The 68,303-nt window shown below is 58.8% G+C and overlaps 1 protein-coding gene and 1 pseudogene across 7 annotated transcripts; one reads left to right on the forward strand and one right to left on the reverse strand.

Annotated features, from left to right (window-relative positions):
- Nucleotides 1–14,816: 14,816 nt before the first annotated feature.
- LOC309667865 (serine/threonine-protein kinase TAO2-like) lies at nt 14,817–21,149 on the reverse strand (annotated as a pseudogene). The gene is made up of 4 exons (XR_014268532.1): nt 18,633–21,149; nt 18,347–18,549; nt 17,639–18,020; nt 14,817–16,707 (listed from the first exon to the last, which is right to left on the reverse strand). The product of XR_014268532.1 is annotated as a serine/threonine-protein kinase TAO2-like (transcript).
- Nucleotides 21,073–55,059, forward strand: TPCN2 (two pore segment channel 2). Of its 6 annotated transcripts, XM_082477647.1 has the most exons (26): nt 22,306–23,439; nt 27,685–27,749; nt 28,477–28,553; nt 28,917–29,094; nt 30,414–30,530; nt 35,287–35,393; nt 35,893–35,965; nt 37,439–37,526; nt 37,746–37,940; nt 38,511–38,576; nt 39,012–39,076; nt 39,568–39,668; nt 40,272–40,353; nt 40,527–40,613; nt 44,264–44,383; nt 44,484–44,543; nt 46,368–46,496; nt 47,201–47,250; nt 48,632–48,731; nt 50,776–50,847; nt 52,055–52,128; nt 52,642–52,723; nt 52,806–52,888; nt 53,191–53,272; nt 53,649–53,743; nt 54,247–55,059. In XM_082477647.1, exons 1-26 carry the CDS (start codon nt 23,328–23,330, stop codon nt 54,323–54,325), a joined length of 2,439 nt encoding a protein of 812 aa, XP_082333773.1. In that variant the 5' UTR covers nt 22,306–23,327; the 3' UTR covers nt 54,326–55,059. The 6 variants fall into 6 exon arrangements, 3 of the variants coding, with proteins under 3 accessions (XP_082333773.1, XP_082333774.1, XP_082333775.1); XR_014268104.1 differs by lacking the exon at nt 54,247–55,059 and having other exon boundaries at nt 21,078–23,439; nt 52,806–52,932; nt 53,649–53,667; XM_082477648.1 differs by lacking the exon at nt 37,746–37,940 and having other exon boundaries at nt 22,313–23,439.
- Nucleotides 55,060–68,303: the final 13,244 nt, after the last annotated feature.

Consider the following 68,303-nt stretch of genomic DNA (forward strand, 5'->3'; position numbering starts at 1 on the left):
CCACACCCTCACCAACACCGGTTATTTTCTATACTTTTTTCACAGTAGCCATCCTAATGGGTGTGAGGGGGTCCCGTCACTTAACTTTTAAATAAAGAAAACAATAATGTCTTTTTAGGAATGAAACTGGGTCATTTGTAGTGATGTGGATGAACCTAGAGTCTGTCATGCAGGGTGAAGTAAGTCAAAAAGAGAAAAACAAATATCATATATTATCACATGTGTGTGGAATCTAGAAAAATGGTACTGATGAACCTATTTCCAGCGCAGGAGAAGAGACGCAGATGTAGAGAATGGACTTGTGGACACAGTGAGGGGGGGAGGGGAGGGTGGGATGAACTGAGAGAGTAGCACTGACATGTATACACTACCGTGTGTAAAATAGATAGCTAGTGGGAAGCTGCTGTAGAGCACAGGGAGCTCAGCTCAGTGCTCTGTGATGACTTAGAGGGGTGGGACGGGGAGGGGGTGGGAAGGAGACTCAAGAGGGAGGGGATATATGTATACATATAGCTGATTCACTTTGTCGTACAGCAGAAACTAACACAATGTTGTAAAGCAATCATACTCCAATGAAAAAAAGAAAACAATAATATCTTTCTATACCTAACAGAACCCCATTTTCCCCTGTTCAACCAAAGACACACTAATCCTCTCTCCAAAAACGGAGATGCATGGGACTTCCCTGGTGGTGCAGGGATTAAGAATCCGCCTGACGGGCTTCTCTGGTGGCGCAGTGGTTAAGAATCTGCCTGCCAATGCAGGGGACACGGGTTCGAGCCCTGGTCTGGGAAGATCCCACATGCCGCGGAGCATCTAAGCCCGTGAGCCACAACTACTGAGCCTGCGCGTCTGGAGCCTGTGCTCCGCAACAAGAGAGGCCGCGACAGAGAGAGGCCCGCGCACCGCGATGAAGAGTGGCCCCCGCTCGCCGCAACTGGAGAAAGCCCTCGCACAGAAACGAAGCCCCAACACAGCCAAAAATAAATATAAATAAATTAATTAATTAAAGAAACGTTTAAAAAAAAAAAAAAAAAAAAAGAATCCGCCTGACAATGCTGGGGACATGGGTTCGAGCCCTGGTCCAGGAAGATCCCACATGCTACGGAGCAACTAAGTCCGTGCACCACAACTACTGAAGCCCACGTGCCTAGAGCCCCAGAGAATCTTCTGGACCCTGGGCATAGTCTCTCCACTGCATTCTCCCTCTGAACCAGGACCAGTCATGCCAGCGGGTACAATAACCCCCTTCTTCGTCTCTTGGTTCAGAGCCTAGGCCGTATCCTAGAAACAGCAAAGAATCATCACCCAGCCATTAAAAGGCCATCCCTTCATTCAAAGATGCTTAGGACGATGGGGAACATGGTGAGACCGAGGAGCCAGTGGACTCAAGCCTGGTGATGCGCCTTCATTTGTAGAGAAATGAGCTCCTTGGTGAGAAGCAGCGTCGTGGGGTGTAATAATGACTAAGGAGATTCCGTATGTCCATGCGTGGTGGCTTTGGCAGAAGACTTCCAGGCAGGGAAGGCAAATTCATGTTCAGAGCAAAGTCATAATTCCAGGAAAATCAAATCACTGCCCCTTTCATGATGGAAGTGGTCCAGTGAAATCAACCCACAACCAGGTGGCTGGCTGTCCCCTGGGGAATGGTGTCCCCCGGGGGTACCCGGGCTCGCAGCAGTGACTGAGCTGGGTCAGCTTTGGAGTAGGGAAGCTTGGGTTGCTGAGCCCATGCAAAGCAGGGTGGCTGGGGACACAGGCTGGCTGATGCCATCAGACAGGTCATCTTGTCCATCTGATGACACTGAGCCTCCTCTGTGAAGTTGGCCTCTGGTGAGTATTTACATGGGATGCAAATCTCTATCTGGCTACCTTGCACCTACTCCGAGAGGTTCTTCCTTACGCCTCTTCTCCTGACCTCCTGTGACCAATCATCCAATCCTGTTCCTTTCTTTTCTTTCTTTTTATTTTTTGGTCGCACCGTGCGGCACGCGGGATCTTAGCTCCCTGACCAGGGGTCGAACCCATGCCTCCTGCAGTGGAAGTGTGGAGTCCTAACCACTGGACCACCAGGGAGGTCCCCCAAGCCTGTTCCTTTTGGGTCCCTGACCATCCATTAGGCCCTGCCGACGTCTCAGTGTAGACCCATACCTCTGACCCTCTCTCTTTCCAGGTAAAAGGGACAACCAGGCACATGTCTGAAAATTTGGCCGCAGACCCTTCAGGACCACCTCCCTGGAGCTGCAGAGCTTCAGCTCTCCACCCTCAGACGATGCCAGCTTATCGTGCAGGCCTGAAGTCTTTCTTCCGGTCAACTGGTCCTAAGGAACTCCCGGGAGATCATTTGCGTGGATGGAGGGAGAGGGGCTGACACAGCAAAGGAGGTACCATGGGAGTCTAGCATCTGCTTCTGCAATGACTTGTGCCTTCAGGTCTGATCCGCTGTGTCTCACTTCCCCTTGACCATGGAGTGCCGTGGTGGGCATCTCAGTGTCTATCTTGCTGGGTTGGGTAACACCTAGTTCAGGATGGGCAGCTCAGATCGATGGTGACTTTGCAACCTCTGTTCACACGTTTAGTCTCTATTAGGGCCCAGAGGCAAGCCAGGAACTGTCTTCTCAAAAGGAGAAGAGTTCTTTTCAGAAGAGGATGTGCTTTGCTCCAAAATTTGAACGGTCTGTGCTGCAATACCCCAGTAGGAGCCTGCTAAAGACTTCCCACAGAATCCCCCCATCTCCTGACACCTCATGTTCCATCAGCTCTGCTGGGTCATTTGGTCTGAGCAGCAGAATAGCTTTCACTGCATCCTGGACGCATCCCAGAGCCTTCTCTTGTCCTGGCATCTACTCACACCTGCCTTACAGGTCACAGGCAGCCTTACAGGTAGACCAGTTGGATGAGCACACTTTATAAGATGTATGTTGTGTCCAAAATCTAAAGAGGCTCACCAGGCATTGTGGGACTTTCCTAGCAGTAAGAGCTTGCTGCTCTAGCAACTTGTATTTTCTTTTGGCGAGGTTATCTCAACACGCCCCAGACCATTGTCCTTCTAGAAATTTCATTGCATTTTGTGGGGATCAGTTCCCACCCCCTGACATGCATGTGTCTGACCAAGATTTCTGGAGGGTTTATGTTTCTGGCTCATTGGGTCCAATGTGCCCGATGTCATCGATATGGTGGGTCAGTTTGTTGTCCTGTGAATCAGATCTAGAGGGTTTTCTTTGCTTATTCCAATCAAGTAAATCTCAGTGAGCTGCTCCTTTATGAGTCTGAACCATGTTAAATGGTAGTTCAGGTCAAAAATGGTTGCCTATCACCAATTTTATGGGGTTAAACCAAACATTTCAGTCCCAGGTACTTCCTGAGCAATTAGCCACTACCAAAGAGCTACTCTGGTTATTCATGTTTCCATGATGGTAACTACACCCTTCTTGTCTCCTTGGCCCCTGCTGTGTTGGGATTCCTTCATCCTCATGGAATTCAGGAAGCCTGTTTCAATGGCAGCGTCTCCCAAGGTCATTCCTAGCCCGCAGAGAACAGCCACGAAGACTTTCCACGTGCTGTGTTCCCCTCCCCACTGTATTTCTCAAAGCTTTGGTGAAGGGCCCTCTTGGGGCATGGTTAGGGCATGGGCGAGTGGGTTGTATATAATGAATCCACTCCAATATTCCTATTTCCCCAAGTCTTTGGAGAACTTTCTCTACGGCAGGTGTTCTCAATTAGGGAGGATTTTGCTACCACACACCGCCTGGCAACCTGGGGACATTTAGCAATGTCTAGAGACATTTTTGGTTGTTACAACTGGGAAGGGTGTGTTGCTAGCATGTAGTGGACCAGGGATGCCACTAAACACCCCCCCTAAGAGCCTCCCCCCCAAAAAAGAATTATCTCGTCCCAAATATCAAAAGTGCCAAAGTTAAAAAACTGTCTTTACAGTTTACCAAGGGAATCCCATAATCTCATCTCCATCTCAAATGGGCCACCACTGAATGTAAATTGGTGCAGCCACTGTGGAAAACCAAAAATAGAACTACCATATGACCCAGCAATTCCACTCCTGGGAATATATCTGAAAAAAAGAAGAACACTAATTCAAAAAGATACACGCACCCCAATGTTCACAGCAGCGTTATTTACAATAGCCAAGGTACAGAAGCAACCTAAGCGTCCATCAACAGATGAATGGATAACGAAGGTGTGGTATATACATACAATGTATACTACTCAGCCATTAAAAAAAAAAAAAAAAAACCACCGGAATTTTGCCATTTGCAGAAACGTGGATGGACTTGGAAGGCATTATACTAAGAGAAATAAGCCAGACAAAAACAAATACTGTACGATATCACCTATATGTGGAATCTAAAAAAATACAACAAACTAGTGAATGAAACAAAAAAGAAGCAGACTCACAGAGATAGAGAACAAACTAGTGATTACCAGTGGGGAGAGGGTTGGGGGGAGGGGCAACATAGGGGATGGGGACGGAAAGGGTTATTATGAGATTATATGAAACCATGTGTGTGAAATTTTTTTTCAATTTTTTGAATTGAAGTAGAGTTGATTTACAATGTTGTTCCAATCTCTGCTGTACAGCAAAGTGACTCAGTTATACACATATATACATTCTTTTTAAATATTCTTTTCCATTATGGTTTATCCCAGGAGATTGGATACAGTTCCCTGTGCTATACATTAGGACCTTGTTGTTTATCCATTCTAAATGTAATAGTTTGCATCTGCTAACCCCAGACTCCCAGTCCCTCCCTCTCCCTCCCCCTTTCCCCCTTGGCAGCCACAAGTCTGTTCTCTATGTCTGTGAGTCTGTTTCTGTTTTGTAGATAGGTTCATTTGTGCCATATTTTAGATTCCACATATAAGTGATATCATATGGTATTTGTCTTTGTCTTTCTGACTGACTTCACTTAGTATGGTAATCTCTAGTTGCATCCATGTTGCTGCAAATGGCATTACTTCGTACTTTTTTATGGCTGAGTATGTGTGTGAAATTTTTGAAAATTGTAAAGCACCGTAGAATTTAAAGAATCTTTCTTTCAATTAAAAAAAAAAGTTAAATTTTGATTTTGGAAAAAAAAAAGAGGAGCCACCGCTGGGTCCAGACTTCAGTCAATGACATGAGCATTCTATTAGAGCCACGTCCAGCTCTGGGTTAACACTCTGAGTCTGGGATGGGCGATTGCATCCGTATCAGAAAACATTACGTTTCTTCCATGCTGGTCTGACACCCGCAGGGCCATTGCCGTGCTTATTCCCGAGGTTTCTGCCAATGGAAACTGGTAATGCCTGTCATTTCTTTTGTTGTATGCAGTACATCTTCCTGGGTCAGATTTTGTTTTTTGGCTGTGCCATGCAGCTTGCGGGATCTTAGTTCCCGACCAGGGATTGAACCCGTGCCCTCGGCAGTGAAAGTGAGGAGTCCTAACCACTGGACCGCCAGGGAAGTCTCCCTGGGTCAGATTTTATACCCCTGCTCCTGCGATTCGAGTTCAGATGCAGAAGCAAGAGGTGGTGGCAGGCCCTAGAGGAAGCATCTCCCTTTGGAGTGATGGAGGGGGGACTTGGGACGGCTTCTGCAGGCAACAGAGTGTCTGAGGGATTTGGAGGTCCAGCAGCACCGCAATCTTTCCAAATGGGATCCATTCCAACGTTTGGGGTTCCCCTCTTTCCCATCGATACCCTGACTTCACCCCAGGGAACCCGTGTGGCCACGATTTCAAACGGCCGAGCTGACCCCACGGGGTCAGAGTTTGGGTCTGGTTTTCTAAAACCTTGACCCTGTGATGACAAGAGATGTGGGCTTTTGAAGGGCAGTCATGGACGTTTTCGGGTACTTTAATAACTTGGTCGTGGGTTCAGGGTCCAGACTGCCCCAGCACCGTGTGACCCCCCTGCTGTCCTCTTGCGGTCACCACAGATAGAAGCCTGCACGTGAGGTACTGACGTCTGCTCTCGGATGGGACCACCACGCTTTGCAGTGAGAACTGTTGGCAACTGGGGTGGGGGGGTCCTCAGTTCTCAGGACCATCAGAGCCCCGTTGACTTGCCTCCCCGTCTTCTCTTGCGGAGGCTGACACCGCGTGGCTCTTGCACCTGTTGGGGATTCGTCTCCACCTGCTTGCCTGCCGTGGCCACCTGGCCGTCTAGTTCCATCCTGGCTGCAACCCGTGAGTTTTGGGTTTTGCTATCCTAGGTGCTCTGTCCATTTTTATAGGGGAATTCGGAGAGATCAAAAAAGATGCATCACTCTTCCAACTTCCCCAAACTGCCTTCAAGCTCTCTTGAAATAGCATGAAATAGCAGCAGAAGTGTCTGTTCTGAAAGTCCCAGGCTTGATGGCAGCTCGAGGTGGGCTGTTTGTCAATAGAAACAAGCAGCACCAAGGAGCAGAGCATGACACCTATGGGGATCTGGGCCTTTCCAGGCCCCTGTCACCAGACCTTGAGGCCTGGCAGAGAGAGCTGTAAGCGGGCCCACCGTGCACTGTCCTTGGGTCACATGTCCTTGGTGCACTTGGCTGAGAGGGCAAGTGGGACTGAATTCCAGCTCATGCACGAGCCCTGGGTCCCGTCCCGGGGCTGCAGCCTCCACCCTGAGAATGCACCCTATGTCCTGGTGGTTTCCCTGACCATAGGGAGGGCGTGACTGCCTGTCTTTCAGGCCTCTTTCTGCGGTGGGATTCCCTACAAGGGGGTCAGCAAAGTGGCCTCTCCCTGAGATGGTGGGAGCCGTTGCCGAGGTGAATGCACGCCCTCTTGGCTCTGAACTGTACCAAATCCCTCCCAGCAGAAGTGTGGGGTCCCCTCACCTCTGTGGTCACCGTGCCACCTGCATCCCCACCTGGGGAAGGGTCTGAGGGATGGGGGGCAGGTGGACAGGCAAAGCCGGGAGAGTCAAAGGAATCAACCAGGTAGGGAGTCGCTGGCCCATCCTAGCTCGGCCCAGCTCGAGGGGGCTCCTGGCAGAGAGACCTCAGGGTTACCCCCCTCCTGGAAGAGTCCCCCCAACTTTCCAACCCCTGCCCAGGCAAGGGCTGCTCGGTTCCCTGGTTGGTGCAGGCCCTTTCCAACCTCTAGGTCTGTGCTCGAGTGTTCTCTCTACCTGCTGTTCCTTGGAAAACTCCCACTATCCTTCAGGGCCGGGTTCAAATGTCACCTCCTCCAGGAAGCCTTCCCATGAAGCCCTGCCAGGACTTGGCACACAGAAGACACTTGATGAGGGATGAATGGGTCCAGTGTGGCTCCCTCAGCCAGCTCTGAAGGGCAGCGAAGTTCCCTTGACATCCTTCTCCAAGATGCTTCCCTGTTCCAGCTGCTGGGATGTCGCTGGCTCTCTGAGGAGCCCACGTGTTCCTGAGTCGTGTGGGGACTTCCCCTCCGCCCTCAGAACAAACCTTGACTGTGACCTGCCAGATCCGCTGGCCTGGCTTCGATCCTTGGCAGGACCGCCGTCCCCGGCCCGGAAGACCACCAGTCCCTCCCCGTCAGGTTTCCTGGTGCTGGTGGACTCTGCCCCTTGGGCCCGTGCTTCCCCCAAACCCCCTTCCCCGCCCCGAGGAGCCTGAACAGCTGGCCGGGCAGCAAGCTCAAAGTCTGCGTTGCCTTCCAGGTGGCCCCGGGGTCTGCTTCCGTCCCTGCCCTGCTGCCTCGCTCTCACCTTCCCTGCAGCCCGAGGTGGTCACCCACTCAGCCCCTTTTCTGTGCTGTGGCCTTTCCTCCCACACCCTGGGGTTTATCATCTCAGGGCAAGGGTGCCTTTTCACAGCAAGATCCTTTTTGACCCAGCTCCTAGAGAAATGGAAATAAAAACACAAATAAACAAATGGGACCTAATGAAACTTCAAAGCTTTTGCACAGCAAAGGAAACCATAAACAAGACCAAAAGACAGCCCTCAGAATGGGAGAAAATATTTGCAAATGAAGCAACTGGCAAAGGATTAATCTCCAAGATTTACAAGCAGTTCATGCAGCTCAATAACAAAAAAACAAGCAACCCAATCCAAAAATGGGCAGAAGACCTAAATAGACATTTCTCCAAAGAAGATATACAGATTGCCAACAAACACGTGAAAGAATGCTCAACATCACTAATCATTAGAGAAATGCAAATCAAAACTACATTGAGGTATCACCTCACACCGGTCAGAATGGCCATCATCAGAAAATCTGTAAACAATAAATGCTGGAGAGGGTGTGGAGAACAGGGAACCCTCTTGCACTGTTGGTGGGAATGTAAATTGATACAGCCACTATGGAGAACAGTATGGAGGTTCCTTAAAAAACTAAAAATAGAACTACCATATGACCCAGCAATCCCACTACTGGGCATATACCCTGAGAAAACCATAATTCAAAAAGAGTCATGTACCAAAATGTTCATGGCAGCTCTATTTACAATAGCCAGGACATGGAAGCAACCTAAGTGTCCATCATCGGATGAATGGATAAAGAAGATGTGGCAGTATATACGATGGAATATTACTCAGCCATAAAAAGAAATGAAATTGAGTTATTTGTAGTGAGGTGGATGGAGTTAGAGTCTGTCATACAGAGTGAAGTAAGTCAGAAAGAGAAAAACAAATACCATATGCTAACACATATATATGGAATCTAAGGAAAAAAAAAAAAAAAGGTCATGAAGAACCTAGTGGCAAGACGGGAATAAAGACACAGACCTACTAGAGAATGGACTTGAGGATATGGGGAGGGGGAAGGGTAAGCTGGGACGAAGTGAGAGAGTGGCATGGACATATATACCCTACCAAATGTAAAATAGCTAATGGGAAGCAGCTGCATAGCACAGGGAGATCAGCTCTGTGCTTTGTGACCACCTAGAGGGGTGGGATAGGGAGGGTGGGAGGGAGGGAGACGCAAGAGGGAAGAGATATGGGAACATATGTATATGTATAACTGATTCACTTTGTTATAAAGCAGAAACTAACACACCATTGTAAAGCAATTATACTCCAATAAAGATGTTAAAAAAAAAAAAAAAAGATACTGCAGGATACAAATGGCCACAATGGAGCAAAGTGTCCCCACCCACAGTCCCTCTTAGGGCATGGGGGTGAGAACTGGTTTGTACTGGGTAAGCCCCAGTCCCAAGGGATTCCCCGGAGGCATGTGGTCTCCTGCGGGGGTTCTCCTGTCCCCTCTAGTCCAGCCACCACACTTTAAAAGCATAAATCCCATCATGTTTCTCTCCCAAGCTTGAGACCCTCCAGCTTCCTCCAGCTGCTGTCAGAATGAGCTACCCCTCAGCACAGATGCCAAACCCTATGGGGTCTGCTGCCGCCCCCTCCCCGCACCTCGGCCCCCTCCCCTCAAGCTCACTGCCCTCAGCCCCCCGTCACTCCCCCTACACGCCGTGCCCCCTCCTGCCCTGCCCCATGGCCAGCTCCTCCTCACCCTTCAGACCTCAGCTAAAATGTCACCTCCTCCCAGAGGCCCTCCCTGACCATCTCACGTAAAGAGGACCCCTCTGTGTGTGTTTTTCATTTAAAAAATTTTTATTTATTTCTTTTTTTTTTTGGCCATGCCATACGGCATGTGGGATCTTAGTTCCCCAACCAGGGATCGAACTTGGGCCCCCTGCAGTGGAAGCGTGGAGTCTTAACCACTGAGCTGCCAGGGAAGTCCCCGGGTGTGCTTTTTAGGATCGAGATTTAATGAATTCTCTTACTATAAACTTCACCCCTTTAAAGTATAAAATTCAATGATTTTCAGTATATTCACCAGGTTGTGCAACCATCACTACTCTCTAACTTCAGAACACTCTAATCACCCAGAGAAGAAACCTCGTACCGCTTAGCAGTCTCTCCGACCCTCCCCTCCCCCAGGCCCTGGCCACCACCAACCTGCCTTCTGTCTCCAGGGATCTACCTCTTCTGGACACTTCGTATTAATGGAATCCTACATTACGTGGCCTTTTGTATCTGATTCTTCCACTTAGCATAATTACCGTCAAGATTCAGCACCTCATTCCTTTTTTTTTTTAAGGAATTAGTTTTTAATTTATTTTTATTTATCTTATTTTTGGCTATATTGGGTCTTCGTTTCTGTGCGAGGGCTTTCTCTATTTGCGGTAAGCGGGGGCCACTCTTCATCGCGGTGCGCGGGCCTCTCACTATCGCGGCCTCTCTTGTTGCGGAGCACAGGCTCCAGACGCGCAGGCTCAGTAGTTGTGGCACACGGGCTTAGTTGCTCCGTGGCATGTGGGATCTTCCCAGACCAGGGCTCGAACCCGTGTCCCCTGCATTGGCAGGCGGATTCCCAACCACTGCGCCACCAGGGAAGCCCCCTCATTCCTTTTTATGGCTGAATAATATGCCCTTGTATGGATCTGCCACGTTCTGTTTATCCGTCCCTCACTCCCTTCGTGCACGAATCCAGTGTATGCTTTTCATTTCCCCGCGGTGCTCTTCTCACTTTTGGTCTCTTTGATGAGACACGGGCTCCGAGAGGGAGGCCCTGACTCTGTGCTCCTGCCTGTGCCTCGGTGCGTGGCCAGGGCTGGGTGCACCGGGGTGCTCGGTGAATAGGGCGCCCCGAGTGGGATGGTCTGAGCTCCGCCCAGCCTTGTCTCAGTGGATGCTTTTGGTGCCGGCTGGGTAGCGCTGTGGACCCACGGATCCAGGCCAGGCCAACGATACCCTCCCGCCAGCACCTGTGCCTTTCTGCGCTGGGAAACTCACATCCTAGGAATGGCTCCAGCCAATGGCCTTGTCGCAGGGGAGTTGGGGGAGCACCTAGGCTTCCTCGCCCCGAGGCGGTGGGGACACCCTGAGGTTTCTTCTCTGAGGTCCCCCCCGGGCACTGAGCCTGGCTGCTACGGGTTGATGGGGCACCTTCTATGGCTTCCTTCCCTTCCCTGACCTGCTTCTGGGATTGCCACCCACACACACTGCTCAAACCTTGTCTCAGGATCCCAGCCCAGGGGGACACGGGTGTGCCTGCCTGACCTGGAAAGGCCCCAGATTCCTCCCCAGCCTGACACGGCCCCCGCCTCTCCCAGGCTCTCACTCCAGCTCCCCACGGGCCTTGTCTCCAGCAGGTACCCCAGCCCTGAAGGCATCTGGGCTCCGCTCTCCAGCCCCAGCCCCGCAGACCCTTGTCACCCTCAGCCCTTCCCTTGGCCGCCACCCGAGCAGCTCGGTTCCCGATGCGACCAGTGATCCGGGTCTCCCCAGATTCCTGTTGCTTGTGTCATGTGTGGGAGAACTCAAAATAACCAGTGCGGCCTGTGCCCTGCCTGGGAAGGATCTGGTTTTCCCAGGGGTTGGTCCCCAGGGCACAGACGAGGTCTTGCTCACCAACGCCCCTGCTTTTGGCCCCGTGCTCAGCCGACGTGCTCTCTTCCCACGCTTGGGCAGGCTTGCTGTCCACTGTGTCCCTCACTCGCTGTGTGACTGTGGACAAAGCATGTGGCCTCTCTCAGCCTCAGTTTCCCCAAGTGCAACAGGAGGATCGTCGCTGCACTAATCTTGGTGGTCATTTCAAGGCTGAAGTGTGACAAGGGACTTGAGAGTTCTTGGTGATCTTAAAACACTGTGTCATGTTTCTCCCAGAGATGGTATAGAAGGGAGGGGGCAGGAGAGCAGGAACAGGGTCTGAGGCCCTGTTGCGTGTCCCTTGTCGCTGCAGACGGGAGTTGCCGCCATCATTATCCACGTTTTATGCAGGCAGAGACCGTGGCTCAGCAAGGGGGTGGGGCTGCCCGAGCTCAGGAAGGTGGTCGTGGGCAGGGATATGAATTCAGATCTGCATGATTCCAGGCCCATGATTTTCCCTTGTAACCATGAGGACGGGTGATTAAAATTTTTTTTTCCATGTGCTTTTAGAAATCATTTGAAACTGTTACGAGGAGCAACTTTTGTCTTATTCAGTAGTACCTAGGCCAGTCCCTGGCATGCAGGAGGCCCTCAATAGATGCGTGGATGAATGAGTGAGTGAATGAATTAAACCATAAAGCTACGTTGGCTTTATGGGCACATAAACCATGGGCACATGTTTTCTGCTCCTGCAGGTGACAGGGGAGACCCAGCCCCATGGTGGGCGTTGGCCTGAACTGACCAGGAAGGAAATGGATGAGATCAAAAAGCGTCAGAAGCAGGCCCAGGGTGCCCGACCTCTGACGGTCATGGGCCCAGGCTGGGAAGACGTTTGGGCCCTTCTGGGGTCTCCTCCACGCCCTGGCAGCCTCTAACCCTCTAACCCTATAAAACGATGCAGAAATGTGCCAACACGGTTGGCACGTTGCCCAAAATAACACTGCTGGGGGCCAGCATTCGGGAGCCGTGGGGGCATCTCTGTCATTCGAACCACGTTTGGTGCGTCCTGCGGGCGGGTATCTTGGGAGAGAAAGCTCTCTGTTGATGCTGCGAGCCGCCAACAGTGGCCCTGGTATGGCATGAAGGATGCCCAGGCTGACTCAAAGCCAGTGTCCCCACCAAGAGGACATCTTCCTCCACTGCAGGTTCCGGGGGACAAGGACCACAAGAGCCACGCTGGAAAGGCAGCTGCGGGGGGTGGTGGGTGGATCCCTCGTTCATTTACGGTGTGTGTGGGGTAGGGGGTGGCAGGAGACAGGACGACGCTGGCCCCTTATGAATCTCAGGTCTGTTTCCTTGCCTGGGCGCAGGGCAGGGAACAGAGTTTGTGCCAAGGATGCCCTTTCTCATCTGCTTTGTAAACCAGCGGCTCTGCGACTGCCCCGTTGCAGGAGTGATGGACGTTGCTTCCAAGATTAGGTTCTAGAGGACCGTGATTTGCATCGCATTAGTCCTCTCCGACTTTTCTCACTTTCTTGTTCCGATGAAGCCGGCTGCCCTGTTGTGAGCTGCCTTATGGAGAGGCCATGGGGCAGGGAACTGAGACCCTTGGTCTATCAGCCCGTGAGGAACTGCACCCAGCCCACAGCCGCTGGGGCTGAGTGAGCCCGGTCCCTGGAGGTGCCTGCAGCCCCCGCCACACCTTGACCGCAGTCTGGAGAGACACAGGCAGCCATCCAGCTAAGCTGTATCCGGATTCCGGTCTGGGAGAAACTGGGAGACAGCAAATGTCATTTTAAACCGTAATGTTTTGGGGTTGCTTGTTATGCAGCCATAGATAACCAATACAAAGATTTCATTGAATGTGTCTTAGGAAAAACATAAGTAGCACGTGAAATTGGGTTTGGGACATTTATTGCTTGCGATGACACTAAGCAGGGAAAAGCAATCCATTTAAATCAGTTTGAAGAGACCGATAAGATAAATAAATGTACAGATGGGTGTGGGGCGGCAGAAATCGGGAGGAGGAAGAAGATGACTGACTGAAGTCCCGTGAGCACTGAGATATTGACGGGAGGGTCGCTGACGCCACAGCAGGTGTGTTCAGAGGTGATTCTGGGTTGTGTCTGGGTGCAGCTGTCTACAGGGTGCAGCAAGGGCTGCCTCCTCCCAGGCTGAGCTCTGCTCTGCTGACGGGGCTGAGGCTGCGCAGATCACTCCGGTTACCGCCCCCTTCCACAGCCTACGCAGAGTGTAGCATCCCCAAGGCGGGAGGAGCGGCTCTGTGGCCTCTTTGCTGTTGCCCAGTGTCCAGTGGGTTGAGGGGACCGAGGATCTGGGAACCCTGGTTCTAGGACAGCTTCTTTTTTTTTTTTAATTTTATTTTATTAAAAAATTTTTTTTGGCCACACCACGCGGCTTGTGGGATCTTAGTTCCCCAACCAGGGATTGAACCCACGTCCTCGGCCGTGAGAGCACAGAGTCCTAACCACTGGACCGCCAGGGAAGTCCCTAGGGCAGCTTCTGGCCGTGGCTGTCACCTCCCTGTGGGCTGAGGAGGAGGGACAGTAGGTCCACGGGAGGAAGGGGAAGGAGAGAGGAAGATGGGGGTAGGGGTGTCAGGTGATGTCACTGTCACACCCTGGGTTTCCTGCAGGCCTGCCTCCTGGTCTGGGGCACCAGAAAGACCCATGGGCAGAGCTGGGAGGAGGCCTGGTGACCTCATCCAACGTCAGCCACAGACAAGGGGAGACGTTGGCAGAGCCTTTGTCACCTCTGGTCTCAGTTTCCCCATCCCATGGCCTTTTGGGGGGTGTGGCCAGAGCCCACTGAGTCTGCGTCCCTTCCTCCAAGCCTGTCACAGCATCCCCTTTCCCAGTTCCGTCTGTGTCCTCCACCGGACCAGACAGACGAGGAGCTCCGAGGGCCAGCTGGCCTCTGTCACCGAGTGCCTCCCTCTGCCCAGCGCCTGACATGTGTCACCTTGCTTGTATCCTCCCAACAGCCGTGTGAGGCTGGTGTAATTCTCCCCCCACTTTACAGATGGGGATACAGGCTCAGAGAGGGGCATGACATGCCTGCGGCCTCAGAGCTGGGCCAGCCTAGGAAAAGAAGTAGCAGAGTCACGATGCCGGCATCCCAAAGCACCTGTTTTGTTCACTGCTGTATCCCAGCACCCAGACTGGCGTCTGGCACGCAGCAGGTGCTCAGTAGACACTTGCTGGGCAGGACTGGCTGAGTGATGGCTCCTGGTCAACCTCACAGAGCGGCTGGACCTTGAGGAGGCAGCTCACCCGGGGGCTGGACCTCAGCGGAGGTTACATTGCTGCTAGGGGGCCCGTGTATGCCCAGAGAGTCCTGAGGGCCAGTGCCATCCCCTTCATGCCTCACAGCGGTCTTGGGTTTGTTATGATCCCACTTCACAGAAGAGGAAACTGAGGCACGCAGAGGGGCTGTGTCTTGCCTGAGGTCACATCGAGGCCAGGCTGGTGCCCCTCTGGTTTCACTCCCAGGCCAGCTCTGCTCCCTTGGCCCTGTCCCCCTCAGTCGGTGCCCTGGGCTCCAGGAGACCCACACATGGGACCACCAGGCTGTCGTGAGGACCCGGCTACCCAGAGGACCCCGCCAGCCCTTTCTCTCCCCACGGGCACCTCCAAGCACGAGGCTGACTTACTTACTGAAAGCTAGTAGTAGACATGGCGCAGAAGCCAATCTGTCTGCACCCCAGGGTCCGTTTGGTTGTACAGGGGCATACACTGGCAACTGAGAAACCTTGTTTCTCTCTCCCCTTTTATGAGCACTCCTTCTGGTAACCCCACCTGCATCCAAACCAGCCTTGACTGACTCCATAAAGTCCATGTAAATGCTTACACGGCATGGCATTCCACTCAGGCCTCATGAGTTTGTACGAACATCAAAGGAATTCTTTAACTGCAGTAAAGACAAGTCCTTGGGGGATGGACCATTTTTGCAAAGGGCTGTGTGCATCTATTATTTCCTTTTTCAGAACAAAAATGTCTTACTTTTGTCTAGGTTTTATTTATTTATTTAATTTATTTTTTTTTACAGTTCTGCTCAGGTATTTTATTTGGGTTTGTCTTTTTTCTTTTTTTGGTGGGGGAAAGGTTGGAAGGGAGACAGAAAAACAAAACCAAAGAGAGAGAAAAAAAAAAAACCACATGACTCTTCCCACCCACTGCCACCCCTGGCCCTGGGACTGAGTCGATGAGGGTGAGAATGGGCGCACATGGGGGGAGAACAGCAATAACTTAGGGTGGGGGGGGGAGCATCAGGAGAACCCCCAAATATAATCTCCGGACTCCACGGCAGAGGACGCTGCCTGTCTAGAGGCCCAAAGGGCTAGGGGTGAGGTGGGGAAGCATCCTGAGGAAGGAGTGGTGAAGGGGAGGAGAGGACTGGGACTGGAGAAGCTTCACTGAGTAGTGGGAGATAAAGCGCATTTTCAGCGCTCTAGATTTGGGCTGGGGAGGAGCTAGAGTTGGTCACCTGCAGGGAGGCAGGGCCCCCGGCGGGCTCGGGATCTCTGCGCAGCTAGAGTCCCTGGTGGTGCCTGGTGCGAAGCAGGGGCGCTTAGCCGGCGCTGGCTGCGTGGTAGCAGCGGGGGGATACGGCTGGGCCGCTCACGGCCAACTGGCCAGTGTGTGGATGGCCCAGGGGGGCAGGCGGGTGGCTAAGCCCTGGCTGGCCTGTGCCAGGCGCCAGTTCCAGCCCTTGCACGGGGCCCAAAACTTTGCCAACAGGGCTAGTGGGTGTTGGGCAGTGAGAGGATTACCCCGCCGGGGCCCAGGGACAGGCAGACGGCTGCAGAAGCCATCCGTCCTTGTTGGTCTTGGGGTAGAGTGCGAATAGGCCCAGGTACCCCCCGGCCCCGTAGGGCCCTGAAGGTCATGGGCGACAGACGCAGCAGAGCGCGCAACCAGAGTCAAGAGATGCCCCGGCGCATCCGGGGGCCCTGCCGCCGCACCCATTTGCCCCCAGCTGCCACAGCTGCCAGAGGTAGAGCCAGGCCTGGCCAGGCTAGGAGCCAGGCAGCCCCAAGGCCCAGAGGGACACCCATGAGGCCTCGGCACCAGCTCAGACTGAGGATGGCCCCCAGTGTGGTGCCCTGAGCCAGGAGTAGGAATAGACAGGGGTCAGGGGCAGAGCTGTACAAAGAAGTAGGTAGGAGCCCCGCACCTCGAGGGCCAGCAGGGCTGCCTGCAGGCCACCCCCCCCGGCCACCAGCAGTGGGAGCGTCAGTAGAAGTTGCGGGGCAGGAGGCCGGAGGAGAACCCCACTGCAAAGGAGAGTCCAGCCGAGAGGCCATGGGACAGGAGTCCAGGGAGCTGGCTAGTAGGCCTGGGCCTCAGATGTGTGGGAGGGGGTCCGGGGGGGATGTCTGTTTTTTTTTTTTTTAAAGCTTCCAGTAGCTTTATTTACAAAAGTTCAAAACTGGAAAGAACTCAAATGACCACTGTCATTAAAATGGACAAATTGTGGCATATTTATATAGAGCAATAAAAAAAAGAATGAACTATTGATACACACAACAGAAGAGATGGCTCTCTCAGACATAATGTTAAGCAAAAAAAAAAGCCAGCCACAGAGCGCCGTGGGCCAGGAGGCATCTGGGGGATGGAGGTTGCGGGGGAAGGAGGATGGTAGCCTCTTGGATGAGGAGTTTGAGCTTGGCTGGGTCCAGGGTCCAACAGTGGCCCCAGTCCCTGAGGAGGAGGAGGAAGAGGAGGAGGGGGCTCCGTTTAGGACCCCGAGGGAGCCTGGAGATGGCTGTCCCTCACCAGACACTCCATCCTGGGGTGCCGGGGACAGAACTCTCAGCTCCTCCATCTCCTCCTCAGGTGGCCCCCAAACTCCCTCATCAGCCAAACTCTGTTTTTGCGGGCTGGGACTAGGGGCTCCTGACTCTTTCCCCAACATCCTCTGCTCTCCTGGCTCCAAGGCAGCCCCTTCCTTCCCCAGAATCCTCCTCTCTGGAACTGCTTCCTCCTCCTCTCCCAGGATTCTTCTCCTTTTTTAAAAAATTTACTTATTTTATTTTATTTTTGGCTGCATTGGGTCTTCGTTGCTGCACGCAGGCTTTCTCTAGTCATGGCGAGCGGGGGCTACTCTTCGTTGCGGTGTGTGGGCTTCTCATTGCGGTGGCTTCTCTTGTTGCGGAGCACAGGCTCTAGGTGCACGGGCTTCAGTAGTTGTGGCTCGTGGGCTCTAGAGCGCAGGCTCAGTAGTTGTGGCGCACGGGCTTAGTTGCTCTGCGGCATGTGGGATCTTCCCAGACCAGGACTCGAACCCGTGTCCCCTGCATTGGCAGGCGGATTCTCAACCACTGCGTCACCAGGGAAGCCCTCCCAGGATTCTTTGGTCTGCCTCCTGGCCAGATGAGCAGGGCTGCTCTTCTTTAAGGGTGCCTGTGTTAGGCGGTCCCAGAGCCCCAGGAGCAGGGAGTGGGAGGCCCGGGGAACCCTGGCCTGCACGTACTTTGAGGCTCTCGGGCTGCTGGCGAACCTGGGCCGCGTGCTCTGCCGCGGTCTTGCTCACGCCGCTTATTGTATTCCAGCTGGTTGCCCAGCTCCGTCTGCTGCTGCAGGCGGGTGAGCGCAGCCCGTGTGCGCTGTACGGCCTGGAGCTGCCGTAGCTTCGGCTCCCGTGGGGCCTCATGCTGCCGTAGCAGCAATGCGCGCTCCAAGTCCTTCTGTGTCTGTTTCTTGTTCAAGTCCTGAGGCAAAAGAGAGGCAGGGCCCAGAAACTGGTCCGAAAGCCTTGTTGGTGTCAAGGAAGTGGGAGCCCCAGGACTCCTCGGCAGAGGGAGCCGAGGGTGGGGAGATGCGGGGTGCAGGTGAGAGGTGAAAGGGAGCCAAGCTCCTGGCGGGCCTGGGAACTCTAGCAGGGTCTGGTGGGCACGAGAAGCGAAAGAGGTGTTGAAAAGAAGCCGAGCCGTAACACGAATGAGGGCAGAGGGGAAAGGCAACCACAAGTGAGGCAAGTGGAAAAGGATGTAGGTGTCTGGGATCTGGGAGGGGAACAGGGGAGGGGGTGGCCTACCTCTCGAAGCAGGTCCTGGTACAGGCTGTGACGAGCCGGCAGCACCTCGCGCTTGTACTGGCGACACTGCAGCTCAAAGTACTGGCGCTGCCGCCGCCCCTGCCCAGCCTCCTCCTCCGCCTGGCACTGCTATAGCTGCTCCTTCTGCCGCAAAACCACCTGGCCTTCTCCCGCTTGGGTGTGCTGGGCTTCTCCTGGAGCTCCTAGGAAAGGGCAGCGGGACAGCCAGGAGGGCAGGGCCGCCTGACCCTCCATCAACCCCACCCACCGCTGCAGCCTATCCCACCTCCTTCAGCGGCTCCTTCCGAAGCTTGTAGGTTCGCTTCTGCGCCTCCGGCAGGGCGGCCAGCTGCCTCTTCTGCTGCCCGAGAACGTGCGGCTGGAACTTACCCTCCTCAGCCTGGGCAGCTCGCGCCGCCTTCTCACTGGTAGCCTGGTGCCGCCCTGACAGCTTTTCGGCCTCAGCCCCAAAGCCAGCGCGCTGCCCCTCGAGCTCCCGCTCCTGAGGCTTAACCCTCAACCTCAGCGCCAACACCGGCAGCTGTTTCTGGTGCTGTTGTCGCCTCTGCCTACAGCTGCTCCCGCAGGGCTCAGCCCTGCTCACGCTCCTGGGTCTGACGGCTGACCCGGCAGGCAGTACTGGTGGTGGCAGAGCGGTCCCGGCTGCGGCAGCAGCCCCGTCGGCAGGCAGAAGAGGTGGTGGGTGTGGGACCCAGGGCTGCAGGTGGCTGGAGAGGGCCCGGGGTCACCTCTGGCGGGCAGGGGTCGTCACGGAGGCTGTCAGAGCCCGGCAGCCGGTGGATGATGGAGCTGTGGGAGATGACGGCGCGCTCGCCCTCCTGCATCGCGGCCGTCTCCCGGGCTTCAGGGCCTTGTGCCTCCTTTTCAGAGGTGTCTGCCAGGCTGTTGACTGAGCTGCCCTGGCTGGAGGGCTCCTAGACCGGCCCGTGTCTCGGCCCGCTGCGTGTAGGGCTCGGCCTCCTCCTCCTCCTCCTCCTCTGGGGCCTCAGCGCCAGGGCCACTGGGCGCCTCTCGCAGCCGCATCTTCTTCATCTTGCGGTTCTGCAGGTTGCCTAGCTCCCGAACAGCATTCTTGGTCCTCTGGATTAAGTCCGTGATGACTGCGGGTGGCTGCTCCCAGAGCACAAAGTGGTGCTTCAGAAGAACCTCTGAGGTTGGTCTGTCTTGAGGGATTTTCTGAAGGCAGGAGTCGACAAAATTCCGGAAGTACTCAGACCAGTGTCCTGACTGGAGCGCGGGGGACTCGCTGTGTGCAGTGTGGTGTAAGGCACTCATCGCATTCACGTGAAACAGCGGTGGTTTCCATTCCACCAGCTCGGTGCGGGTTATGCCTAAGGACTGAGACGTCCACCTTGCCATCGTACTGCCCCCTCATCCATTGCCAGGATCACTTCTGGAGCCATCCAGTACGGGGCGCCCGCGAAGGAGTTGGCAGGTGCCATGACGGATGCAGAGCCGAAGTGCCCCAGTTTCACCAAGCCTGGCTCTGACAGCAGGATGTTTCCAGCCTCACATCCCTACGGATCACGCTGTGGGAGTGCACACAAGCCAGGCCGTGAAGGGCCCCGTGGTTCACAGCTGCAATCCCCACCTCCTGAAGGGGCTTCTTGTGCACCTCTAGAAGGTCAGAAGCTGAGCCCAGGCAATACTCCACCACCACGCAAGCCATGTGCTTCCTCAGGTAACAGCCCCGGTACTGAATGGCATCGGGATGCCGGAACTTCTGCAGGAACCGCACCTCCTTGATGACGTCCTGCCGTTTCTCATGTGACTGCTTCCCACTGTAGGACACCTTCCTGATGGCCACCACCTCACTACTCTGGACATCCTGGGCAAAGTACACGGCTCCAGAGCTGCCATGGCCAATTTCCCCGAGGTCAGAGAAGAGCTTTTCCGGGTCGTCCTTGAAGTAGAGCTCAGCCACGTCGGGGTCCTTCAGGCTCCCGGCCCGGCATGGTGGCCCCTGGGGGCCCTGAGACTGGGGCTTGACCTGGCAGGGGTCACTCTGGTGCCCAGAGCCTCCACTTTCTCCTGGGGTCCACCATCGGCTCTGCCAAGCAGGGAGAGGGGCAAGGAGAGCTTTCCCCTTGCCACCTCTTCCGCCATCCTCCCGCCCCTTCCTGAGGGGCCGGCGGGAAGCTTTCCCTGGAGGGGAGGGGGTGACAACCTGGTCTGACCTCGCCGTCCTGTCCTCCTCCTCCTCCTCCTCGAGGGCGCCGGTTGCTGAATCCCGGATTTCTGATTGTGGGGTCTGAACCCCAGATATCTGAACGGGGGGGAGGCCGAATCTGATACTTGAACTCGTGGGGAATGAACCCCGGATACTGGTGCACGCAGTGTTCTGAACCCCAGATATCTGAAATCCTGTGAAACAGAGCCCCAGGTTTACAGAGGAGTCCCAGATATCTGGAATCTCAGGAGCTGAGACCCGGATATTTGAGAAGCGTGGGGTCAGGCCCAGAAATTCGGGACGGAGGGGACTGAGCCCCAGGTCTTTGGCCACTGATAGGGGGCCTACCCCGAGGACTTCCGACGGCACAGTCCCCCTCACGCCGGAGTCCGAGGGTGAGAGCTCCCACTCCCGCCGCGGCCCCCACCCTTTCCCTTTCTCTCTCCCGAGGACAGCTGAAAGATTGTAGCTGAGGGCGGTCCCGAGGCCCTCTGCCCCTCTCCTCTTCTCAGTCTCGGCCTCTCTCCTCACCACAGCCCCGGTCTCGTCCCAGTGTTCCTCTCCCTCTTCCTCCCAATTCCAAGATGGAGACAGGGCGGGAGCCTTTTCTAGGTTTTAAAATGCATGCAGACTGTTTAAGAAAAAAACAAACCAAACCCATGAACGCATCCTGTGATTTCTCTCTACCCTCCTGGGATAGCCACACTCTTGCCCTCCAGAGCTGTATCATCTTTTAAATACTTGCCAAGTGATGGGCTCAAGGATTTCATTGTTATTTTAATTTGCATGCCTGTATTCTAACGAGGTGGAGCTTTGCTTCGAGCATTCATTATTTATATTTTTTCTTTTGTGTACTTCTGGTTCTTACCCTTTGCCCCTTTCCCACCTAGGGGGAATTTAGTCTTTTTCTCACTGATTTTTTAAAAAATTAATTGATTTATTTGGCTGCCTCAGGTCTTTTAGTTGTGGCACGCAGGAACTTCGTTGTGGCATGCAGGCTTCTCTAGTTGTGGTGCCCGGGCTCCAGAGCGCGTGGGCTCCGTAGTTGTGGCGGGCGGGCTTAGTTGCCCCGCGGCATCTTAGTTCCCGGACCAGGGCTCGAACCTGCGTCCCCTGCATTGGCAGGTGGATTCTTAACCACCAGGGAGGTCCCCCTTACTGATTTTTTTCTCTTTTTTTTAACATCTTTATTGGAGTATAATTGCTTTACAATGGTGTGTTAGTTTCTGCTTTATAATCTCTTACTGATTTTTAAGAGCTCTATGGGAGGCAGAATTATGGGCCCCATGACCTCCCCCTCCCCATCATGCTTGTGGTTATGGTCAGTTAGCTGGCAAAAGAGATTTTGCAGATGTAATTAAGGGTACTAATCAGCTAATTTTAAACTAAGGAGATTATCCTGGATTATCCCATATGTCCAGTGTAATCACATGAGCCCTTAAATGCAAAGAGATGCTGCAGAGGGGGAGGTCAGAAGGATTGGAAGCACCTTGCTGCATCTCGAAGCATCTCATTCAAAGCATGGGAGGATTCAGTGCTCTCTTCCTGGCTCCGATGATGGAGGGGGCCATAAATAAAGGAATGCAGTAGCCTCTAGGAGCCGAGAATGACTCCCAGCCAACATCCAGCAAGAAATGGGTACCTCAGGGCTTCCCTGGTGCTGCAGTGGTTAAGAATCCACCTGTCACTTCCGGGGACACGGGTTTGAGCCCAGGTCCAGGAAGATCCCACATGCCATGGAGCAACTTAAGCCTGTGCACCACAACTACTGAGCCCACGCGCCAGAACTACTGAAGTTCATGCACCTAGAGCCCGTGCTCCACAACAAGAGAAGCCACCGCAAGGAGAAGCCCGTGTGCCGCAACGAAGAGTAGCCCCCGCTCGCCGCAACTAGAGAAAGCCTGTGCGCAGCAACGAAGACCCAACGCAGCCGAAAATAAATAAATACAACAAATAAATTTATAAAAAAGAGAAGAAATGGGTACCTCAGTCCCAGCCGCATGGCAGTGAATCTGCCACCCACCTGGATGAGCCTAGCCCAGGTGGGCTGAAACCTTGACTTTGGCCTCCTGAGGCCTTGAGATGAGAACCCTGCCCAGCCACTGGACACCTGACCTCCAGGACTTAGAGATAATAAGTGGGAGTCGTTTAAAGCTAAATTTGTGGTAATGTGTCACTGCAGCAATAGAAAAAAAGCTCTTTACATATTAATGTTGGAAATACTTTTTACATATAGTGTAAATATTTTTTTCAAATGTGTCATTTGTCATTATAAACTTTACCCTCAATTATACTTAACCTCCCTAATTTCCTTATCAGAGGGTAAATTCAAATTCCATTTTGGGGGATGACCTTTGGCGTCACTCCCATGTACCCAAAAGTCACATGCAAAACACAGATTCCTGGGCCCTGCCCCGAGTTTCCGATTCAGGGGGGTCTGAGGGGGCCCAAGAATGTGCATTTCTAATCCGTGTCCACGTGATGCTGACGGAGCTGGCCGGGGACCACCCTTTGAGAAGGCCTTCCTTCCAGCCCTAGGAGGGTCCTTAGAGCCCCTCCCTGATGGAAGGAAGCTGAGCCCCACCCACCAGGAGGCGCGGTCGGCTAAGCCCCCGCCTCCAAGAGCAAGATCTCCGTCTTCACTGGCTGGTAGGAAGGAGCGTCCCGTACATCACAGGGCTGTCCCCGCCTCCTCCCGAACCCCGGGGGCGGGGACATTGCGCCTGCGCAGTGGAGCTCGGCGCTCGCGTCTTGTGCTTCTGTGAGGTCCGGGTGGCGGGCTGTGACCCCATGGCGGACCCCAGGGAGGAATCGGAGCCCCTTCTGAGCCGGACCCGCGGCGGCAGGGGCCGCGATTCCCCGGCGGGCGTACCCTCCTGTCACAGCGTCCAAGTCGGCCCTGGTGAGCCGCGGCCTGGGGAGGGGTCGGGCCGCGCAGGGGTGGCGCGTGGAGGTCCCGCCGGCCCGTACCGCGTCACTGCTGTCCCTGCGGGCGCGCCCCGCTCCCCGGGCCGGGGTCCGAGCGGACCCGGGCGGCGCTGCGCGCCAGGGAGCCGCCTTCCCGAGGGCCGGACGGCTGCACCGTGCGGACCCCGGCCCCGGCCAGGGCGCGGGCTTCAGCCAGGTTCTGCGGGGTCGCGCCCTGGCCCCGACCGGTCGGGCTGAGACGCCTCGCTCAGCCCAGGGGCAGCCAGCCCCCTGCAGCCCCCTCGGTGCGCCCAGGCCCTCGTGCTTTCCGTGGATCGCCTTGGTGATTCCTAGGAGGAAGCACTTCCGTTTTCCCCAGTTCTTACGGGGGAAAGTGAGGCACAGAGAGGGGCGTTCCCCTACCCAAGGTCACACAGCCAGGAAGTGGCCGAGGTGGGATTCGAACCCAGCTGGGAGTGAATTGTGAGGCTCCTCCTTCAGCGTCGGCTTGGGGCAGGCCTCCCCAGACGGGGGCCCCTTCCTTCCTTCCTTCCTTCTCTGCAGCTCCATCCTGCTCTTCCGTTTACCCGCAGAGAGATTGCTGAATCCCAGGGAGGGCGGGGAGGGTGAAGTCCTTCTGTCCCTGGCAGACCCCAAGGGCACTGGGTGCTGGGTTAGGGATGGAAGGGCCTCAGCCTCGTTTTGCAGAGGGGGAAACTGAGGCCCAGAGAGTGTCCAGGACCTGTCCGAGAACATAGACCTGGGATCCGTCTCAGCCACCCACACTGGGTGTTCCTTCCGGGCCACCCTCTGTCTCTGGGCTCACTTTCCTCCTCTGTTGGGGAGGGCTCCGCAGTGTGTGCCTGTCCTGGGATTATTGGGGCGGGTCCCTGGCAGGAGACGGAAAACATGCCCACCTGCCCATCTCAGAGGCTGTCCTGGGAAAGTTCTCCGTCCAGTCGGTGCCAGATCTCCGGGGGTCCTGGACATGGTGGCATTCAGGGGATGCAGCCTTTGCGTCGGCTGTGTGACCACTTCCCGGCTGTGTGACCTTGGCAGGTTGGCTAACCTTTCTGAGTCTCAATAAAAGGGGGGTGGTCGGGGCGTTGTGAGGATTCAGAGAGAGTCCAGGTGCCCGGCCGGGTGGCGGAGCTGGTGCGCGTCAGTGCTGATGGCCATTCTGGGCGGAGAACCGTGATCACTGCAGGTCCAGCCCCGGGAGAGTGCATGGAGGGCAGATGAGACCCACGCTAGAGACAGGAGCCGGGGCAGGCAGCGTGGCTGGTGAGGGGGGACCCTGGGGACGGCTTTCTGTCCCGACGCCGTGGCCTTGGTGGGGGCTTCTGAGAACATGGACAGGACACTCTGTGTTCTGGATTTCCCTGGTCAGGCTGTCCTGCTCTGCAGCGCCTCATTCAGTTTCTGCCCAGCTCCCGTGCGGGGCTCCCGGATGGGGCCCTGAGCTCAGGGTCCGCCTGTCCGCAGCTAGCTGGACTCTCCTACCGACAAGGGTGGGGGAGGGCTGCTGCTGGGTGCCCCGTGGACCCCAGTGGGCCCGGTGGTCAGGTCCAGACCCAGCCCCACCTCATGGGCCGTGACCACAGGGTGGGGGTAGTCGTTTTCTCTTCCTGGTCCTGGTCAGGGAATTACCCTCTTACTGGTTATGGAAAAGTCAGAGGACAAGGGGTCGCTGTGCCATAGAAGGGGCTTTGAGAATAACAATAATAGCAAATGTTTATGAAGAGCTTACTGTGCATGCACTTTAGCTACAGTAACCCATTCAGCCTGCCCATCAGTCCTGTTGTGTAGGGCCCGCAGGAACTGAGGGGCAGAGAGGTTAAGGGGCTTGTCCAGGGTCACAGAGGCAGCTGGTCAGGACCCCACCCAGGTAGTGGGGAGTGGGCAGGGGCTGGAGCCAGAGGGGAGGGGGGTTTATTCTGGGATGTTGGGGAGGGCAGGCTTGGGGCAGGGGGACCAGCGCAGGGCTGAGGTGTTCGAGGCCCCATGTCCTCTGTGCTGCGACATTCTACAGTGGTGGGGGGGTGCTGACAGCTGATTGCCACCTGAGGCAATGAGTCCCTAGACGCCAAGCTGGGGGACAGTGCTCCTGGTAGGGCTGACAGCCTGGGAGGCTTTGGAGAGCTTGGCCTTGGCGGAGCCAAGTTCGGGGTGAGTGGCACAGAGGGCACAGGGTGGAGGAAGCAGCAGGGGAGGAGGCGGGCAGGTGGGCGGCGTGTGCGCCCGAGCTGCCGGGCTGGGGGCGGAGTGTGGACTTTCTCCTGGAGCAGTGGGGACCCACGGAAAGCAGCCACCGCAGGATGGGAAAGGGAGGCCGGTGTCAGGGCCACAAAGCGGGGTGTCCTGAGGTTTGGTTCCTTGAGGACCGGGTGGCCAGAGGGAGCCCCTTCCGCCGCACCCGGTCCTGGTCCTGGAGCGAGCTCTGGGGGCCCTGGCTGCCTGTCTCTGCTTATCCAGGAAGCTTGTCTCCTTGGATCTCTCCAGGCTGAGTTCCATTCTCACCTGGGGATTTGGTGACATGGGGCCTCTTGCGGCCCCTCAGACCACCCTGCCCTCCCAGGCTCCCCTCGGCTGTTCACTCAGTCGATCAGTGGGACTTGGGGGCTGCTGTGTGCCGAGCCCCACGCTGTCCTGGGCTCTGTGGGTACAGCAGGGAACAAAACAGGGTGCCTTCACATCACAGCGTTCCCGGGACGCTTCCAGGGGAAGCAGGCAGTCGCCACCCTCAGAGCCTCCGTGGGAGAACTTTTCGGCGCCTCACGTGAGCATGGAGGTCGTCCAGGGGAGGAATCTGAGGCCCAGACGGAGGAGGGTGCTGGTTCTGGTGACACAGCAAGGTGACGGCAGGGACAGGACAGAGTCCAGCCCCCCGTCTCTGTCCAGGGTCCCCCACGTCCCCGGTGGGTCCCCGGGCCCTGAGGACAGCGGCAGCTGCGTCCCTGGGGTTGGCAGGCAGAGTGGGCAGGGGCCCGGAGCTCTGCCCAGGTGCCCGGCCTCCCCCGCCTCTGGCCTCGGCCTCTCTGCATCTCTCGGTACCGGTTAAGGGCGGTTTGGGCAGCTGCTGGGCTCAAGGGCAGATGTGAAAGTAGAATCTTCAACAGAAATGGTGACAGGCCCGTTCACCTCGTTTCCAAGCCCGGATCTGGGAGCTGCTGGGGGCTGTGCGCGGGCTCTGCTCCCCCAGGGGCCTGGGCTGCACCCTCTCTGGGGCCTCTCTGGGGGGTCCTTTGTCCTGTGAGCTGCGGCTCCTCGTGCCTTTCTTGGCCCTTTACATCAGGCTTCTGTGCAGAGCTGCCCACCATGCGGTGGGCAGAACCCTAGGCCAAGGTGACAGACCAGAGGTTTGAGCCACGTGACTTGTCCTGAAGGCCCCTCGTAGTCAGGCACCTGCACCACCGCAGCCTCCCTGGCCCCGAGGACCCCAGTCCCTGGTTGGTGAAGGTTCCCTCGGCTCCCACCCTCGGGGTGGCTCGGTTGCGGTCGCCTGGCCCCGTGGGCCCGTGACACAAGCAGGGGGCCGCGATGGCCTCAGAAGGTCCTTCTTAGTGCTCAGTGTTTGATGGAGGGTCACGCAGCACCTCAAGCTTCTAGATATCGTCTTCCTGTGTGAGTGTTAAATCTGTGATCTTGTTTGGTGAGGGGGTAGGCCGGTAGCGCTGCCCCGTCTTACAGTTGCGTAAGCTGGGGTGCAGCGTCCTGACAAAGGTCACCTGGAGGCCGGTGGTGGGACGGGGCAGAAGGGTGGCCCTGAGCACGTTCTGTGCGCCGGGCCGGCCCTGGGGAGTCCTGCACTTGCACTGGGGGCCAAGCTGTGTGGCTGTTAACACTCCCATTTGACAGGGGGAGATGGGCACAGTGAGCTTAAGCCCACAGCCCTCAGCCTTTGAGCCAGTAGGTGGGGAAGCGGGGTCTGAGCCCCCTGAGCCTGGTTCCGTCTCACTGGCTGCTTTGTGCCCTCTGCCACTCCACCCCAGGGGGTGGGGACTGCTTCTCCTCTGGGCCCGGAGCCCACGCTCAGACCCTGCCCCACCTGGGGCCCAGCCCTCGGGGGTCCTGCCCTGTGGGCGTGCACACACGCGCTGCCCGGCAAGAGGCGAGAGGCGTCTCGTTCCAGAGCCTTGGGAAGAATGCAGCCGGGTTCTTGCCTTGCTCTCAGTGGCCCCGTAGCGGGTGAGCGCCTCCCGAGCCCCCTCCTCACGCTACGTGTCCCCTCCGCCCGCAGGTGCCGTGGCCAGGCGGGATCTGTGCTTGGACCAGGCTGTGGTCTTCATCGAAGACGCCATCCAGGTGGGCGGCGCCTGCTCCCGGCGGCTTGTCCCTGGGGCTCGTGGGGACCGCGCGATGGCTGCCCCACTGGCCCCTTCACTGCTGCCATCCTGGGGCCAGGGCTGCGGTTGCTGGACCGTGTGGTCGTTGTAGCTGCGGTGACTGGGCTTTGGGGCACGGTCCCCGCGAGTCCGCCTTGAGGACACGTGCTGCGTGCTCTTCTGGGTCCCTCGTCCCTCGTTTCACCGATTCACCACCTGCCGAGGGCCTGTCGTGTGCTGCCCTGATCTCGGTCCCGTGAAAGATGCCCAAAGGTGGCAAGACCTTCCCCCGCCTGCAGACGACACACAGGCTTAATTAGGGAAACAGACTGTAGAAGCCACCAGTGCCCCACGTGGGGGATGAGGCTGGGGGCGTCCTGCGTGGTGACACAGCTGAGGTGGGGGGGGGGATCAGCCTTGCACAGAGGAGGGGAGAGCCTCACAGACAGGGCACAACTGTGCATCCAGCCAGCACGTGTCCGTCCACCTGCCGGCCCTGGGGAAACCTTGCAGCTTGGGAGGGTCTGACCCTGCTGGGTCCCGACGAGCCCCTGGTCCCTGTACTGAGTGGAGGTGGACCCTGCGATCCCCAGCCTGTGTCCCCGCCTCGGGCCTGTCGTGGGCGAGAGGGGTGCCCTGCACGGGGCTGGCTGTGCCGTGTGGCACGGACGGGACCCTCACGCGCCCCGCATGACCTTCACTTCCAGTATCGCTCCATCAACCACCGCGTGGACGCCAGGTCTCTGTGGCTGTACCAATGGTACTACTCCAGCATGAGCCAGTGGTGAGAACGCACGCGCGCGCCGCGGGGCCCCCGCAGCCGGGCCTGGGGAGGGGGCTGGTCTCGGGGGGCAGGCAGGCTCCCCTCCCCGCCGTCTCCCCTCCTTATCGGAGCAGAGCCCGGCCCCTCTGCGGTGAGGGTTCCTTTCCAGAACCTTCCGGCCAGCCATGGCAATTGAGTTTTGCACTGCTACGTGTTATCTGACCGCACACACGAGTGGCCACGGAGCAGGCAGTGTGGGCTCCGGCCTTTGGACCCGAGGCACCTGCCCTGCTGCCTTCCTGGCGTCCCGCCTGCTTATCTGCTTTTTTGGCCCCAGAGTGTGGCTGGTTCTTGCCTTTTGACCAGTTTTGGTCCCTTTTCCAGGATTCTGAGCTTCACCATTTTCTTGATCCTGGTTTTGGCTTTTATTGAGACCCCCTCCTCGCTCACCAGCACCTCTGATGTGCGCTACCGCTCGGCCCCCTGGGAGCCGCCCTGCGGCCTGACCCAGGGCGTCGAGGCACTCTGCCTGCTGGTCTTCGTGGCCGACGTCTCCGTGAAGGTGAGGGGGCTGCCCAGGTGCTGAGGTTGGGACCCGTGCCCTCCCGGCCCGGCTGCTGCTTCCTGGGTTTACTTTTCGCGCTCCTGGAGCAAGCTGCCTGTCCCACTGTGCGCTTCGACCCACAGAGCAGAGGCCTAGGCTGCCTCTTGGACGGCTCTTCCCCGTCCCAGACCATCGACGGGGGACGGCCGAGCCCTCGGGGGCGCACAGCCTCGCGGGACCCCAGGAGAGAGTGGCCGAGGGTCCGGCAGTGCTGCTGTGGGGAGGGACCCCCACTAAACAAGAGGGGATCGGGCGTTTCCCCATGGCCCACGCTCCCGCCCCAGAGGAGAAGCCCGGAGGGGAGGAGCTGGCCTGGGGCGGAGGGGCTACTGTCCCGCCCCAGGCCGTGTGCAGCTCTGGGTCCTTCTAGAAGCTGGAGGTGGGCCCTGCCTTGCTTGCCAAGCTGAGCTGTGTCAGGGCTTCAGAGCTGTAGTGACTTCCCATTGAGATGCAGGGTGTGCCACTGGCCACGCCTTCTGTCACTTCTAACCAATAACAGCGATTCCATCGCTCTGGCCCCGGGCCCACGTGCACGTCCACACCCTGCCTGCAGGGCACCCCCTTGCAGGGTGGTTTGGCCTCTGTGGCCTGACCCCGAGGGACGTGGGTGAGCGTTGGTGCATGTGTGTGTGACTGAGGGCCCCCGCAGTTTCTTATTTCTTCTTTTTTAGCCTATAAGGTGGTTAGGAGGTCTGGGGGTTTTTAAACTGGAACTGAAACTGGTTAGAAGTTCTCGTTAGCCTGTTTGGAATGGTTGGTCCATTTGGGAAGTCTCAAAATGTGAGAGAGAGCACATGTTTTTATCTGCAAGCTGTGACCTCTGGCGGGGATCAGTGATGGGGGTCAGTGATGGGAAAGGGCCGTTAGGTGCAGCCGAACAGGTGACAAAAATCCCGCCTTCCCAAGGCACATCCCCGAGCATCTGCTCAGATTCGTAGTCTTTTCCAGAACGACTCCTACGCACAAGCTACAGTGGTGGTTGGGTAGGCAGGACAGGCAGGGATCCCGTTACCTACGAGGACACGGGCTGGAGCAGGTCAGTGCGGAGCCCGAGGTCACGGGCTGCCCGGGGTCACGAGCTGCCCGGGGTCACGAGCAGGCTGGGCGAGGACCGTGGGCCTCCTGACCGTTGCTCAGCTTCCTGCTCTGAGTCACACGGGGACCGTGCTGCTCGCTGAGGCTGCCTAGCCTCGCCCGTGTGCATCGCGGGCCTCAGACCGGCTGCCCGGCCGGGGTCTGTGTGGCCAGCCCCCGGCTCAGCCGCGCCCCTCTTGCAGAGCTACCTGGTTGGGTGGGCCCAGTTTCAGAAGAACCCCTGGCTGCTGGCCTACCTCGTGGTGCTGCTCGTGTCTCTCGTGGACTGGATCGTGTCGCTGAGCCTCGTTTGTCAGGAGGTAGGTAGGTGGCGAGGCAGCTCTGAGGGGGGGAGGCGGGGAGCTCTGGGGGTTGGGGGGACGCAGCTGCCCAGGTGAACGGTGGGCGGGAGTCCCGAGGCCCTGCATCCGTCCGGCCCACCTGCCCGGCTCTGCCCGCCCTCCAGAGCACGTCAGTCACCCACGGGCCAGGGAGCCTTGTCCCCATCTTGCAGATGAAGACACTGAGGCCTAGGTGAGGCGCGGGGCCCTGGGGGCGAGTTCCGGGGTTCCTGCCCTGCCTCAGCCGAGCTGGCAGCCCTCAGCCTTGCTGACGACAGCATCTTTGTTCCCCCCAAACACCCAGAAGCATCGCCCTGTGATTTGATAGAGCAGAGCTGGGAGCGGTTGGTTTGGGGACATCCTTAGCCATCAGGGCTGGTTGGGGACACAAGCCCATCAGGTGCTTTAGTCAAGAGAATTTAACATAGGGCCTCAGACAGGGGTTGAGTAAGCAGGAAATCGAGAAGGGGGCCCAGTGAACACAGAACTGCAGGCAGCAACCCCCCGCCCCCCTAACCTGGGGCTAGGGGAGGAAAGGAAGCAGATTGGGGTTATGGAACCTGGAAGCTCACGGGAGGGGCTCCGAGAGCTGGGACCCTGCCCTCTGGGGAGGGGGTGCTGGCTCCTCCAGGAGGCGTGACCATGATGCTGGTTCTGGGGGTGCTGGAGGAGGGGGAGGCTGGACGCCCTGGGTGCTGCCGGCGGGAGCAGCAAGATGACGGGAGCCAGCGGGTCCCCAGCCCGTGCCTCCTGCCTCCTTCCCGCTGGGCAGGGGCGGCCGATGAAGGAGAGGTGTCAGTGGCGGGTCCTGGCCCAGCTCACAGCAGGGTCGCAGGGCGGGTGGAGGGCGCAGTGCCCCCTGCAGTCCCCGTGCCTCCGCCATGGCTCTGTGGGAGCACGACGGCACATGCTTCTCCCTGAGAAGATGCTGCCTTCTTCGTACCAAGGAGGAGGCCCTCACCCGCCCCCAGAAATGGGACAGACACCAGCCTAACCACCGCCGGCTCCACTTCTGAGTGACCGTCTCATGTCACCTGAGCATTTGTCACTTTAAGGCTGGATTGTGACCCTCACCACCACCAAGGAGCCTTGCGTGCGATTAGGGGGAGGGGGAGGGGAAAGAGGGCCACGGCTGGCTGTATACAAACCTGTGTCTGTGTAACTGGCCATGAAGACCCGCAGGCCTTGTTTGGTTCGTGGCCCAGGAGCCCAGCTGCCCCCTGCCCCAGCCCCACATGCCTTGGGTCCCCTTGTACGGGGACCCAGACTTTCCTTCCCGAGGGGCCTGGGTCCTCGGTGGTCCTGCCTTTTTATTACTGGAGTTTTGTGATAAGTTTTCATGTTGGACGCAGACCTCCCTGCCCCTCTGGGCAGCAACACCCCAGTCTGTCCTTGGTAATCGGAGCTTTTTTGCCCACACTGGCCCCCAACCCTCTTCTCATGAACAGTTGTGGTCCAGCCCAGTGGGCCCAGCGTGCGTCCCTGGTAGAAGCATCTCGGCAGCGGATGCTTCCAGAGCAGCAGGGCCCGGGATTGTGGGGTGGGGGGTGGAGGTGTAGCTGCTCCCATTCTGTCCTAGTGCTCAGAGCCCCTGCTGGTTTTCCCACCCCACAAGGGCTGTCCCCCTCTCCCCCCCGCCCCGCCCCAAGGCCACCAGGCCCTCCCACAGGCCAGCTGCTTCGGGGTAGGGCCGTGGTAAGGCCGGTGGGAGCTGTGGGCCGTGCCCCGGTTGGATGCAGCATTGGTCCTGAGGCTCAGATGGTGGTCCTGGGAGAGGCATGGAGGGCAGGGCAGGCAGAGCCAATACCCGCCCGCCTGCATGTGCGCTGAGGACAGCTGAGGGCCTTGCTTGGGGAGGAGCTGGTGGGTCCCCGCGGGGGCCGCCTGGGGGCTGGCTCTGGGCTCTGCTTCTGGCAGGGTGGGCCCCCAGTAGTGGCCTGGGTGGGGGGGTCCATGTGGCTGGCCCCGGGCGTCACCCCCGTCCCTGCTCTGTGGCCACTTTGCCTGTGGCCTGTGGAGATCGGTGCGGGGTGGCCAGGGGAGAGGCTGAGGACATCCACAGACGTGTCATCTGTCCAGAGAGCCGCCTCCTGCTGCCTCGTGGTGGGGGCACTCTCTGCCCACCCACACGTGTCCTCTCGGACAGTCTCGTCCCCAGGCGGCCAGGCTGTTCTTTCCATGGCCCTGACCCCCTGGGAGTCATTACCTTTCTGGTCCGTCCAGGGTGGACCGTGCCCTCTGTAAAGCTCCCCCTGTGGGACCGTCTCTCGGGGACTTTCCCGTGGAGGTTGTAACGCCACACGCCATCCACTTCTGCCTGGGACTGGCCCATCACCCAGAACGGTCTGCACACCAAGCCCAAGGTGCTTCTCCGTGGCCAGCTGGCTCGTCTTCAAGAGCTCCCCCGGCCTTGGGGCCTGCAGGAGGACGGGGGCCTCTGACCTGCTCCAGTCTGGTCTTTCCTGTCCTTTTGCACCTGAGGGAGTCCTGCTTCCCCAGCCTTGCGGCTGGAGGGTCAGGTCACACATGGTCTGCGGGTCAGCTGATGGGCCGTGGTCGTGACTGCCGTGGCTGTTTCTCATAAGAGACTAGTTCTCTGCAGATCAGTTGGTAGCTTCTTTCTAAAGGCTCAGAGGCCTAGGCTGTGATTCTCGGTGTGATTTAAGCCTCGCCAGGGGCTTAGCTGGCACTGGGCTGGCTCTCCTTGCAGGCAGGTCACGTGGGAACGTCTTCCCACCCTTCACATGTGTTCCCTGCATCCGTGGCAGTGATGTGGCCCCAGCCATCGGGAAGGCCCTCGGTGGGTTGGGTTGGGTGGGGTTACTGCGTCTGGAAGAAGCCGTGCTCTGGTCTGTGTCTGACTACAGGCGAGGGCCCAGAACCCGGGGAGTGGGTGCGGCTGGACCTCTAGCTCCTGCTCGGCCTGGGGGACGGGCTGAAAGACTCCCGATATGGGCCCCGAGACTGGAGCTTTCGCCCAGGGGCAGCGAGCGGGTCGTGGGTGAGCTGGGGCACTGGTCCCTCAGCCTGGGAGTGGGACAGACCCCTGAGCCTCGCCCATTCACCGCTGTTTCCTTCTCCCTTCTCAGTCCTGTCGGCAGCCGGGGCCCCTTCTGAGGGCGAGTGCAGCCCAGGGAGGCCGAGTGAGTCCTTGGGACGCTCACGCTGCAGACATTTTGAGGGCCTACTGTGCGCTGCTGCTGGCAGGGCCTCGTTCTGCTGTGAGAGGGGCTGACGGTACCAGGAAGCACCAGATGTGTGCGGGGAAAAAAAAATTGAGGCGGGTGGCGAGAAGGCAGGTCGCCCATGCAGCGCCGGAGGTGGCATTGACGGCGGGACGGAAGGGCCGGGTGCAAGCAGCCCGCTGAGCGGGGGCGGGGAATGGGGGTGCCGAGCGCGGCAGCCAGTGGGACGGGGAGGGGTGGGTGCCCTGGGCCTCCAGGCAGCCCTGGAGGGCTGGGCCTGGAGGTGACTCCGTCAGCCTCATGTTTCTGAGACAAGATGTCCATTCAGACGTGTCTGGAGTTGACAGCTTGGGTTGGAGATTGAACGTGTTGTGACCCTTAAAATCCCAAGGACGCATATGTCCCCTGAGGCGTGAGGCCAGAGAGCGGGGAGGTGGGGGCTCAGGGCGTCCAGCACATGGTCGGGCACAGAGGAGGCGGCCAGGGTGCCGGGCGGGGGGCGAGGCAGCCGCCAATCCAGGCAGGAGGACGGGAGGTGACCTTGGGCTCAGAGGCCTGGCGGTCACCGCAGGTGGGTCCCCTGCCCTTGGACAGGAGGACAGATTGGCTGGGGTGGGAGCGGGAAACGGGCGAACAAAGGGGTGAGTGTCGTTTTTGTTGTGAAAACACGTGGTGTTTGTGTCCACGTTGGGGAGGGAGGAAGGGCCCCTGAGGGGAGACTCTGAGGGGCCGGGGTCCTGAGCACGGGGAGGAGGGCTGTTGGGTTGTGACAGGAGGGAGGAGAGGAAGGAGTGTGTGTGTGTGTGTTCATGTGTGTGTGTTCACGTGTGTGAGTGTGTTCACGTGTGTGTTCACGTGCGCGTGTGTCCACGCGTGTGTGAGTGTGTTAATGTGTGTGTTGACGTGTGTGTGTTGACGTGTGTGTTCACGTGTGTGTTGACGTGTGTGTGTTGACGTGTGTGTGTCCACGCGTGTGTGAGTGTGTTAATGTGTGTGTTGACGTGTGTGTGTTGATGTGTGTGTTCACGTGTGTGTTGACGTGTGTGTCCACGCGTGTGTGAGTGTGTTAATGTGTGTGTTCACGTGTGTGTGTGTTCACGTGTGTGTGTTCACGTGTGTGTGTGAGTGGAGGTGTGGGGTTCCTGCTCCGTTTCTGTCCATCTGTGCTGGAGGCCGAGGCCTGGAGCCGAGCAGAGGGGCTGGGGGCCGCGGAGAGGAGGCCTGAAGAGCCCCCAGAGGGCAGGACAGCCGGCTTCACAGACAAGTGCAGGGCGCCCGGCCGCGGCCAGAGCAGGAGTGGGGTGCTGGAGAGGCACGCTGGTTGCCCCCCTTTCCCGGTGCTGGCAGGTCTGGGGGCGGGGGTTCCCAGCTGGGCCCCGGGAGGGAGCGGGGAGTGTGTTGAGCCTGTGAGGTCCAGGCCGGGCGCGCTGGGAGCCCGCAGACCGGGCGCCGTGGCCGTCCTCGTGCAGAGCGTGGGGCCTCTGGGCCTGCGTGCCGTCTGCCAGCCCGCAGTGGCTGTTCTCAGGGTCCCGGGTCCTGGTCTCTTCCAGCCCGTGCGGGTGCGCCGGCTCCTGCGCCCCTTCTTCCTGATGCAGAACTCCTCCATGATGAAGAAGACGCTCAAGTGCATCAGGTGGTCGCTGCCAGAGATGGCCAGGTGGGCTCCGGTGCCAGGTGGGCTGGCAGAGCTGGGAGGGGCTCCCCTCCCCTGAGCTGGGGAGGCCGGTGGGTGGGCATTTGGGGGTCTCTGTCTCACACTCAGGGCGTTCCCCTAAATGACCTTGCTTTGAGCCCCGCCCCCTGCTGCATCCTGCGGGCACTTCCCACCTTGGCTCTGACCCCTCCCCGCCCCGCCATCCCCCACCCCACCCCCATGACTCACGTGGATGACCCTTCCCGTCCGGCCCAGGTTGATGGAAGCGGCCTTTCCCCTCTGAGAGTCCGGGGGTCCTGGGACGCTGCCTCTCCCAGGCCCCTGGGACACTCCCCTGGGGTTGCGCTTTTCCGCTGAGCGGGACCCCTGGGCGGGAGGGCGGCAGGTCTGGGGCGGAGGAGGGACCTGGCCCAGGGCCTCGGCTGCGGGAGCTCCCTGCGCGGCCAGGTCGGCTGTCCTGGAGCCCCGTCTGCCCTGCGCTGAGTGCCGCTCTCGCCGCCAGCGTTGGGCTGCTGCTGGCCATCCACCTGTGTCTCTTCACCGTGTTTGGGATGCTGCTCTTCCCCGGCAAGAAGGTACCGTGCGCTCTGCGCTCTGCCCTGTTCCCAGCCGGGCAGGCTCCCTGCAGGGTGATCGACAGCGCGGCCCCTGGTTAATCCGCCCGGTAGCTCTCGGGCCGGCAGAGATGGGGACCAGGTTAGGCTACCCGCCCGCCTCGTCACCAGGAGGTCAGTAGTGGCCCACTTGAACTCCAGGCATCTTTCTTCAAGCGGCCACATCTCCAGGGTGTCCGCCCCGGGCCTCCTGGGCTCTGGCTGCTCGGCTCTGCCTAGCTGCCTCTTCCTCCCCTTCCCAAGTCCCCTCTCTGCTGGGCCGGTTGCTGACCCGCCTTCTCCGTACCTCACTGAGACGGAGGCCCCTCAGACTAGCCATCAGGATGGCCCCTCGCCTCTCCAGAGGGCACCTGCCACCACTTCCTCCCCTCCCCGCGTGGGCCCCCTTCCCTCCCAGCCCCGCCCTGCTGCCCGGCCCCCGGCAGCTTGTTGCTGTGCGGAGGTGTCACCCGTGGGGCCTGCCTTGCATCTGCCGTCCCGTGTTCTTTCCTCATGTCCCGGCGGGGCTGTCGTGCACCTCTGTCCTGGGATTGTGCCCGGTGCTTGGCCAGGGCCGGTCTGCAGTGAGTTCGTGGCAACACTCGGGGGTTGTGGCTCTGCTGCCCGTGAGGGAAGACGAAGACCATCCCTCAGACCCCTGGGAGGAGTTCTGCTTCGCGCATGCGTGTGTGTGTGTGTGTGTGTGCGCGCACGCGTGTGTGTGTGCGTGTGTGTGTGTGCGCGTGTGCGCGCGTGTGTGTCTCTGTATATCTCTGTGGGTGCTGTGTGTGTGTGTGCGTGTCTGCGTGTCGGGGGCACCTAGGCTGTGAGGTGGGACTGGCTAACAGACTCTCAGGCCCCGCGTGTCTGTCCAGTGACCCTGCTGTTCGCGGAGCCCAGGACAGGGAGGGTGGGTGCACTGGGCGAGGGGGGCTGGGGTGGGCCTCTGACCTGGGGACGCTGAGGGTTCCAGGGTGTCTGCTGGAGGGCTGGCCCTCGGGCGGCAGCTGGGAAAGCGGCTTGGCCAGGCTCCCTAAGTGATCAGGTGGTCATGTGTGTCTGGGCGCCACGCCTTCCATCCACACTGGGTGTAAGGCACACGGCACAGCGTGTGGAGAGTCTGGCTGAGAGCGGGCTGGCTGGCCCCCGCGTGGGCCCTCTCTGTGTCTGGGCTGTGATGCTCTCTGCCGGGCTGGCCGAGAGCTGTTCACCTGCTCCGGTGGCTGGTGTCCGTGTGGGTGTGTGGCATCCCCGGACGCTGGCCCTTGGGCCTGGAGGTCCTGAGTTAGGTCCTGTCCGGCCTCCAGCTCGGAGCCCGCTGGGAGGTGATGGGGAGGTGCGGGTCTGGGGCTGCTGAGCCTCGGTGGGTGGTCCTGGCTTGCTGGGTCCGGGGCCTGGGCTTTGGTGGCTTAAGGCCCAGCCGGCACCTCAGCGCTGCCACATCTGCTTCTGCAGGACAGGGAGCGACTGGCCCACTTCCGCAGCCTGCCCGAGGCTCTGACCTCCCTCCTGGTGCTGCTGACCACCGCCAACAACCCTGACGGTGCGGGACGCGGGAGGGTGGGGCTGGGCTGGGGGCCCTGTTGGGCGGGGCGGGGCGGGGGCGGGGCGGGGGCGGAGTCAGTGCTGAGCCTGGGGGCCCAGCTCAGGGGGTGGGAGCCCCTAGAGCCTTTTTGTCCAGAGCTGGGGAATCAAAGTGTGATGTTGGAGCCCTCCCTCCTACCTTCCTTTCCTTCTTGATTCTCTTTTTCTCTTTTTCTAGTTTCCCTTCTCTCTCCTACTTTTTCCCGTTTTCTTCCCTTTCCTTTCCAGCTTTCTTTCTCTGTTCCTCTGTCCTCTTCCCCTCGTCTTCTGCGTCCTGAGAAGCTAGAGACGGACGGTGTTCTTTGTGTGGTGACGGATCAAGCTATGCTCAGCGGGGCCCTTGGTGGTCTCCTCTTTGCGGCCCAGCCATGGGGTGAGGCTTGGCCGCACCGCGTGGGAGAGGCCCTGGGGTCTCCGGTGGCTGTGACACTCACTGTGTCAGGGTTGCTGAGGGGGCCTCTGTTTGCTCGGGCCGGGGATGTGGCCAGGATGGGGTGGTCACGGTCCTCTGGGGCTCAGCTGTGGCCTGGCCGCCCTGGCTGAGGCCTTTCTTCTTGGGCTCGGATGGTCACTGACCATAGAGACCCTCCCAGGAGGGTAGCCACTGGCTTTCATACCTGGGGAGAGCTGCGCTCGGGACCCTGAGCACCGTCCCCACGTGTCCTGTGAGTCCTCGGGTCACCCAAGGGAGAGCTGAACTTCCAGTCTGGGAGGCGTGGTCGTGGGGAAGCCTAGAGGATGAGCATCCTTGAGAGGCAGTGAGTCCCCTGTCCCCGTGGGTGTGCACGCAGAGGCGTGAGGGGCAGAGTTGGACGAGAACACCTCCCAGCTCTCCTAACACGGGGCCCGCCTTTCTGTTGAGAAGGCAGCGGTGTGAGACCATGAAGGGAATCACTGGACGCTGGCTCTGTGGGTGTGTTTTATTTCCTTTAATTTCTTTCAGTGATGATTCCTGCCTATTCCAAGAACCGGCTCTACGCCATCTTCTTCATAGCCTTCACCCTGATAGGTGAGTCTGGGCAGGTCTGCAGGGTCACGTGGGGCAGACAAGATCCCGAAAACTCGGGGCTGGGTGTGCTTCCCAGATCCTGCAACTTCACCTCAGTGGACCCCCTAACCCTGTGACCGCACTTCGGCCTGACCTCCCCAGTCCTGTGACTTCATCTCTCTGTGGCCCGTCCGTGGTTTTCATTCCGTGACCACCGATGACTTGTCCTGAGTGCCCCTGCTGGGCAGGCCGAGTGGCACTCCCATCCGCAGACGAGGCCCCCAGGCCCCAGGCCCTGTCTCTGCCCATCTGGGCCCTTCTTGCTGCTCACCTTCTTGCTATGCCCGTGTCGACCCTCTGGGCCCCCATCGCTGGTGCTCCTTCCAGACTCTGCCCCTGCCCGTGTGGTCCCCACTGACAGGGGTCCCCACTGACCATGGCCTTTTCCTCTCCAAGGGAGCTTGTTTTTGATGAACCTGCTGACGGCCATCATCTACAATCAGTTCCGGGGCTACCTGATGGTGAGCTGAGCTGCCCACCCTGCCCGGCTGTGAGGGGAGCTGTCCCTGGAGGCCTGGCGGGGAGCTGACCAGCGGGGGGCAGGGGGGACAGGGTCCGCAGTGGTCTCAGCACTGCCCCGGCTCCCTCTTGTGGGGGAGGGGGACTGGGCCCATCCTCCCTCCCTGCCCCCCAGGCGGTGCTGTCCCCAACGTCACCCTGGGGTCCCTCCCCTGCCCCGCCTCCTCTAGAGGGAGCTGCAGTCTTCTTGCAGTGACCCCAAACCCACCTTGCAGGGGGGCCAGGGACCCCAAATCTGCTGAGAAGAAACGCATACCTTAGTGAATTACACAGCGAGTGGCTGTCGGCAGGACCAGCCCTTGTTGTCCCCTGATGCCCACGGGGCAAGGAGCTGCTCCCCAGGCTGCCGGTGGGCGGGGGCTGCCCGAGGACAAGGGGCTGGGCGGCTGGGGAGAGGGCTGAGCCGAGCCCCTCAGAGCCATACTCTTTGCAGAAGTCTCTGCAGACCTCACTGTTGTGGAGGCGCCTGGGGATCCGGGCTGCCTACCAGGTCCTCTCGTCCATGACGGCAGAGGGAGAAGCCCACCCCGAGGGGTGAGTGTGGGGCTCCGGCCCTCTTCCCCTGGGGCTGCTCTGGGAGGGGGTGTTCATGGGGGGGATGTTTCCTGAGCGCCCAGTCTGTGCCGAGCTCCCTGCTGGCAGCGGGTTGCAAGCCTCCTTTGTGATCACGAAGACGTCCCTGGGCTCCAGGGTTTCTCTCCGTGGTCCTTGCGTCTGAGTTAACTCGTGTGTCCTCGTGACCCGCTGGAGATCCCTGGCCGGTGAGGGGCCGTGTGCTCTGACCTGTCCCCCTCCAGGGGCACCCTTCCCACACCCTGGTGCTGTGACCTGTGTGTTGGGACCAGAGGGGCTCGGGACACATGTCGACTCTGCCGCCTGGCTTGGAGGCCGTGTCACCGGGGAAGCTTCAGTGCCCCCTGCTCGTTAGCCGCGGGGCCTGTCGGATTGCACCCCCTTCCCAGCTTCAGCTGCTCCTCTCTAAGGCGGAAGATGAGGTCTCAGGGTTTTGGAGACAGGAGGACCATGAGGCGCTCCTTCTTGGAGGCCCTGTCATCGCCCGGGGCTGCTCAGGCCAGAGGTTGGGGCGCCCGAGGGTGCTGATCTGGCTGGGCTCACGGGGGGGCGTTTTCCCCACAGAGTCGGGGTGAAGCCCCAGGACTTCCTGCAGGTGCTTCAGAAAGTCCAGCTGGGTAGTGACCGCAAACAGGCCATCATGGAGGTACCGGCCCCCCCGCCCCCGCCTTCCCCTGCCAGCGCCTCTGGGCTCCGGGCGTCAAGTGGGTGTCATTGCGGATCAGCTGGGCTGGCCCAGTCCGGGTGGGGCCAGGGGCAGCTCCCCCCTCCTGCCCTCAGCCTAGCTTCTTGGTTGACCAGTGCTTTCCTGCTTTGCAGAAGCTGCATTCCCGCAGTGGGGACCTGCTGTCAGCCGACGAGTTTCAGAAACTCTTCGATGAGTTTGACAAAAGGGTGATTAAAGAGGTAACGGGCCAGACCGGAGTCACCTGCCCAGTGCCAGGGCCACCCGGGGTTAGGGGGAAGTCCTTGGTGTCTGTTGGCATTGATCATCTGGGTCACGCTTAGTGACCATGCCAGGACTTGCCTTCCCAGGGATTCTGGTCCCTAGGATGGTACGTGGGAACAGAGATGGTGTGGCTCTTGGGGAGATTTTGTTGACCTCATGAAATTCACAGACCACAGGGACTGTTGTCTTGACCCAGAGGAACTTTCCAGACAGTTTTCTCCGTCTCCGTGATAGACTTTTATCCTCTTCCCATGTGTCCTAATCTGGGAGGTTCCTGAGTTTGTCTAAAACCTTTGTTTGTTGTCCTTGACACTGAGTTTTAAAGTTACCAAGTGGGCCTCAGCATCCAGCTCAGTGCTGTGTCCATAAGACCCTGGACCGCCTGCATTTTACGTAGCAGGTTTGTGGGAGGTGGGGGGGTGGGGTGGGGTGGGGTGGGTGAGGTGGGTGGCAGAGGTGCTGAGAGACAGCCGAGCTGTTCACAGGCAGACTGTGGGGGCAGCGGCAGGGGCTGCCACTGCAGCCACTTGGCCTTCAGAGGGCCAAGCCGGACTCGAACGGGGATTGGAGTGAAGAGGTGGAATCGGACATCTCCTGCTGATTGGACTCCTAGCAGCTCTGTGTCACCGTTGAGTCAGTCAGCTCAGCTTCTGTAACAAATACCACAGCCTGGAGGTGCTTAAGTAACAGGGCTTATTATCTCCCAGTCCTGGAGGCTGGAAGTCTGAGATCCCGGTGTGGGCAGGGCTGGGTCCTCCTGAGGCCTCTCTCCTCGGCGTGTAGATGGCCGTGTTCTTCCTGTGTCCTCACAGGGTCGTCCCTCTGTGTGTGTCTGTGTCCCAGTCTCCTCCTCTTATAAGCACCCCAGTCACGTTGGACTAGGGCCCCACCCCAGTGACCTCATTTCCCCCTAATTTCCTCTTAGGAGACTCTGACTCCAAATATAGTCACATCTGAGGTTCTGTGGGTCAGGATGTCAAAATACAATTTTGGGGGATACATCTTAGCCCACAACAAATGTCAGCTTCTCCAGGTCTTGTGGTCAGCCTCTGTGGCCTCAGGCCCCGGTCAGAGGTGGTTTTCCTAAGAACATGTTTTCCTGAGGTCTTTCCAGGTCACCTGGGGGCAGGCCCTGCTGGGCCTGGAGCTCCGGGTGGTGCGTATGTGGCATGTCTGTTGTCAGCAGCAGACTCATTGCGGCACCCTCAGGGCACGGGAGATGGTTGTAGGGACACACAGGCGGACACTTTGTATGTTAGTGCACATCGTACCTCTCTTGGGAAGAGGCTAGGCAACAGCGTCTGCTTCCAGGTGACTCGAAGGAAATAGTAAGTACGTGCCATCAGACGCAGATTTTGCAGAAACTGTGACAGTGGTCCTCAAACGATAGAAAATCAGGAAGCACCTTTCTAGATGATGGTCCTCATCCTGGGGCAGGAGGTTTGCTGGGCCCAGGACGCAGCTCTTGGCAGCTGTCATGTGATCCAGCCCTTTTCTGGGTGCAGGCTGACCTGGGCAGGAAGACGTCTGGGAAGGCAGGCTCCTTTCTCAGGGTTCGCTCGGTGGGGTCCACTGGGCCAGCCAGGCTCTCCCTGGGCACTTGCCTGCTGGCCTGTAGGATGCTGCTGGGTCCGGGTCTTCCAAAACCGACTCTCCCTTCCTCTTCTGGCATCAGGATCTGATGATATCAAAAAGGAGGTGCTGTGGTTGTGACTGGCGGAGCAGGGCACATGCTGGGCACAGACTCAGGGATGGTCTAACACGCAGGCCACGCCCCTGCCCTAACCACACCCCTGCTCTGGCCACGCCTTTCCTAGTGTGGTCCATGGGATGTTCTCTCTTCCCACAGCTACCTGGGTCTAAAGTCCAGAATTGTGATTTGAGATGGGAGTTTGGGTCCTAGAGGTTTGGGGAGCTGTGGTGTCCTTGCCTTGGTTTTATGACAGCCTCTTACCCTGAAATGCTGATTGCAAGGGGGCAGGCAGGTGCTTCACTGATTGTTAGCATGTGGGGGCTTGTCCCAGGTGCCCTGGCAGCCTGTGAATTTGGAATCGCTGCTGAAGAGAGGCGTTCTCCAGGCAGGCTGATACCAGGAACACATGAGCCTTCCACGAGAGCCCTCCCGTGTGTCGTCACCCCCTGTGCATCAGCCTGGCCTCCACTGCTGGTCAGTTCTTGCTAACTGGTTGTAGAGAAGGTACTGTGCCAGCTTCTGAAAGTCTGTTTTTCTTTTAATAAGAAGCTTTTTGGGTTAAAAGCATAGCAGTCATTCATTATAGGTAGTAGAGAAAAATAGAAAAACCCACCCAGCTGTCCCCCTTCCCAGAGACAACCACTGAAATCATTTCAAGGTTCGTTATTTCTTGATAACAAGGTAATCTATGAGTCCATACTTCTTGTAACCATTTAAACATCATGGATAATGCTGAAATCTCTCTTGGCCAATATATCAGTCTGGGTACAAGCAGGAGACAGAAACCACACAGTGGGTTTAGCAGGGGAAGTTTAACATTAAGAAGTGTCAACTGTGATAAAAGAGTAACTGTAAGATACGAGGAAACTCTGCGGTACCTGAGGGGTGAGGGAGATGCCTGAGGAAGAGCAGAGCTGGGAGGGGGCGCCTTCCCCAAGGCCAGGGTTCACACTCCCTTGGAGAAGTTGTGGTCCAGCCCACAGGGTGACAGAGACGTTTGCCGGTTTGCCCGGCCTGGAGCTGGTCTGCAGTCACTGGACAAGCAGGAAGCCACCCTCTGGGGTGCAGCAGGGATGGGTGCGGGTGCAGAGGGAATTGGTACCTAATTCCCTCTGCACCCGCACCGTACTAGTGTGGGCAGGTGGCCTCTGGGCACCAGTTCCCACGTGGAGGACTGTGGGAAGATTGGGAACGTTCTTACCGGGTCAGGCTGTGGCTGTCTGTCACCGAGGGACCATGCGTCTGAGTGTGGGGCTGGGTCAGAGCTCCGTGGGTGTCCTCATCCCACTTGAGATGTGGCTATTGTGACAGAGAAGCCGAGTGTTTAATTTGATCGGATTTAAATTTAAATCAAGTGGCCACGTGCAGTGAGCGGCCCCTGCGTGGGACAGCGCAGGCGTGGTCCGTCTCATGCTGCGGTGACCGCCCTGCGCCTCTGTCCTGGCTCTGGGGTGTGCTGAGCATGGGAGTGCTGGGTCTGACGGGTGTCTTCACGTTAGTATTTGTTGCCTAATTGCCCTCCTTTGAGTTCCACTCCAGCGTGGTCACGATGTGTGAGGTTCCTTCATTCTGTGCTGAGTTTTCATAGTTATTAGCTTGTAATTTATGCATGTATTTTCACATGGCGCTTTGCATACATTTAAGACAACTGTGTGATAGTCCGTCACGGGTTACTTACAACATCAATGGCCATCTGGGTTATTTCCACCTCTCTCGGTGTTAGAAAGACCGTGATGAACATCTTTGCGCATAACACCGTTACTGTGTTTGAGACGATTTCCTTAGGCTGGAGAGCCTGGGATAGGAAGTAAGGTAGGAAGAGGTCAAACCCCAGGATAAGGGGGTACAGGCATCGTTGGGCCCCTGTGGCCATGGCCACCTCCGGCATGTTTCTGAGCATGTGTGTCCCCCCAGCACCCGCCGCGGCCCGAGTACTGGTCTCCGTTTCTGCAGAGCGCCCAGTTCCTCTTCAGCCACCGCTACTTTGACTACCTGGGCAACCTCATGGCCCTTGGAAACCTCGTGACCATCTGTGTGAGTGAGGATTTGCCCTGGCGTCTCCCACCCCCTAGATCTCTCACCTGCCCTTCCTCCCGGCTCTGGGGCTGAGTTGCCGTCCGCTCTGGCTCCGCAGGTGTTCCTGGTGTTGGATGCAGATGTGCTGCCCGAGGACCGTGATGACTTCGTGCTGGGGGTGAGCTCTCCAGCCGTGCGAGGTGATGGGGAGTCACGGGGGTAGAGGGCACAGCCTCCCCACCTGGGGCCCCAGGTCCCTGGGAGGCTGGGCTGTTCTAGGGCATCACAGGGATGGCCCAGGGGTTGGGGTGCCGGCCATGGGAGGGCAGCCGGGAGCCCGTGTGGAGCCCCGGGTGAGCTGGCATGCGGGCCGGACGGCGGAGGGAGAGTTGTGTAGAGAGAATTCCTTTCCTAACATTCTGAGGTCTTGTCAAACTCCTTAGGAACTTAAAAACAATTTTTCCATTTTGGATTTTAAGCAAAAAGCTGTACACGCCCCCCACGCCCCCATATTACTTAATGCCAGACCTTCACAAAGCATGTATTTTAAAGTTTATTTTAATGAAATATATTATGAATGATATTAAGTTGATGAAAACCATTGAATGTTCTCTAATTATATAAGAAAAGCTTGATTTGTCCAATTAAAAAATGACACATTAGGTCATGTATATTAAACATAGAGTTAAACTTACAGCATCAAAATTGAAGAAGTGGTTTCTTGACCTGCTATTTGAAATTCCTCTATTTTACACTTAAGGAAAATCAAATTTTCTACTTTCCTAATTTTTTTTTTTTCCTGGATTCGACAGGAATTGTTCAGTCTCCTCTGTGTGAATAACATATTGCAGAGGTGGCTGGTTTTTATTCCTGACAAATGTCAAGTTGGATACAGTTGACCTGTATTTTATCTTTTTTAACAATAGTTTTTTTAAGCACTCGAGTCAGCTTGATTGCTTATGAGAGACTTCTGGTCAGATCAATGCCACGTAGGGTTCTTGAGGTGACTTTGCAGAATTCCATCATTTTATGCCCCTTGATAACTGCTCATAATGCAGGGTCAGAAATGTTTATTCTTCTGCCTCTAACGGTGATCTCTGTGTAGGTGTGAATGAGACAGCATTGGCTAAGGATATAGAATTTAGACTGGATGCCGGGCAAGGTGACTGCCGTGCTCTGCTGACCCCATGACCCCCCTCACCCCACCCCGACGTAGCCCCCTCTAAGGGAAGAGCTACTTGATACTTTACTCATTGGCTTCAAAAAAGACAGTGACCCCATAGCCCGAGACCAGCTTTGATGACGAGGCCTCCTAAACACATCCCCCCCGCGACTGGGAGGAGGCTGCTGAGAGCCAGGAGTTTCCGTGAGGGAAGGACACTGCCCGGTGTCCCCAGGAGATTGGACCAGAGGGGCCAGGTTGGAGGCGGAGACCCCCGAGGAGGCCAGGGAAGAGAGGTCTGGGGGTGGGGCTCCGGCTGTGGCCGTGGGGAGGGAGCCATGGGGCAGGTGTGGGTGACCCAGGCCCTGCCAGCATAGAAATGATGTGGGGCTGGGAGACACCGGGCCTGGGGGGTTGAGGGCCCGTCGGATGGCGGGGGGAGTCTGGGTCGGGGGATGCAGACGTGCGAATTGTTGTTGAAGCCGTGCACGGGGTGCAGGTCACCCGAGGAGAGGGTATGGGGCAAGAAGGGGGCGCTGAAGATGCCCGTGTCTGGGGGTGCGGGGGGCTCGGGAAGAGCAGCCCAGAGGGGCCGAGGGGCAGCAGAGAAGTGGGAGGAGAGGGTCACATGGCTCCGGCAGGGGCGGGATTTCGCCGTGTGCAGCTCCCGTGGTGGGTTTCGCCGTGTGCAGCAGGGCGGGATGCAAGGGGCCCTGTGGCGTCCAAGCCGCGTGGATCCCTCCTGGGCCCCATTACGGGGGGGGGGGGCGGGGGGCAAGGGCGGTTGGGGAGCCGGGCGGCACCGGGACTGAACGCCGGGTCCCGCTTCTCCCTTTTCAGATTCTCAACGGCGTCTTCATCCTGTACTACCTGCTGGAGATGCTGCTCAAGGTGTTCGCTCTGGGCCTGCAGGGGTACCTGGTCTCCTCCAGCAACGTGTTCGACGGGCTCCTCACCGTCGTCCTGCTGGTAAAGTCTGAGACGGGCCGAGGCGCGCTCTGGGGCGGGCGGGGAGCGCTCGGCGTCTGGCTGGGCCCGGGGGCCGTGGGCACTGGGGCTCCCGCCTCCGGTGACACAGGGGCTGGCTTCCCCCGGCTGAGCTGCTTGGCGGGCGGCTTCAGGAGGCTGGTTTCTGCTGCATCTGCGCATCGTGGGTGGGAGTGTGCAGCGGTGGCAGGTTGCCTCTCCTGACCCCTGGGGGAGGCCCGGAGGGAACTCGCAGTCCCCGCTGGCCAGTGGGGCCTCGACGTGGGCGAGGGAGGGGCAGGGGTTCTCAGGCACCGCGGGTCTCGGGACACCTTTCCCCAGGGCCTGGGGGAGTGAGGGGCCACGCCCAGTGGGCGTGTCACAGCGGCGATATTGGCATGACACGTATTCGTATCTGATGGATTAGAGCCGTGGGCCCCTGGGAGCAGGAGGGAGACAGCTGACCGAGTAGCTTTCTCCCGTGCCCGGGACTCGGCCGGCCCTTCCCGAGCCCTGCCCTTCGTGTGTGCAGACCGACTCCTGAGGCCAGGTGTCTTTCTCAGCTGCAGGATGTCCCCACGTGGCACCCACCGTGGGGATAGGGCCCCCCTGGTCCTGATTTCTCCCCGGAACCCCCTTTGGGGGCAGTGTGTGAGAGCTGCCAGTGAGCCTTGCCGTAGCGAGCTTCTTTTCTTTTGTGATTAAAGGTTTTGGAGATCTCAACTCTGGCTGCGTACGGCTTCCCACACCTGGGCTGGTATGTGACCGTGGAGGACCCAGGGAGGCCTGGCTAGCGCCCCGGGGAAGGGTGTGCGCCCGGCTTCCGGCCGCTGGCCCGGGCAGCTCTAGAGCCAAACGCCCGACTGTCGGGGGAGCGGCGGCGGCTCCTGCCCTGCTGAGGCCTATGGGGACAGGCCCCGTCTCATCGCTCCTGGGGACTCTGTGCTTGTGCTTCGTAGCCGCCTTCAGAAGGGTAGCGTTCCCAGAGCCAGGACGGGGAGCTGTGGAGGTGCCGCCTGCAGTGCCCCGGCTCAGCGCCCCCTGACCCCCACCCCGGGATGGGACGCGGGGCCCAGGTGTGCTGGGGGCCAGAAGCAGGGAGGTCCTGGGGGCACTGGAATCGGGCTGGGGCCCTCCTCTGGTTGGAGGCCCTGGGACCCGGGGTCGTCACCTCCCACCCTGGGTGTCAGTTCATCTCCCCGTAGATGGCAGGGATGGCCCGGGGTTCGCTGAACTCACGCTGCCACGTGTTCTAGCCACGCAGAGCGATGGACATCTGGCCAGGGGTCCCAGGGCGCCTCGCAGTGTGGCTTGTGGCAGGCTTGGGGTCTCGCTGCCCAGAGTACAGCTGCCAGCAAGCACGCGTGCCAACCTCGGGCAGCCCTGGTGTCTTGGTCCCTCTGCTGGGCTGCTTCCGTCTCAGTGGAGCGGCTGGGAGTTGCCCAAGACGGGGATGGAGCTGGAAGGCTGCAGCTCCTTAGGGTCCCGGGAAGGGTCTGTGTCGGGAAGACGGGGGCTGTGCGGTCCTCGGCGGGGACCTGCGCCCTGGGAGCGGTGGGGCTGCTGCACCGCCCGGCACCTTGGCGCCGGCTCACCTTGTTTCTCAAGTGCGCTAAAACCCGCACTGGGGAGGCAGGGTGGGCTGGGGTGGGGGGGTGACATCTTGGGTGTGAATGGGTTTAAATTTAAATAGAAATGAGAGGCCAGTAAGGCCATGAGGGACACCAAGGGGACAGGGTCAGGGCTCAGGGGATGGCTCAGAGGTTAGGGAGCGGGGTCAGAGGATAGCGGATGGGTCGGGGCCCCGTCTCTCCCGGCTCTGCTGGGACCCGAGCTGGGCGTCCGGAACCTCAGTGTTCTCCCGTGTAGGACGGGGGTCGGGTAGCCCCGCGGCACTGCGGGGGGCTGTGCCCTGGAAGGTGTTGCCGTGACCGCCAGGGGCTGCAGGCGTGGGCGGCTCAGGCTCTGCCCTCTTGTCACGATGGAGCTTGTCCGGCTGGGGTTGGCTACGGGGCGCGCTCCCGGCACTTCTGGGGCTCTCTCTGAGCCTCTGCGTCTCTGTCTCTGGACCCCGTGTCTCCCGTCTGCTCCTCGCTGGCCTCCGGCCTCCCCCAAGCCGTCTGCACGTGTCTCCGCAGGAAGCCGGAGGTGCTGGGCCTGCTGTCGCTGTGGGACGTGACCCGGCTGGTGAACATGCTTGTAGTCTTCCGCTTCCTGCGCGTCATTCCCAGCATGGAGGTACCGCCCCCGCCTGCGCACGCCGTGGCCTTGCTCTGGGAGCGGGTGCGCCTGGCGGGCAGGGAACGGGCCGAGCGCTGCCCCCGCCACCTGGGGCCCTTCGGGCTGCGGCCCCGCCCTGCACTGCGGCTGGGCCGTGCTGGCGGCGGTTGGAAGTATGAGTGCCCAGCCCTGCTTTGTGGGTGAGGACGGCGAGGGGTGCGGGGGACGCGTGTGAGGCCCCTCGGCCGGTTGCAGGGGTGGCCTCGTGCTCCTCGGGGTCCCTGACCTTTGCGAGGACCTGCTGTGCTCCCAGCCACCCTGCGTTTCTGGAAGGCCTTCGGCACGGGCTGCTGGTGGCTACTGGTGCTCATTTCCAGGACCCCCAGGGCAGGAGTGGGGCGGCCTGTGACCGTCTCTGAGCCTCGGTTTCTCTTAATGTTCCCACCCGGAGTAACACCCACCTTGAGGGGAGGGGAGGCGGGAGTCGCGTGCTCAGGCCCAGCTCCCGCCCGGCCCGGAGGCTCCCGTCTGCTTTCCTAAGCACTTTCCAGGAGAAAAGAAACCGAGGACATCTGACCCCTTTCTAAGTGTCCAGGTCCTTCCCCTGTGCATGTCTGTCCTTCCTACCAAGCTGCGCTCCTGGCCTGTCAGGGGAGTGACCTGTCACCCAAGGGTATTTCCCATCTGAAGGGGGCTCGGTCGGGGCTCCTGGGTGCAGAGGGGGGCTGCTGCCCTTAGACCTTCATACACACACACACACACACACACCCCTGTGCGATTATACACATGCATACACATAATGTACACAGGCATGTGATCACACACAGACCCACAAGCACACATACAGTTATACACACGCACACGTAATCACACATCCACACAATCACATGCGTCATCTCACACACGTGATTATACACGTGCATACACCAACACGTGTATACGTGGAACCACACACAATTGTATACACACGTGCATGTAATCACACACATACACATAATCATACACTAGAGCACACACAATATACGCTTATACAAGCACAACTGTATATACATACACGAATAATCACACGTGTGCGTTCGCACACACACGCGTGACCACCTGCACACGCCTGTACACACATGCGCACATGCATGTACACACGTGCACATAATCACACGTGCGCACATGTGCAGCACGGTCCCCGCCTGCTACCACCCAGCGCTGTGTCCTCCTGACTTACCAGGTGGGGTAACCAGGCTGCTCGGAAAGCCCTTCTCCGGCGCTCAGGGTGGCCTGTAGCCGGGGTTCCTGACGGGGTCTCTGAGGCCCCATCTCAAACCCTGTCACCCGGGGCTGACCGGCCGTCTCCAGGTCGGCATTTCTTAGGAGCCTCCAGACCAGGAAGGAGCTGACCCGGCCTGAGTGGGTTGGTGGGCAGTGTGGGCCTCGGCCCTGCACACCATGGCTTCACCAAGGGGCTTGGACTTAGACCCATCTGAGGCTGGGTGGGTGGAGGTATCTGCAGGGAAGGGGGTATATGCATCTGCGTGGGTGGGTGTATGCAAGTGTGAGTATGTATGGGTGGGCATGGAGGTATGAGCGTGTGTGTGTACAGGTATGGGTATACAGGTGTGTACGGGTGGCTGTGGGTGTGTGTACAGGTGTGTGTACAGGTGAGGTGTGTATGGGTGTGTGTACAGGTGTGTGTACAGGTGAGGCGTGTATGGGTAGCTGTGGGGTGTGTGTACAGGTATGTGCATACAGGTGTGTATGGGGGCCTGTGGGTGTGTGTACAGGTATGTGTACAGGTGAGGCGTGTATGGGTGGCTGTGGGTGTTTGTACAGGTGTGTGTGTGAGGCCTTGGGTGTGTGTGTACAGGTGTGTATGGGGGCCTGTGGGTGTGTACAGGTGCATGTACAGGTGAGGTGTGTCTGGATGCCTGAGGGGTGTGTGTACAGGTGTGTGGGTTGGGAAGTCACCAGTCTCCTCCTGCCTTTCCAGGTCAGCGTTGGGTGGTGGGCGGGTTGGTGTCACCTCAGTGGGACCAGGAGGAATCGGGTCTGTGCTTTCTCCCTGTCTCAGCTGATGGCCGTGGTGGCTAGTACCATCCTGGACCTGATCAAAAACATGCGGGCTTTCGGCGGGATCCTGGTGGTGAGTCTGGCTGCCTGCGCTGGCCCCTCGGGGGGGTGGAGCTGGACCGTTGGATGGGGAGCCAGAGCTCAACAGGAAGCTGGTGGCCTTCGGAAGGAGGGTCCCTGTGTTAGGGGAGCGGGTGACCAGGGCCCAGGAAGCACAGGGCGGGGCAGGAAGCCAGAGAGAGGAGCTCGGGGCTGGTCTGGCTGGAGGCATTACCTGACCACACCCCTTCCCGAGCCAGAGATCCTCTTGGTCACTTCTGAATCCCTCCTGTGTCCTGGGCCAGGGGCCACACTGAGAAGATGAAAGATGTAAGAGGCACCAGGGACCCCTCAGGGCCCCCAGAGCCCCCAGTGGGGTTTGGTCAACCATCCTTGCTCAGAGAGATTTCGAGAACTCACAGTCACTTTTGCTCAGAGAGCGCGATGTCCCCCACCCTGGGGTCAGCCCTTCCCGCCCGCTGTTGACTCTACCCTGTGGCCCAGGCGGGGCAGGGCCCCGTGAGCAGGGACCCGGGGTGCTGCTCCAGGCACGAGGCTTGGAGGGCAGGAGAGAAGGTGACAAAGCCCTGCTGCTTCTTGTTTTGGACAATAAGGGGGCTCCTGTGGCACTCTGGGCTGTCATGGGATGCTAGAGGTGGCACCTTGCTTCGGGCACTGCCCCCAGACCCCTATTTGCACAGTGGAGGAAACAGGCCCAGAGGGGGGCTGGGTTAGCCTGGGGTGTGCGCCTCTTCGCTGCACCCCGCCCCCTCCACCGGGCCTGCTGGGGACAGATCGGGGGCGGCCAGCAGCCGCTTCTCTGACCGTGGCACAAGGCTGCCCAGCGGTGCACTCAGACGTCTCCTGATGGACGTGGGGAGAGTGGTGGGACTTCTCCGGAGGGACCTGGCCAGCTCCCGGCCACCCTTCCACGGCACACCGTCCCCTGGCCCTCGCCGTCCTGTTCTCAGTGGAACCCTCTTCCTGCCGTACCAGCCCTGGAGGAGGGGTGGACAGCCTCAGTTCTTACGCCGGGGCCCCCGGTTTATCCTGCGGCTCCCCACGGTGGCTCCTCCCCGCCCGCTTCCCTCTGGCGCAGGTGCCTGGGAGCCCCAGTGTTCCCGGGGAGGCCGGCAGTGCCCGCAGCGGGGGTCCCTGCTGGCATGCCGCCCTCGCAGGCCTCAGCCTGGCTTTGCGGGGGTCCCTCTGGGGGTGCTGACAGGCCCCGCCTGCCTCCCTAGGTGGTCTACTACGTCTTTGCCGTCATCGGCATCATCCTGTTCCGAGGCGTCATCGTGGCTCCTGGAAACAGCAGGTGAGGGGGGCTCCTAGGTGCAGAGAGCGCCTCGCCTCGGGGGGCGCTGGAGCCGGGGTGACGGGGCAGGGCGGGGGGTGGAGGGGTGAGGCTCAGCTCCCAGGAGGGGCCTCCTGGCTCCTCTTTCTTCCTTGGCCTCTCCACCGCCCGCCCCTCACCGAAGCCCTCCCTAGAACCTGCCCTGAGGGTGTTTCCCGTGCCGGCTCAGAGCCCCCAGCCGTGCCCCTTTCTGGACCTGCAGGCCAGGCCGCGCGCCGGCAGAGGGGGCGTCCAGGGCCAGGCCTGAACTGTAGGGCCGGGGGCCCCCCCGGGCCGGCCGCTGGCCGTGTGTGTCCACAGCGCTCGGCTTCTCGCTGCCCTCAGTGCCTCTGAGGTCGGGGGCCGTCTCCTCTTTCCCCCACTTTCTCAGGAGCCCAGCTGGGTCCACGCCGAGCAGGGGCCGCGGCGGTGCCAGGGCGCCCGGGTGTGTGTCCTGCCCCCGCCTCACAGCGACCCGGCTTGTGCCCCCCCCAGCCTGGCCCCTGACAACGGCTCCGCACCCTGCGGGAGCTTCGAGCAGCTGGAGTACTGGACCAACAACTTCGACGACTTTGCCGTGAGTCCTGCGCCCCCCGCCCCTCGGGACCTCCGCCCCCGCCTCCCGCGGCCTCCTGGACCCTGCGTCTGCCGCCCCACAGGCTGCCCTGGTCACTCTGTGGGACGTGATGGTCGTGAACAACTGGCAGGTGTTCCTGGACGCCTTCCGGCGCTACGCGGGCCCGTGAGTGACCCGTCCTGGCGGCCCCGACCACGGCTCTGCGCGGGGTGCGCGTCTGGGTCTACACCTCCCGGGGATGGCGGGGTGCGTGGAGGAGCAGGTGGCCGCTGGGGGCCGTGACGGCGGGGCTCGTGGGGTGAAGGGGCTCAGCCTGGAGCTTGTGGAGCTCAGACGGGCCCCCGCTCTCGCCGGCCGAGCGCCCCTAAAGGCCAGGCTGGGCCAGCTCGAGGGCGGGAACGGCGACGTCGCGGGAGCAGCCGTGCTCGGCTCACGGGCGGCCCCGGCGGCCTCCTCGTTCTCCGCAGGTGGTCCAAGATCTATTTTGTGCTATGGTGGCTGGTGTCGTCCGTCATCTGGGTCAACCTGTTCCTGGCTCTGATTCTGGAGGTATCGGCGACCCTGCCCGGGCTCTTCTCTTTTGGAGTTGCTAACTTGCTGATGGGGGCCCACCTGGAGCTTGGTCCAAAGAGGCCGTGCTGGGTTCGGGCAGCCCTGGTGGGTTCGGGCTCCGTCTTCCCTTAGGGCTGCTCGCCCTGGCTGCTGGGGGCCTCTTGGAATGCTCCTGACCTTTGACCTGTGGGAGGGGGCGGGCCGGAGGAGGGCTCTCAGGCATCTGCTCCCGTAGGAGCTGGTGGCCTTGGGTCCCGATGTCCAGGGTGGGCTTCTCAGCCAGGCCGACACTGGGGTTGGGGTAGGGGGACAAGGCTGGTTCCACGCAGGGCCCACGCCTACTGGCCACCCGTCCCTCCCTCCCTCTTGCCAGAACTTCCTTCACAAGTGGGACCGCCGCTGTCACCTGCAGTCCCTCACAGGGGACCTAGAGGCCACCTCTGAGGTGACCGTGGAGCTCTTGTTCAGGTGCGTGGAGGGGGGAGGCGGTGGGCGGGCGGTTGGTCCCCACGAGCCCGGGGTCTGCCTCCGCTCCTGTGCGGGGCCGGGATTCTGTCCTCTCCAGTGAGCATGTTTAGGGAAGCGCCCTCAGGTTCCGGTGGTCTCCAGGTGATCCTGTTGGTGGGTGTAGCCAGGTGGCCCGAGGAAGCCTCGCCCTTCTCTTCTCCATGGTAACCTGGAGAGTGTCCCTCTGCTGGTTCAGGGAAGTGGCAGTCGCCCCAGAGTCAGCCCCGGGTGGTCAGACTGCCGTCTCTGAGCGTTTGCTGTGTTGTTACAGCCACGCAGAGAGCCGTCCTCCCGGGCTTTGAGGGACGCCACGTACGCATCCCAGAGACGGACCCGAGTCCCTGGGGGGTGGTTCCGAGGGGCCCCTCGTCCCGAGCGCTGACGGGGCTTCTGCGTCGGCTGTGCTCGCCTGCTCCTCTGGAGGCGCCCAGGGCTCCCCGTCCATGCTGTCCCCGATCCCGCAGGGATGCCCTGGAGGAACCCACGGAGGAGGAGCTGATAGAGAAGCTGAGCCACCACCCGCACCTGCAGCTGTGCAGGTGACGTCCAGGCGCCTTCCGGGCTGGGGCGGCGGCAGGTGATGCAGCCTCTGGAGGGGCGCCGGTCGGGGGAGGAGGCGGCTGCGGCCCAGTGGAGAGGCTTTTCCCTTGGGCAGAACCACCGTGTGCACCGAGGCTGGGACAGACGCAGGCCCTGCTTTGCAGCCGAGCTGGGCCGCCTCCGCAGCCCCTCGGGTGCTGGCCACACCACTTTCTTTCATAAGCTGCTTCCCTGAGACTTATTTTTCTAAATATGGAAAGAGGGCGACTCCACAGGGACCTTTGAGACAGTGTGGAAGGGAGAGGCAGCGGTCCTCCCCCTGTGCCCTGTGATTTCCGTGGTGCCTTCACTGCTGGTGGCCTTCAGGGACCAGAGGCCCGCGTGAGGCCCGCACAGGCCAACCGGCAGCTTTCCAGGGCATTAAGCTTGGGATCCTGGTTTTACATGATAAGAATCTGGACTTTTTATTATTGTATGGCTCGTGTGAGTGTGATTGGGTGCGTTTCTTTATGGGTGAGAATGCCAGTCATCTCCATCAATAAGTCTTGCACAGAATGAGGTTGTCATCCTTATTCCGACACGACTGTGCTTCTCTGGAACGGGGCCACCAGGTCTCAGCCTGTCAGAAGCCAGTGCTGTGGTTGGACCAGCCCTTGTGGCTCGTACTGTGTTAGCAAGATGCCTTTCAGCAACCACCGTCAGGAAACTTTGAAAAAATAAAGGTTTATTACTTACAAGACCTGGAAATTACATAGTACACCTGGGGCCACACAGTGAGGTCTCGGGTAGAGAGAGAGAGAGTGTGGGCCTGGGGTCATGCTTTTGTTGGGATCGAGGGTTTCAGGGGCTCACTCTTTATTGGTGAATTCGAAACATAAGAGCAGGAATTTAAAGCCAAGGAAGAAAAAAAAAAGTGGTCCAAATGGTCAGTTATCAAAATCAACCAAGATTTCTAAAATAAAGGCGCCTCAGTGGAGGAAGGTGGCCTGGCTCTTTATCTCATCGAGCGGCTGCCAATGTGTTTATTTGAGATAGCTGTGTTTGAAGTGGACGCCTCTGCAATCAAATCTTAAGACAGGCACTTGCATTACAGAAAAGAAGAAAACAACTGTCGGGGCTTAACACTCCCCCGGGTATGGTTGTGTAGGTTGTGCACTGCACAAGGGTACCTGGCTGCAAGGGTGTGTCCTGGCATTGACTGTCTACCCCAGGAGGGGGACACCTTTTTCTAATTTGCATAAAGACATGTAGAAGTCAGCGGTGGCCCTACTTTGTGTGTCCTCAGGGTGTGTGACAGAGGGAGCTGGGGTGGGGAGGAGGGGAAAGTGAGCAGTGCATGGCAGGCCACGTTGCCAGTTGGTCTGCCATCGATCCAGGTTGATAAATGGGTTTCTCATTTCAAGGGCCAGTTCGAGGGGTTGGTGGTAGCTCCTGGTGGTTCTGTTGAGAAGGATTGGAATCTTCATGGGAAGGGGTGCTGGGATCTATTAGTGATGTCTGCTGTGGGCACCGAAGGGGAAATCAGGGTACAGATGCTGACTCCGCTGCAGGAAGTGATGTCAATCTTCCCCAGCTTGTCTGGGAAATGGGATGAGAGGAAAGCTTAACTAAAAAACGGCACTTCTAAAATGTCACGAAATCCAACTGCTTGAGGTTTTCTAACTGCTGGTAACGTTTTGTGTATCCAAGCACATTGCGGTTTCTGATCCCGGAGTTTTTCTGAAATTGTGGGCATTCACCCAATATTCCTCAGGTTTTGGGGACCTTTGGAGGTAGACAGGACTCTCCCAGACCTGCCCCCTGTGCAGGCTGCCTTCCTGGAAGGCTGGTTTTGGGTGGGGAGGCCCTCATGGAGCATGGTTTAGAAGTCGATACCCAGCTTGCCTCAGCGAGGCCCTGCTCTTTTGGGGACAAGGGTGAGGCCTGTCTGGTCAGCTGCTGTGCCTTCTGGCTGTATTTCCACCCCCCATCCAGGTCTGAGCGCCATCTAGTGGTGGATTCCGGTTCAGTTGACCTGACTCGGTGTAAGCTGGACCCCGTGATCCCCAGGGGATAGCTCCTTGCTTTTCCCAGGCCCCCTGGAGGCCTGCTTCCTCTGTGACCCGCCTGTGATCCGAGGCTGGGAGCCCGGCCTCACTGCAAGCTTGTCCACCCAGAGCGAGCCTGGTTCTCGTGGGCGATGTGCCCTCTGCCCTGCCCTTGTGCCGGTCCCAGCTGAGGGTCCACCTCAGAGGGTCCACGTTCCATGTCTTGTGTGCAAAGAGGCCCCCTCTGATTATGCTGTCCTGCGGCAGATAATTCCGGACAGCCCACGCTGGGCTCTGGGAGACGCGGGCTCTGCCCTCGGGGGGTGGGGGGCACGAGTGAAGCCGGGGCTGGTGCCTGCTGTGCCGGTGCCTTCTGAACACAAGCTGGGGGCATCCGTCCCTGCGTCAGTTCCCTGTGTCAAGTGATGCCAGCCTCTGAGCCTTTGTCTGAATGAGAACTAGGGCCGAATTCAAGGCTGCGCTGGGGCTTGGCTGCTCGTTAAGGGGGGCAGGGCTGGTGGGGGTCACCCGGTTTGCAGTGCTCCCGGTGTCCTCTGTCCCCAGCCAGGCGCTCCGTGGAGCTCAGGAGGATATCATGGCCGCACCAAAGATGCGTTTGACAAAGAACATGTGCTCGCATTTCTCACTACACCCTTGCGGCCCTGGTGAGGTCTCCTGTTGTTCCCTGTGCTGCAGCGGCCCTGGTCATTCCCCAGCGCTCTGGCTGAGTGTCAGGTGCAGGGGGGCTCAGCCCTGTAGGACCCTGGGATTGCCCAGCACAGTGGCAGGAGTCGAGGACACCGGGAGCTGCTGTGTCTGCCCTGATGAAGACAGAAGGAAGCGGGCTGGGAGGTGGCTGTGGCTGGAGAAGCCCTGGGGCCTGGGTTAGGGTGTGAGGCAGGGCCTGTGTCTCCAGGGACCGGGGAGCCCTGGGCTGGGTGTTGGCAGGAAGTAGGTTGGAGACAGCCGGCCTGGTGGGGGGGCAGGCCCGGGGGGAGGGGGAAGGGGTTGGCACCCACCTGGGAGCATGGCTGGAGCGGGAGGGCAGGGCTGTGGGGCAGCACAGGGGCACTGGTGGGGCAGGGTGGTGTGGGTGCCCGTGGCCTGGACCTTGGGCCCGGGGCTGCCCACACCAGAGAGAAGCAGTTAAGATCCCGCATGCTGCAACTAAAGAAACCACGTGCCGCAACTAAGACCTGATGCAGCCAAATAAATAAAAGAAAAAGAAAAGATGCCATAAGGTAGGCAAGGCACAACCTGGGAGAAGATATTTGTAACGGATATAACTGATGAAGGACTTGTATCTAGACCACGTATAGAGCGCCTACAAATTAGCAAGGAAAAGACAAACAAACCAATGAAAAAAAATGGGCTTGAACTGGCTTTTCACAGAAAAGCAAACTCCCGAGTCCAGCAAGTATGTGAAAAGATGCTCGATCTCACCAGTAATTAGTGACACGCAGAGTAAAACCACATGGCAATAATTTCACTGTCACTACAAGGTCAGAATTGAAGTCTAACCAAGTGAATGATTAGAACTTTTATATATACTTGGAGGAAATTTAAATGGACTCAGTCTCTCTGGAAAACAATTTGGCTTTATTTATTGTAGTTGAATATGACATACCTTATTCTCCTGCAAGGTACACACTCAAGAGAAGCCCCTGCCCATGTGTGCCAGGTGGTAAAATGTCCAAAAGAGCAAAGTGAGCCCTGCAGAGAGATGGACACAACCTAGATGTCCCCAACAGAATGCACATACGCTGAGGTTTATTCATGCAGTGGAATATTAGGCAGCAGTGAACATAGACGATCTCCAACCACAAACAACTACGTGACCAAGTCTTAGAAACACAATGTCGAGTGAACAAAGCAAGTTCCAGAAGACTCCGTGTGGCACCATATTATTTATAAAATTCAAAACCACAGTTAAACCCTATAGTGTGAGCATGTACACATTGGCAGTAGGATTACTTAAAAGTGAAACACAGGGGCAGCCTGTAATCCAGCAGAGGGGTCAGTGCTGGGGAGACGGGGGCAGAGTGAGAAGGACCATCTGGGTGATATGGGTGTGTAATTAAACTTTATAATGGACACACATTTACATACAGTAAGTCCCCTACTAACGAACCTTCAAGTTGCGAACTTTCAAAGATGCGAATGTGTGTTCGCATGTCCAATCACATAAGTTAGTTCACGTGTCTGGCGTACATTGTCACGCGCGTGCATCCTCTACAAGTGGCTGTGCTTTTGTGTACTTTATAATAGAGTACAGTAGTACAGTATTTTTATTTCAAGCCCAGGATGTCCAGAAGCAAGTGTAAAAGCAGCGGTATATAGCCGACTGTGTTAGTTGGGTACCTAGGCTAACTTCGTTGGACTTAACAAATTGGACTTACGAACGTGCTCTTGTAATGGAACTCGTTCGTATGTAGGGGACTTACTGTATATTCTTTTGTACATACCAAAATGTAATATATTAAAATATAATAACGGAAGAGCACAAAAGGAGGGGAGTTGAAGACACAGGGTATGGGCAGCTCCCCCTGGGAATTTTGTTGCCAAGGGGAGCAGAGACATGGGAGCGATGGTTGGAAGGCAGGGGGGTCAAGACAACGTCGGTTATTTACGTGGGAGAAATTGTGTGGACTCTGGGGAAGATCCAGGGACGCAGGGGTGAGAAGGGGAGTGGCTGTAGCCTTGGCTTTGAGTGGGGGACAGGCGTGGCCCCCTGGACGAGGGCGGTGGGCAGCAGCGGGGGCATGGGGCGGGCTGGGGGGCTCTGTGCGCCCTAGAGGCGGCCAGCAGCATCTGTGTGTGGGGTTTCTGCCAGCCCCGCAGGCCCAGGTTCCTCGTGGGAGCAACAGTGGCCACCGAGGTCCTTTCCCGGGCCCCCTCCTATGCGCCGCCCCCCAGCCCTGGCAGCCGGGCGGGGTCCAGGCCCGGGGCCCGATCTGCCGGTGGGACCTCGGAGCGGAGTCCCAGCAAGCGGGTGTGGGTCTTTCATGTGGTCTCCTCCGAATCTTGTCTTTCACCAAAACAGCCAGGGTTTGGTTTCCTGCCTTGCTGATAATTGGTGGTTCTTATTAAAACATGAGAACAATTCCTTGCTTAAAACAAACAAGTGGAAGGCAGGCACGCTGCACCACTCTTAAAAACCAAAGAAGGGGGCGTGGGGCTCACAACGGCCCTCACATCAAAGTGGCCAGCAGATGCTGCGTCCCCCCGGCCCTCTGATCACGTTCGGCCGAGCTATTCTCCTGGGAAGCACAATCGGAGCCGCACCAGGGCGGCTGGCCCACACCTGCGGGACCCGGGCGGCCCGGCTGCTGCCCTGGGCCCAACAGCAGTTGGCTAATCCGTGCCTGGGCCCTGCAACACCTGTCGCCAGGTGAGCCAGACCTGCCTGGCCTTTGCTTTTTCATCGCAGCTTAACGGGCAGGAAGATGTGTGGGGATACGGGAGCTGCCGACACCAGAATCCACGGCCAAGGCCATTCTACAGCCGCACCCGTTGCTGAAGCCTGGTGCCGGCTGAGGGCTGAGCGTCGGGCAGGAGTCTCTGCCATTGGCTCTGACCTGCGGGAGCCTCGGGATCCCCTGGAGGAGGGCTTGTTAACACCAGTCCTGGGCCCCAACCACACAGCATCGGGGGGCCTGGGAACCTGCATTCCTAATAGTTCCCAGGTGATGCAGCTGCCGGTCCGGAGACCACAGGTAGAGCACTTCCCACCCCTTCCCTTGTTTGCTTTCTTTTAGCAAGTATGTAACGAGCACACACAGCTGCTGGTGGTAAACTTTTAAAAAGCAACGTTTTGGGAGGGAGCTATTACAGAAAGGACCCCTTTCTGGGTGGTCAGAATTGCCCAAACTGTCCGCTCTGGGCAGAGGATTCAGGGAAAGATGTCAGCTCAACAGGACGCACGTCTTGGTCAGCAGGGTCCAGGCAGACGGTGCCGCCCATCCTTGGCCCAGGGTCTGTGCCCTAACTGCGTGACTGGCCGTGGAGAGCCGACTGGACGCTGAGGGCCCCGCCCAGTCTCGGGTGGGCTGGGTGGAGTGGGCTGGGACAGCGCCAAGGGCCCCCGGGCTAGAAGTGGGGAGAGATGGGGGTCCAGCCACCCGCTCCCAGGTCCACAGTCCTGTGTTCTCACGCTGCCCCCCCTGGACTCCCCCTGCCCACAGTGGGGTGTTTCCACTCCCTCCTCTGTCCCCAGGGCCTGCGGTGCTTAGCGTGTAGCTGGCATGCAGCCAATATCTGTGCGTGAAAGAATCCGCAGCTATTCACACCATCTAATGCCGGAGAGGACACAAGGAGTCCTGCGTCAAACACTAGCATTTGCTCTACAAATACATCCTGGGGGCCACTGTGTACCAGAAGACACACCGAGCAGCAGGAAACCTGGGCAGCCACACTCAAGCCGGCAGCCAACAAGAGAAGTGGGAGAGGGAAGTGAAAGGGGGTGAAAACAGAAGAGGTGGGGCCAGGAGGAAGGGAGGGGACTGCAAACACACCTGAGGACCTGCTGCTGCTGCAGGCCAGCTCCGAGCTTCCTGGCAGCCTCTGGGAAAAGGGAAACAAGCCCCTACCCACTGCAGCCTCCCCAGCCTTGGTTTTGTCATCGCGTGTTTCAGGGCTCACTATGGGGGCCCCACGAGGTAAGGATGTGAAAACACCTCCTTTCAAATCTGACACAGAAGGTATCAGCATTTTATTTCCCTTAAGGGAACCCTCAGGAGAATAATAGTTACAGTGACAATTAGTCACAATAAAAACCACGGTTTGAGTGCTTGCTCTCTGCGGATGCTTTTCTGAGCACTTTACACTGGCTTGTTTAATCCTGAGAAGTCCCCAGCTGTGGCACCCCTGACAGGTGGGGAAACTGAGGCAACAGAGTGGTTGGGGAACTTGCTCATGGCCACACAGCTGGTGATGGCGTTGCCTCCTCTCCTGGCCCAGGCTTGTCTCTGTTTCCATCCCCCTGTGCATCAGTGGGAGAATTCACAGAGCAAGTGCTGGAGCGTCAGGTGTAACTTGCAGGACTGGCAGAGTCCCTGAGGCCCTGGTGGGCTCCGTGTGTCACCACAGGAGGTGGGAGGTGACACGCATGATGAGGTGACCTTCAGGGCGCAGGCTGGGCTCCTTGTGACTTTCTTCCGTCTTAGCCACTATCCAAAGTAGCCCAGGGCACCCGGAATCTAGGCCTGGGTCTGCACCCTGCCTTCTGCACGCCGGGACACGTGGCTGGCCTTCCTGGGCACTGGTTCCCTCACTGGAAAAGGAGATGGGTAGGCGGCTGCAGAAATGACATCTAGGAAGCCCTTGTGCTGGCTCAGGTGCAGTATTTGCACTTCAGACACGTGCAAATAGCACTTCTGAGCTCTTTGTAGGTGGGGTTCATTGTCCCCGTCTTGCAAGTGGGGAAACTGAGGCACAAGGGATTCAGGGACCCAAGCCCACAGGTGGCAAGGCAGAGTATGAGCCCAGGGCTGTCTCGGAGGCCACGTGCTCTCAGCCTGCTGTCCTCACGGCTGTGGCCATGAATTTCCCATGTGTCGGCTCCTGGGTTTCCAGCCCTTGGCTCGGCCACAATGACTGTGGGTCTTAGTGGACCACTGGCTTCTCTGTGCTCATGTCCTCAGCTGTCAACGGGCCACTCGGCGAGCACCTGGTCACCCTGAGCTTGGCAGTGGCTGGGCAGGGAGGGGCCCTGGGTGGGCGCCACCTGGAAGGGCTGGACCTTCCGTTGGGGATCCCCCTCCCCTCCCCCCGCCCAGTGCCGGGTACCTGGTGATACCTAGCGTATCACCTGTACTTGAATGTTCAGGAACATCCTCAGAGGCCCCGTCAGCCCCACCTCCTCCACCTGGGGACAGAGTCCAGGCCCCCGGGCTGGGTCACTGAGGCCAGTGGGCTCCCTCTGTCTGGGAGTTTCACCCGCCCCACCTGTGAGCTTTCACGAGCTCCCTTTCTCACTTAGGAGAAAGGCAGGGTCCAGCCCTGGACACAGACGGGGTTGTGAGGCACACCCAGGGCACACGGTCAATTTAGCCTCTCCAAAATTTCACAGGTCCTGAACGTAAAACAAAAAGAAATAGGACTTCTCTGGCGGTCCAGTGGTTCAGACTCCGTGCTTCCACTGCAGGGGGCACGGGTTTGATCCCTGGTCGGGGAAGATCCCACATGCCGCGTGGTACGGCCAAAAGAAAAGAAAAAAAAAAAGAAAAAGAAAAAGAAAAAACCAAGCAACCAACAACCAAACAGAAAAAAACCAAAAAGAAAGTAAAACTCTGGCTCTGATAGTCAGTTTCCGAAGTCCATACAGGTGCCCCACCATTCAAGGGAGGGAGGCACGAAGGACCTTGTGTCCAAGGACGTGGACGAGCACAGGCTCGCGTGCCCTCCTTTCTCCTGCCCCACAGCAGCACCTGGAGAAGTGCACAGCAGAGGGAGGGGGAGGGAGGGGGAGGGAGGGGGAGGGAGGGGGCTGGGGTGCTCCCCGCCCCACCGGACGCCCCGCGGGCCATGGCCGCAGCTCCGGCATGTGGTCACTGCTTTCTCCCTCCCGGCTCTTCCTTCCTGATTTGCGGACGGAGGCCCCGCCCCGCAGTGGGCTCAGGGGAGAGGAGGCGCCGGGTGAAGGGCACGGTTTCCCGGGTGGATGAAGGTGGCACAAGTTCAGAGCTGACTCCTTGGGGCTCTGCTGGGTCCCTCCTACCCGTCCAGTGCCTCTTGTGACAGGTGCCATGCCTGTCCCCGGGGATGACACTCGCCGCTGGAGACCCTTGTCCTCCCAGGGGTCCCTTTGGACAGGTCTTCAAACGGCTCCATCCAGCATCCTCTCCCTTTCCCGCATCACCCACACCTGGCCCCAGGAAGCCTCAGGTGGTCCTGGCCCCACTGACTGGAGTCTGGGGGTGCTGCCGTGCTGCTTTGGCCTTGGTGCATGGTCCCCATTTGTGGGGTACAGCCCTCCAGGGGACCCTGAGCCCAGTACAGTGTGGTGTTGTCAGATGTGGGGAAGGGGTGCAGCACAGCGGTGCAAATCCTACCTACTCCCTCTCTGGGCGCTTTCTAGTCTCAAGTGGACAAGGGGGCTTAAGAATCGGGAAGCTGGTTTTTATCCCTCTCCTTTGTCGATACTTTTTACGTCCAAACGGCTCCGACCTTGGGATGTCACGCCTCTCGGGCGCAGGTGGAAACATCATCTGTAGCATCCCCCGCTGGTGTGTCTGCACAGACGCAAACCCAGAAATTCTCGGGCCGGTGGGTCTTTCCTCTGGATGGCGGGAACGTGAGAGATGTTTAAAGAAAGGACTGAATGCCCACCCTTCCCTCCATACTATGTCCTGATTGTGGAAAAAGTAGGTGCAAACTGCTTTAAAATGAACTAGAAAGTTCTAGATTGGACAGAGGGTTAAAGCCTATAGCCCTCGTGATGCCAGTGACCCTTGGGCACCTGCCAAAAACATAACCTAAAAAACACGGGGTGCAAGGAAATGATATTGAAAAGTTGTCAACAAAACAGCAACAGACCCTCATGTGTGACGGAGCAGCCCCACAGCCTGTTTTGAGACATGGGCGACAGTGGCCACAGTGAGAAATGTGCCTGTGATTTCTGCTGATGACGGGCCAGTGGTCCTACTGTCACCCTGGCTTGTGGCCTGTGTTCATATAGAAGGGAATGACGCAATGGGGTTTGATTTTTTTTAAAAAAATAAATTTATTTATTGTCTTTGTTGCTGCACGTGGGCTTTCTCTAGTTGTGGCAAGCGGGGGCTACTCTTCGTTGCGGTGCCCGGGCTTCTCATTGCGGTGGCTTCTCTTGTTGTGGAGCACGGGCTCTAGGCGCGCGGGCTTCAGTAGCTGTGGCATGTGGGCTCAGTAGTTGTGGCTCGTGGGCTCTAGAGCACAGGCTCGGTAGTTGTGGCGTATGGGCTTAGTTGCTCCACGGCATGTGGGATCTTCCCAGACCAGGGATCGAACCCGTGTCCCCTGCATTGGCAGGCGGATTCTTAACCACTGCACCACCAGGGAAGCCCTCAGAGTTTGATTTTTCCCATGCACGCTCACAGGCCGGAACCGTGGCAGGATTCTTCCCCGTGGTCGCTGAATTAGCATGGTGAAAGTAGCTCAGTTCTGATGTTGGCCGTGGCTGGGGGGGCTGGCCCAGCCCCCTCTGCCAGGAGGCCTCTGTGGTCCCCCCGCAGGAATGAACCCCCTCCCCAGTTCCTACTGCCCTTTCTCTCTGTTCCACCACTGACCACACCCCTGAGTCACAGGTGGGTGTGGGCCTGGGAACGAGATGTCTCATGCCTCCTCAATCCCAATAAATAAAATGAGTCCCAGTAAACGTGGCACCCAGTGCAACCCCAAGCAGGACTCTTGTGCGTATGGGTTAGTGAGTCAGGAAGGGATGTTTTCTGGTATGATTTAGGTGGTCCCCAAGCTTGAGCATGTCTCAGGATGCCTGGAGGGCTTACGGAACACAGCTTGCTGGGCTCCACCCTGGAGTTTCTGATTCAGCAGGCCTGGGGAGATCGGCCTGGGAATTTGCATTTCTAACCAGTTCCTAGGGGATGCTCTTGCTGCTGGCTGGGGGCAGGACTCTGGGAGCCGCTGGGGTGTTCCCTTCCCTGGCACCACCGTAGGGAAATCAGTGGCGACCCCTCCCAAAATATATGTCCAAGTCCTTACCCCTGGTACCTGTGAATGTGCGCTTACATGGAAATAGTCTCTGCAGATGTGATATGTGTTAAGGATCTTGAGACGAAGTCACCCTGGATTGAAGGTGGACCCTGAACAGGGTGAGGTGTCTGTACAGGAAGAGGAGAGGACGCAGAGACACACAGAGGAGAGGCCACGTGGCCACGTGGCCACAGAAGCAAGGCTGGAGGGATGTGGCCACAAGCACAGGGTGCCTGGAGCCCCTGGAAGAAGGACCCTCCCCTAGAGTCTTTGGGAAGAGTGCCCAAAGCGCCGTTCGTGATCCCTCGTCACGGCCACCCCAGGGCACTCGCGCAGCCCCTGACAATGTGTGAAGCGGCTGCAGCTTTTCTTTTTTGCTAAGCTTGTTGAGACCTCAGATCACAAGCTCCAGGTGGCCCAGACCCGTCCAGTGGGGCCAGTGCTCAAGGGAAAAAAAAGCAAAACAGATGATACTCTGTCCTGTTTCCCGCTGTTCTTAGTGAGGTGACCCAAAGCAACTTCTGGGACACACCTAGGCCCAAGCAGCCTGGGTCTGGGGACCTCCTAAGTGGTGGCCCCAAGGGTGAGCCTGGGTGAGCCGGGAAGAGGACGCACGTGGTGACTTTCGGGGTCCAGGTACCACGGGAACAATCCAAACAGCCTGCCCTGGGCCCTAAGGCATGGGTCCACGTGTCAGGCCTGCGGCTGCGCGGTGGAGGTGGGCGTTCCAGCCACCCGTGGGCTACCAGCCGTCCTCGTGTGGCCCCGTAAGCCACAGGGGGTCTAGGGGACCTCCCAGGAGGCCCACTGACTGAGTGGGAGATTGGCTGAGCCACAGTAGAGCACAGGTGACCATATGGCTTGGAGGTCACACAGGCCAGGGCTTGACCCCAGCCCAGTAGGACCCTGCTCTGTGACGGGCCCCTTCTCTCCTCTGGCCTTAGTTGCCCGGTGTGCGAGATAGGACGGAAGGGCTGCCTGTGAGCCTGGAGCGGGCACCTTGTCAACCCACCAGACACTCAGGTGACAGCAAATGCAGGTTCTTCCTGCTGCCCCTGCTGGCAGTGGGCTGGGGGGGTCCCACAGGTGATTTGCATACAGGTGGGGGCTGGAGACAGAGGCCCTGGGCATCCAGAGGCAGGGCCCTGTAGAGGGCCAGGTAGGACACGCCCGGAGACGCTCCCTGGCATGTACGCAGTACCAGAACTGGCCAGCAGAGGGCAGCAGAGCTCCAGCGACGGGGGTCCCCGGAGGCCTGGCCTAGACCACCCCCATTCCCACCCCAACTCCAACGCCGTCCCGCTCAGCCCGGGGCCAGGTGCCCCAGTCTGGAACTTTCCCCCCTTCCTTCTCTGCAAAGGGTCTCCTCCTCCTGCAGCCTTCCTGGCTCCCAGGCCCATGCTGGGAACGTCCTCTGGTAGGCACTACCTCCTTTAGGGCTTACTTGTCACTGCTTTAGGTGGTCTGAGGGACGCCAGGGGACCGGAGTGGTGGCAGTGATGTGTCGGGGCCGACAGTAAACACCTGCTGAACTGCAGGCTATGCGACGGAGGGCAACCTGGCCTGAAAGTGGGGGGACGGCGTGACCACACTCGGCGGGCTGCGCCGTCTGGCGGGCAGGGTGGTGGCCCAGCCCTCTCTGGCCGCAGGAACCCCTCTGGGTGGGTCTGGAGTGACCCCGGCGCCGGGCCCGCCTGCCGGCCGCTGCAGTGGCACCGTGGAGCCCCGTCTCCCCCACAGGGGCACCGGAGGTGTCCGCCTCAGCTGCCTGCAGGGAGAGTCTGGGTGCTGGGGGTGGGCAGTGAGGGCCCCTCCGTCGTGGTTGGAAAGACCTCGCGCTTCTATGGATGCTCGGTTCGTGCGGCCATATTTCCCAGGAACCTGGGTCTCGGGTGGGCTCCCCCCTCGCCGCCTCCCCAGGTCTCTTCAGTGTGACCCCTCCCCACGGTGCCTTGAGTGTGGTATCTGTCTGTTGTTTGCCTTCCTTACCGGAATGTAAACTCCACAAGGGCGAGGACTTCACTGTATCCTCTGCCAAGGCCCCGGTGCCCAGAATACTGCTAGGCACGTAGTGGGCGCTCTGTAAGCATCTGTTGACTGAATGAATGAATGGCGGCCTGATCCCGTGCCCCGCCCCCAGGGCTGCCCCGTCCCACTTCTGAGCAGCCGCGGGGCTGGGTGGAAGGGGGCAAGGTGAGGTGAGAGGACCACGCCCCCTCCTTGCACCTCGTTGTCCTGCCCGGGTCCCCCACTGTGGGAGGTGTGGCCACTTGGCCCGGGTGGGGTCAGGCGGGGTCAGGCGGGGAGGGGTCCCTGGTCGTCTGCCAGGGCTGTGTGTCCTGTGCTCAGGTGTGGGATCTGCTCTGCCTCTCGCTGGAGAGGCTTGTTGTCACCTGCACCGGGGCTGAGTCACACCTGGTTGGCAGAGGGACTCAAGTCTGTCTACTCTGGGCCCAGAGACCCCTGGGGGCTGACTGTCTCTGGCTCAACTCCTGTTCCTGCCCCCTGGAGCAAAAGACGGGGCTCCGTGAGGTGGGCCCAGGCCCTGGAGGCGTGGCTCAGTGGTGCCTGGGAGGTACCAGGGTGTAGCTAGGACGATGGACCACGAGGTAACAGGGGGACAGATCCCAACTCTTCTCTGTCCAGGGCCAGCAACCTCCCACCCCAGAGGCTGGAAGAGATTCTGGCTCACCATCTGTGCTCCAGGGAAATCAACAAGGAGGGGAGTGAAAGGGGCCCGAGTTCACATCCTTGGAAAAACGGTTAAAGAAACCTCTGGGGGCTCGGCCAGCATCAGGGCAGACGGGTGCCTTCCGAGGGTGTGTCTCTTTGCCCCCAGAGGCTCATGCGTTCTCATTTCTGTCTTACAGAGGAGGGAACTGGGGCTGAGAACATTCCAGAACACCTCCCCCCCAGCATCAACACCCCACCCCCTGTGTGTGCCTGGCTGGCTGCTTCCGGAAACCAAAGTGTTGGCCGCTTATGTTGGGGATTGTCCAGGGTTAGAGGTCACCCCGGTGAGACTGGTTTTAGCTCAGAAGGAGGGGGATATGGTTACCGTCAGAGGTATCCAGAGGTGTCGTGGGGTGAGGGGCTTGAGGGAAACGGGCCGAGTCCCTTGCAGAGCCCGACGCGGGCTGGCAGGGGCAGGAGACCGGCCTGCACTGGGGCCTCGATGAGGGTCTCGTAGGGCTGGGAGACCCTGCTCTGGGAACGCCCTCACCCTGATCAGATGCCTTTGGCACTGTTTTGAGACACGAGGAACG

Source organism: Balaenoptera physalus (assembly GCF_965194825.1).
Source record: "Balaenoptera physalus genome assembly, chromosome: 10".
In the NCBI taxonomy this organism is placed as follows: Eukaryota; Metazoa; Chordata; class Mammalia; order Artiodactyla; family Balaenopteridae; genus Balaenoptera; species Balaenoptera physalus.

Excerpts from the sequence above, each read along its gene's own strand:
- TPCN2 (XM_082477647.1), top strand. The coding sequence starts at position 23,328 with ATGGCGGACCCCAGGGAGGAATCGGAGCCCCTTCTGAGCCGGACCCGC. Across the intron at positions 30,531-35,286 it reads TGAGCCTCGTTTGTCAGGAG|CCCGTGCGGGTGCGCCGGCT; the intron begins GTAGGTAGGTGG and ends GGTCTCTTCCAG. Across the intron at positions 46,497-47,200 it reads TCCTCACCGTCGTCCTGCTG|GTTTTGGAGATCTCAACTCT; the intron begins GTAAAGTCTGAG and ends TTGTGATTAAAG.